Source organism: Paramisgurnus dabryanus, chromosome 18 (genome assembly GCF_030506205.2).
Source record: "Paramisgurnus dabryanus chromosome 18, PD_genome_1.1, whole genome shotgun sequence".
Taxonomy (NCBI): Eukaryota; Metazoa; Chordata; class Actinopteri; order Cypriniformes; family Cobitidae; genus Paramisgurnus; species Paramisgurnus dabryanus.
The window spans coordinates 1,806,590-1,878,678 of NC_133354.1; the positions used below are offsets into that span (position 1 = coordinate 1,806,590).

Below are 72,089 nucleotides of genomic sequence, written 5' to 3' on the forward strand. Positions count from 1 at the left end.
CTAGTGGACCCACGGCATTATTCGTATCCTAAAACAATCCAGTCATACAAATTTATGTATAACTGTTTACAGATGTTTATTTTAGCCTTATTGCAAGTAATATAGACAGAATTTATGGTTAATATTTGTCATTTACCACTAGTAGAGGACTATTTATAGATTAAAGTGCTATTCGTTTTTGTGATAATATGAAATAAGAGAAGAAAATTCTATTCTCTCCCAGATATTGGGGAAAAACATGTTTATCTTAAATAAGTATTTATCACTTTTTCATCTCAAACACGTTTTTTTATCACTTTGATGTTTAAGTCTTTGAACTTAGTTTGAAATTGTACACATTTGTGTCAGTTTACATAGCACAAGCCCCATCTGGAAAGATGCTGTATCATAACACAACATCCACATTTAACACATAACCTGTTCATGCCAGCCTACACAACACATAAGAAGCAGATTTTTACTATGTAGCTGTGTTGCATATGCATTTGTTGCATTTTATAGACATATACTGTGTCGTCCTGTCCATCTTATGTCCACACACACTGCAGTAAAATGTGTTGCTATTGGCTACAACCTAAAATGATAAAAATGCTTGGATATAAAATTGTACTTTCTCTATTTCTACTTCTCTATTTACTTTCTTTCTGTCACGCACTCATACACACACACACACACACACACACGTGCGCGCACACACCATAGGTTTTGTGGTAAACCCATGGTTTTACAAATGGTAATCAATACACCAATTTGCCATGATTACTACACTTTTACTATAATACAAGCATGAATATTTTTTGTAAGGGAGATAATGGGAAATTGTAGAATGGTTCCTGTTAGACAGAAGGTAAAGTGTTTGGGACAGTGGGGCCAGATGAGTGTTCATGCTTGATATATAACATGTTGTATCCTTGCAGCATTATAGCAAGTGCAGAAGGACAAAACTCTGACATGCATCCATCACATAATGTACAGACATATATACAAACACACTCATGCACTCACAGGAGTCCCAGATAGAAGAAAAACAGAGTGAAGTTACATAGCACATTCAATTTTTACACTCTTATTAACCCCGGGTCCAGTGGACCCGAACACCACATATGTAATATAAATGCGTAGGGGGGTGAACAGTGTACAGTCATTATAAATTTGTTTATTTTTATGTTCTTTATAGAAAATGAGCCAAGGCCAATGAATCTGAGGTTGAAACAATAATTAATTGCATAATTTTTCTTTTAGTAAACATTAAAAACGGGTCCCACAGACCCGAACACCACACAAGGGTTAATAAAACAATTTGTCTCTGACACAGGGCCACCTGTATCCATGCCATGTGTTAAAAATCATAGTTTTCAAATTTGCAAAACCTCAGAACAAAAGCACAGAGCGCATACACTCCCATAATAAATGTTTGCTGTATATGAGACAGCGCAGGGAGCTACAATATCACCAACCCTGAAATATGTAAGTAACCATGTTATCTGCTATATAGATTATCTATAAAGAAATTCAGACTTGGTTTCAGCTACAGTATTATTGATTTACTCCAACCTTACAGTTGTGCTGTAGTAAATGTGAGATTGACCCTGATATGAAGAAGTAAACTATTACCAAATATTTTCAAAATATTTCAAGATAATATTTCAGAACGAAGATTAAGTTAGATTTCTTTACCTACTAAAGTCCTGTATAGGTCACCAAGACATATAATCACTTCATAGCTACAATAAGAAAACAAAGGAGGAAGCAATGAATGGATCCACAGCAATTTTCACCACACCTGAAGCGTTCACCAACTCCACAGATTTGTTTCCTTGGCTGCCAAAGACCAAAGTGGATATTACTGTACTTGTCATCAATGTCCTGTTTGGTGTTCCTACACACTCCTATATTATATGGCATATCATCAGAGTAATGGGAAGTGGAATTGCATCCGAGTTCTTCAACCTCAATCTTTCTATCAGTGAACTGATGTATTCTTTAAATTGTTTAATATATGTGCTGGCGATTGTTTTTCCAAGCATTTTAATAATTTCATTGTTTTTTAATGGACTGGGCTTCTTTGCTCGTCCTCTGTTTCAGTGTCTGATCTGTGTCGAGCGTTACCTGGCTGTGGTTCATCCTGTAACCTTTCTGAAGTACAAACCTCTCAGATACAGACTGATGTGTTCCAGTGTTGTCTGGATTATTTGTTTTGGTTCCTGTTTTTTCTCTGAATTTGTTTTAGCTTCCACAAGCTTTTCTAAATTGACATGGTTGTTTTCAACCCAATTCCTCACTATCTTCTCCATTCAGTTGTTTTGTTGTGTGGCTGTTCTCAGAGCTCTAAAGCAGTCAGGACCAGGAGAGAGAGCGAGAGAGAGAGAGGAGGAAAACCACATGAAGAGAAGAGCGTTTCATCTCATTCTCATAACTACCGTTACTACAGTTTTCCTGTTTGTACCTTACATCATCACAGGAATTCTCACTTTTTTGCAGCAGGATGTTTCTTTTTGGTGGTCTGTTAGTTTATTTTGTTTTATTCTGGCTGCTTTTGTTCATCCTGTACTTTATCTGCAGCGAAATGGAAAACTTAAATTCATCTGTTCTTTAAAAATCCTGCTATTTGGATAATTCACAAACTTCAAATCTTACGTCAACTTGAAGAAACACTCGAATTTTATTTCCAAGGCAAAATAATAGATTTGTTTGTATGCTTGATTAAAATGCTGCCATGTGGTTTGATGTAATAAATCTCTTTTTAGGTTAACTAAATCAACAAATTTTAAAGCTTGTAAATTTATAAATAATTTATTTGTTGGTTCATAATAGTCAGCCCGTTTTACAATCCTCTTGTGTGGTTTGTGTCCATGTCTATCGGTAAGATGATGCAGACATCTACCCCTAAAACATCAGCGAGGCTTTGATTGTAGTAATAATGTTTGTCTCATTTTAAGTTTTGATTCATTTGAGTTTTTATTGTTTTTTAGCATAATGTACTTTAAGTCTGCTTCCTTGTTTCTAGACTGTAAAATGTTGGGTACATTTTAACACAACTATTGATTGAAACAACCCAGCATTTTTTTTTTTACTGTGGACTTGTTTGTGATTTTTACTGTAGCTGCTTTTTTAGTTATTTTCTTGGTCTTTTAATCTTTGGTATAAAGTCTTGTAGTGTGTTCATGTTTTATCCAATTCTAGATTATGGTATTCACTGTTACTGTAGTACTGTTATCCCAAATGCTTTATCATTTATTATAACCCTTCAGCTTTATAAAAGTTTACCGATTTGATTTTGAGGTCTTCTGAAAGAAGATTTCATTATTGTTTGAAACAGTTTTGCAGATCTACCCACCTGCAAATATAAAGATCACACGCTGCCATTCATCAAGCATTAAGTGTTGATAGTGTTGTTTTTTAATCCGAGACCCAATTTTACATATTTAACACATTTCTTGCGAGCCTCTTTTAACTCATTCCCTGCCAGCCATTTTTTGAAAAGTCACCCACCAGCATTTTTTGCGCATTTTACAAGTTTCACAAAATGTCTGCCAGAAAAAAAATTGTTCTATAGATATTTAACACACAAATATATCAAATGAAAGAACAGACCCTCTGCTTTCAAACAAACGAACAGTAGGGGGAAACATTTATTTATTTATATTCTCTTTTTTAACCTTTTGTATGGGTAAGTTTCTTTAAAAATAAAAGAATTTAAGCAAAAAGCTGAAATAATTGCAATACAATGTACAATGACAAATAAAGCTTCATCCTCATTATCAAAACATACACAGAGTTTAAAATTAATTAAATTAGTTTTTGTTTCAGTTTTTTATAACTTGGGTAAGAGTAATCTAGTGGCTAATAGTGAAAAAAAAAACATTAGGAAAGCGTGATTGGCAGGGAAATGTTTTCTCTTAATTGACGAGATAAATCGTCAATGGCGGGAAAAATGTAATACTTACAGGGTATATCAAACGCTTTGTAATTTGTAGCGTGCTGTCCATTTGTAAAGTCATGACATAAGCATACTGTTTCCAGGTTCAAGACTCCACTCATTTGAATAGACGATATTATAGCCATTTGTGAGCACTATTTATTCATATTACACATTCACGTAAACATTTTATAAACTCAGTACACTGCAGTCTCCAGGCTCATGGAATCACAGACAGCAATATATTAATAATTCATAAAAAAATCCATGTCTGGTCGTCTCGGATTTTGTAACGGAGATAAAAAATGAACATATGGTGCATTATGATACGAGTGTATTAAGCAAAAATTTTTGTTATTTCCCAATGGCATTTGATGTCGGTTTGGATTCGGAAGCAGTGCATGATTTCAGACTTAACATGGATTCAATATTTTAATATTGAGGCCATAACGTTAAAGGTATTCAGAGGCTACAGTATTTTGAAGATCAGCTGTACTTATTCACAAACTTGCAATCAACTCAGGGATGCCTTTTTCATTTCAAATGTTGTTGTAATAGTGGCAATCCTCTAAAGATGAATTTTGAGTTAAATCACTCCTCAACTTGGCCAATTTTCGTTCTTACTGACACAAGCAGAAATGCCTAAATGCGACGCAGATTTTTTTTACCTGACGGGGAGGGGTTCTGGTGGACCAATTACAGCGCTTGTGATCTGCGTAGAACGTTGTTAAATTTCTAGGCCACGCAGAGCTATGTATGCGACTTTAAATTACCCTTTAGTCTTTAGCTGGTTGGTTATCAGGGGGAAGCACAAATTACAGCAATTAATATAATATGCAAAGTTGCAAAAAAGCACTAGGTGGCTTTGGTTTAAGAGGGCAGATCCATGGCGGTTGCAACTCGTTTTGCACAAGTTGGGGCTTGATCAGCCCCGGTCGGGTCGCATGGAAAAGGGTGTCTGATGTTGTGAGACCGGAAACACCATATACTCACACAATACATAGCTTATGATGCATCTCAGTGCATCAAGATGATGTATCGTACACACCCATTATATAACCAAAACCAATATTACGTATATATACAGAATATATATATATATATATATATATATATATATATATATATAATTTTTCAGAAATCTCATTTTTTGGTTGTGCATTCCAATTAATATCAATTCAACTTCATAACTTAAAAAATACAGCTAAGTAGCACCATAAAACAAAATAATAACATGATAACCTAATAATAAACATGTTTTGACAAAAATGTTAAAAACGGATTTATCTCGTTTTGCAACAAAGCTCTTTATTTTAAATAATAATAACATATAAAACATATAAAAGATTTTATTTTCACATAATGTTCTTTTACGCGATATGGGATGATTTTATGTAAGACAATAAAATGACTTTAGCCGGATTTTCACAGGCGACAGGGTGTTTGATTTGAAACCTTGACGTTTTAGCTAAATATATTATAGTGGTTTACAAGCTTGTTTTATGGATGGGTTTGGCCACAAGCACATTGTGGATTAGTGTTTGTTTAGTTTTTTTTTACAATTTATCTCTGACACAGGGCTACCGTGTTTCCATGTCATGTGTTAAAAATCATTGTTTTTCAAATTGATGCATGAAAATCGTCAAAAAAAACCTTCAGAACAAAAGCACAGAGCGCATTCACTCCCATAATAAATGTTTGGTACGTGAGACAGCGCACTGAGCTACAATATCGCCATACCTAAAATATGTAAGTAACCATGTTATTTGCTATATAGATCATCTGGGAGATGTGGGAGATGTTTAAATGGGCTAGAACTTCAATCTTAATGGATGTTTGATCAAACACAAGTTTTAGATCATCAATAAAGATTATTAAGAAACTCTGATTTGGTTTCAGCTGTAATTGATTTTCGTTTTTTTTTTTACGTGCAGAATTTCTCTAACCCTACAGTTGTGCTGCAGCAAATGTTGATCCTCATTAAGAGTAGTAAACTATTACCAAATATTAAAAATATTTATAAAATAATTTTTCAGAATAAAGAATGAAGATCTAGTTACATTACCTACAGTATAGTACTGTATATATGACAATGGCATCTATTCCCTTCTTAGCTGAAGACAAACAAGGAAGCAATGAACGGATCGACAGCAGCAATCTTTACCACACCTGAAGCATCCACCAACTCCACAGATTTGTTTCCTTGGCTGATAAGGACCAACATGGATATTACTGTGATGGCAGGCAATGTCCTGTTTGGTGTTCCTACACACTCCTATATTATATGGCATATCATCAGAGTAATGGGAAGTGGAATTGCATCCGAGTTCTTCAACCTCAATCTTTCTATTTGTGAACTGGTGTATTCTTTAAATTGTATATTTTATATGCTGGCAATGGTTTTTCCAGGCATTTTAATGCTACCAATGTTTTTTAATGGACTAGGCATTGTTGGCCGTCCTCTGTTTTATTGTCTGATCTGTGTCGAGCGGTACCTGGCTGTGGTTCATCCTGTAACCTTTCTGAAGTACAAACCTCTCAGATACAGACTGATGTGCTCCAGTGTTGTCTGGGTCATTTGTCTTAGTTCATGTGTTTTATGTGCACTTGTTTTATCATCAGAAAGCTTTTTAAAAATTACATGGTTGCTTTCAGTGCAGTACCTCCTCTTCCTCTCCATTCAGTTGTTTTGTTGTGTGGCTGTTCTCAGAGCTCTGAAGCAGTCAGGACCAGGAGAGAGAGGGAGAGAGAGAGAGGAGGAAAACCACATGAAGAGAAAAGCGTTTTATCTCATTCTCATAACTACCGTGACTACAGTTTTCCTGTTTGTACCTTACATCATTACAGGAATTCTCACATTTTTGCAGCATGATGTTTCTTTTTACTGGTCTGTTAGTTTCTTTTGTTTTATTCTGGCTGCTTTTGTTCATCCTCTACTTTATCTGCAACGAAATGGAAAACTCAACTTCCTCTGTTCTTTAAAAAAACGCTGTTCAACTTGAAGTAAAACACATGACCAATTTTATATCCATGATCTATAGATAAGATGTTCAACAGTAGGTACAACAAGACAAATTGTCTCATATGAAATGTGTTTTACTTTGTTACTATGAACAATGATAAAAATACAAATAAAATGTTTTCTTGAAATTTTAATGCTAAATGAAACAATGTTCTAATATTTTACGTCATATATTGTTTAGTTTAGTTTTTTTAACAATTTATCTCTGACACAGGGCTACCTGTTTTCATGTCATGTGTTAAAAATGATAGTTTTTAAAATTGATCCATGGAAAATCGTCAAAAAACAAACAAAAAAAACAAACACTTCAGAACAAAAGCACAGAGCGCATTTCTTGAAACTTTAATGCTAAATGAATCAATTTTCTAATATATTACGTCATATATTGTTTAGTTTAGTTTTTTTTTTTTTTTATCTCTGACACAGGGCTACCTGTTTTCATGTCATGTGTTAAAAATTATATTTTTTCAAATTGATCCATGGAAAATCGTCAAAAAAAAAAAAAACACTTCAGAACAAAAGCACAGAGCGCATTTCTTGAAACTTTAATGCTAAATGAATCAATTTTCTAATATTTTACGTCATATATTGTTTAGTTTAGTTTTTTTTTTAAATTTATCTCTGACACAGGGCTACCTGTTTTCATGTCATGTGTTAAAAATTATAGTTTTTCAAATTGAGCAATGGAAAATCGTCAATAAAAAAAAAATGTAGAACAAAAGCACAGAGCGCATTTCTTGAAACTTTAATGGTACATGAATCAATGTTCTAATATTTTACTTCATATATTGTTTAGTTTAGTTTTTTTAACAATTTATCTCTGACACAGGGCTACCTGTTTTCATGTCATGTGTTAAAAATTATAGTTTTTAAAATTGATCCATGGAAAATCGTCAAAAAAAAAAAAAATTAAGAACAAAAGCACAGAGCGCATTTCTTGAAACTTTAATGCTAAATGAATCAATGTTCTAATATGTTACGTCATATATTGTTTAGTTTAGTTTTTTTTTACAATTTATCTCTGACAAAGGGCTACCTGTTTTCATGTCATGTGTTAAAAATTATAGTTTTTAAAATTGATCCATGGAAATCGTCAAAAAATAAAAAAAATAAAAACAAAAGCACAGAGCGCATTTCTTGAAACTTTAATGCTAAATGAATCAATGTTCTAATATGTTACGTCATATATTGTTTAGTTTAGGTTTTTTTTTACAATTTATCTCTGACAAAGGGCTACCTGTTTTCATGTCATGTGTTAAAAATTATAGTTTTTAAAATTGATTCATGGAAAACCGTCAAAGAAAAAAAAAATCAGAACAAAAGCACAGAGCACATTTCTTGAAACTTTAATGCTAAATGAATCAATCTTCTAATATTTTATGTCATATATTGTATATTAATTTTACATCATAAATATTACAATATTTTCTTCATATATATTACAATATTTATATATTAAATATGTAGTGCATTAATTGCAAAACAGAATAAAGTGTTTGAGATAGGGTGAAACAAGCCTATCTATGCCCCTCCCTTCAACTACAAACCCTTTACATATAGATGGCATGTTACAATGATCACAGATTTTGGTGACAGCCTTTGTAAGTCTACAGAGCACCGTGCAGGGCTTTATCATCCATCGACTGGTTATTGACTATTCAGGTGACACTTCAAAGTTTTATTCATTTTATGTACTCTGATAATAAATAGTATCATTGTGGTTATCAGTCAAAGGGTTTATGGACATGTGAAACAGTTTAGCATGTTAAGTAAAATGGTAGAGATTTGTTTTATGTTTCTTTAAATAGATTCAAGTTGAAACTATATATATATAAATATATAAATATATTAAAAAAAAAAATATATATATATATATATATATATATATATATATATATATATATAACCTTTTGGATTGTCTGTTTTTCATTTTGTTTAAGTGTCTGAATAAAGGTAAAACCATAAAAAATAATGCAAGAATATGTGTATTATTGTGAGATTTGGAGCATGATTTGATTTCACTCATTGTTTTCAATCTTTGACACAACTCAGTCAATATTAAAGATATCCAGATTAGATTTTAACAGAATGTTCTTTATATTATGTAGGATGATTTTATGTAAAAAAACAATAGGATTAAATATATATTTTTTTGCTGGGTTTTACAGGCATAGTACATTTAAGAATCAAGTAGGGGAGAGCGGGGGGGACCATTTTTCAGAAAAATTTAATTTTAAATGATAATGTTATAGACAGAGATATATTTTTTTGCTGTGGTCAATAACTCACAAGTGCGGCCTATCAATACCAGGTGGAATTTTGAACAAATGTAAAATTAATTCAGTATAATTTCACTTTGAACATAAATAGTGCATTGTTACTTTTTTCCCTTCAGCTGGGACAAAAGTAACACACAGGTGGGTCAAAAGTAACACAACACTTGTTTTTAGTAAATATACATGACTATGACCTCGTTAATATGTAACTGCAAACATATTTTTTTAATTTATCTTTGTATATTTAATTTCAGTTTTATCAAATGTTTCAAAGGCAACCAACAGTACAAACTTAAATTGTTGAGAATAAAAAAATTTTTAGACAGTTTGAACACTATTAAAATGAAATTTAATTAAAATAATATTAATTTTCAACATATACAACAGCAGCGGGACAAAAGTAACACCTTTCTGGACCTAAACGCGGAAAGCGGTGAGTAAATAACGTGATATTTGTCAGGTCTGTCAAGGGTTTGTGTGCTAAAGATGCTGTCAAAGTTTGGGATGCAAATGTTATCAGGGCTCGGAGAAAATCACTTTGTTACTTTCGTCCGACATTACTTTCGCCCCCGCTCTCCCCTACTCAGTCATGAATTAAACGTTTGGATGATCTTCAATATTGCATACTTGGTGTTGATGCTCTACTTTGCTTTGTATGCATTTTATTTCTAATTGCATTGTAGCTTCATTTTTTAATGTCTTAGTAGAGTTCTCCATTTACAATTTAATGTAAATATATTGTTTTCATATCTTTTAGAGCGATGAACTGCTCAACTTGGTACTCTACCTCACCGGATGTTTATATTTCCACCAACCTCACAACGAATGATCTTTCAATATGGGGTGTCCTCAACATTTTTGTGGCATGCTTTAATCTACTGTTGGGCCTTCCGATGCACTGTTATATTATGTGGTTTATTGTCAAAAGAAAAGGAGGTGGAATTGCATCAGATTTTTTCATGTTAAATCTTACGTTTTGTGAGACAATTTTCAGTTTGAATGGATTGCTCTTTGTGCTTTCACTGTATGTCCCAAGTGTCCTGCTGCTATTTAGGTTTTTATTAGGAATAAGTATCACCGGTCGTCCTCTGTTTCAGTCTCTGATCTGTGTCGAGCGTTACCTGGCTGTGGTTCATCCTGTAACCTTTCTGAAGTTCAAACCTCTCAGATATAAAATTCTCTGTTCAGCTTCTGCCTGGATTGTTATTCTTGGCTCTTGTTTGTTCTGCATGATCAGCGTAATATTGTCAAATATTATGGCATATACATGGTTCTACATAATTCAGTTCCTCCTCTTCCTCTTCATTCAGTTGTTTTGTGGTTTGGCTGTTCTCAGAGCTCTGAAGCAGTCAGGACCAGGAGAGAAAGGGAGAGAGAGAGAGGAGGAAAATCACGTGAAGAGAAGAGCGTTTTATCTCATTCTTGTAACTACTGTAACCATGGTTATCATGTTTTCGCCTTACATTTTCACAGGACTTCTTGTTGTTTTGCAATTCTGTTGGATTTCTGTTATCTGGTTTGTCAGTTTCTGTTGTTTTGTTTTGGCTGCTTTTGTTCACCCTGTTATTTACCTGCAGCGCAATGGACAACTCAACTGCTTCTGTTCTCCAAAAAAGATATTATTTCCATGTTAAGCATTAAGACAAATTAAGTTGGATGAAATGTGATTTAGTTTTGTTATAATAATAATGACAGTGATATTAACAGCTGAATTAATGTGACATTTAAACTTTAGAGTTTGAAGAGTTTATAAAAAATTAAAGATAAGAACAAATGTGAATCTAGTTGTTGTTTAAGTTGGCTTGGTCATTGATATTATGTTATTTAGAGAGTTGAATGTCCTATAATAAATCTGTTTGTTTTGAGATGCTGTTATTGTAATTGATTATTTTTTGTTTGTGGCTTTGTTTGATAGATAACCAATTGACATCTTTTTCAAAGTATCTTTATCCATAGTTCCAAGTATTCGCACTACATCTATGGAAATCTTATTTCATATTTATATACAGGAAGATTGTTTGGATAAACTGTGCCCTATGTTCATATTGTTCTTTAGAAATGAACATTTTCTTCATGTTATGTGATGGATAGGTGCCATAGAATAAAAAACAGTTTTTACTTACTGTACGCATAGATGAATAAAAAGAGCTCTGTACATGGTAATGACATATCGTAAATCCTATTTTTTATGTAAAACTTGTGCAAGCAAAAGACTGGTGGAAAACAGGCCGATCTCAACATAATACCAACTGTGATGTCACAGTCGAGGCATTCCTGTATCACGTAATTATGTACTGACACGTTTTTCCGCCTTTTTGCGTGAACATGTCACGTATTTCTGTTTGTGTGTCATTGTCACGTATTTGTTACTCAACAGTTTTGTCCTATTTTCAAACCATTGACACTTCGGTTTAGGGTTCGATTTGGTGTTTGGGTTAGGATGTCACTTTAAGTATTGGTTGATACCTTTTTTCATTATTTATTTTTTTAATATTTTATGTTTTTTAAACCATTATCGCCTGGAATTAGGGTTAGAGTTGGGTTTGGGTAAGGATGTCATTTTATCTAAATCTAACCCTAAACCGGTGCGACAATGATAAGAAAATAGGACAAAACAGTTGATTAACAAATACGTGACAATGACACGTAAACAGAAATATGTGACACATTCCCGCAAAAAGGCGGAAAAACGTGTCAGTGTCATGGAAAAGACTCACAAATTTACGTGACTATAGGTGCGTAATATTGAGATACTGTGTTGGTCAAGGTGTACACCCCAACATTAAATTTGACATTAAATTAAATACAAACTTGTAAAAATGTTTACGAATGTGAGCTACTGACATGAGCCTCAGAGCAGAGCTCAACATTATTATTCATGACCCTTACGCAAAAATAGATAATTTAATTCACAGGACAAATCCTAGAGTTGTAAATGGAAATGTAAAACCGTTTCTGGATCATTTTTGCACTTAATAAAGTTTTTTCCACCTCTAAAATCAGTGATACCTAATAAATATCATTAAAAATATATATATTTTTTGAAAGCATCAAATAAGGATAAAGTAAAAGGACTTTTGGATAAACCAAAAATGTATCCAATATAATGATTATTCAGTCGAGTGTTATGTGAATGGAGGATAAATATTATGTTTATAATTATATACAAAGATTTTAAAAGTGGGAAAGGCCTCTATGCACATGTTAAGGAGAGGGACATTACCAAACAAATATGATCTTGGACAACAAAAACAGTCATAAGTTGCATGGATATATTTGTAGCAATGAACAACAAAACAATATATGGATCAAAATTAATGATTTTTTTAAATGCCAAAAATCTACAGGATATTAAAGATTATGTTCCATAAAGATATTTTGTAAAAATTTCCTTTTGTAAATATATCAAATATGTATTCATCATTAGTAATATGTGTTGCTAAGGATTTTATTTGGACAACTTTAAAGGCAATTTTCTCAGTATTTCGTTTTTTTTTGCATCCAGATTTTCAAATCATTGTATCTTGGCCAAATATTGTCCTATCCTAACAAACCATACATCAGTGGACGCTTATTTATTCAGCTCAATTCCAAATTGACGTTTATGGATGGTTTTGTGGTCCTAGGTCAAATATTTCATGTATATTTCTCTGTATTCATTTGTTTGCTCCAGATGCTGTTTTTGCAGTAAACCAATGTATGTTTTAGTGTTTTGTATGAGATTAAAGGTGATTTTTAAAAGCAATTTGTCATTCAGTTATGTAAGAGTGCAGCTTATTGCAAGTCATTACGTTGATATATTTTGTAGATATTATTGATGGGTTTTGTACAGTTCTAGTTTTATACAGCATTATCAATCTTTTGTAACAAATATGGTGTCACTTAATTAATTTGCATATAAGTACTATGAAAGCATAAACTAGTAAAAGTTGTATATTTTTTCGACATATCATTTTGGAAGCCCAACAATCGAACTGTAAGTGACTGTAAGTGTTGGCAGTTTGTATTCATTGTTTTTATGTTCTGTAGTTTTTTTTATTTTACGTTTGGTTTATTTTTTACAGTCCCAAAATGTTGTGCTAGACTAACAATTTCTTCCTCACACAGATGAATATCTCCAGTCAGATCTTCTCCACTAATACAACAAAACCCTCTCCTGTCTTTCCCAATGGCACTAATGTAGAAACTGAATTTCATATGTTCTCAGTCGTGTATATCATCTGCATTTTGTTTAGTTTTCCTATCAACACCTATGTGATTTGGCTTATTGTAAGAGGAACTGGGAATGGACTTGCGGGAGAATTCTTCATTCTGAGTCTCTCTGTCAATGAGATGATCTTGTCCGTGGAGTCTCTCTGGATTTTTCTCACAATTAATTTTCAAGCTTCGTCTACACTTGTGGTGTTTTTTGATGGATTTGCAGTCACCGGTCGTCCTCTGTTTCAGTGTCTGTTCAGTGTCGAGCGTTACCTGGCTGTGGTTCATCCTGTAACCTTTCTGAAGTTCAAACCTCTCAGATACAGACTGATCTGTTCTGCTGTGGCCTGGGTGGCAACATTTGCTTCTGCTGGATTTCTTACTGTGACTTGGTTATATTTATCTAAGCTGTACTTGCCTTATGCGATGACAACGCTCCTCATCTTTCTCTCCATTCAGTTGTTTTGTTGTTTGGCTGTTCTCAGAGCTCTGAAGCAGTCAGGACCAGGAGAGAGACAGAGAGAGAGAGAGGAGGAAAACCACATGAAGAGAAAAGCGTTTTATCTCATTGTAATCAATATTGTGACCACAGTTATTATATATATGTCCTATATTATTTTATAATTTTTTTCTACGGTAGAACATTTTGAAATATATATGTCTTCAGTTCAGTTTTGTTTTATTTCGGCTGGTTTGGTGCAACCTGTTCTCTTTCTCTGTCGGGTGAAGAAATTGAATTTCATCAAATGTCAGTAATTTTGTTTGCATCTACCATCCAGCAGAATATGGATGTCTTTAAATGTCTTTCTTTAAACAATTTCATATTGATTTCATAAATTATGCATGGTCGTAGCCAGCTTTTGAAAATTTACTGAGATCCAGGGATGTTGAGAGTTAACAAATGCTATCTGAGGAGAAAAAGGTGCACTAAAATCAACCTGGTCTCATGGGAAATACGTACCTCTGCACACTTTTTTGCAGCGCCAAAAATATGTACCAATAGGCACGTATTGCTACAGTTTTGAAAAACAAACGTCCACTGGGGTCGCTAAAGAGAAGAACTCCATGTGACATTACATTAGGAGTTGCATTTCATTACATCGCGAGATTTAACAACGCATTGGTAAGTTAAGTGTCTTTAATTTGATATAAAGTTTATTACTCTATATAAATCAGGTTAAAAGTGTTCAATTCAATCGCTGTTTTATATCTGTCAGTTCTGCTTAGGCTTATTGTATCTCAAAATGATTTTAAATCAGCACATCGTAACTAAAGCGATTAAATGCCATCCTCAGCTTTAACGTGACGCAGATTCGATCAGTTAATATTAGGATAAAGGTAACGCGATACGCGTCGATTTTACCATGCTTTACCACAGTAAAAGTTTATTTCGGCTACTGCGTGGTAAAACCCGAATACGCGTCGAATTTACCATGCTTTACCACAGTAACAGTTTATTTCGGCTACTGCGTGGTAAAACTCGAATACGCGTCGAATTTACCATGCTTTACCACAGTAAAAGTTTATTTCGGCTACTGCGTGGTAAAACCCGAATACGCGTCGAATTTACCATGCTTTACCACAGTAACAGTTTATTTCGGCTACTGCGTGGTAAAACCCGAATACGCGTCGAATTTACCATGCTTTACCACAGTAACAGTTTATTTCGGCTACTGCGTGGTAAAACCCTAATACGCGTCGAATTTACCATGCTTTACCACAGTAACAGTTTATTTCGGCTACTGCGTGGTAAAACCCGATACGCGTCTAGTTTACCATGCTTTACCACGGTAACAGTATACTCTCACCTCAGCCCCCCCTCCCAGAATGTTTTAGATGTCTTCATATATAAAACACCTCCCTTACGAAAATTAACCATGGTTTTATTGTGGTAAAAGTGTAGTAACCATGTTTTTTTTGGTGTATTGATTACTATGAGCAAAACCATGGTTTTACTACAATAATCATGGTTAAACTATGGTTTTTGAAAACCATGGTAACTACAAAATAACCATGGTTTTGACAAACACATGATTCCACTCATCAGTCTTGTTCCAGAATGTTTAAAACGTTCCTTAATTAACACACTTACAAGCTAATGAACTGAATCAGCCCTTACAAAATTTAACCATGGTTTTACTACAGTTAAAACCAAAAAAACATGGTTACTGTAGTAACTACAATAACCATGGTTTAATTATGGTTTTTGAAAACCATGGTAACTACAAAATAACCATGGTTTTGACAACCATGGTTTTCAAAAACCATAGTTAAACCATGGTTCTTGTAGTTACTACAGTAACCATGTTTTTTTTTAACTGTAGTAAAACCATGGTTAATTTTTGTAAGGGCTGATTCAGTTCATTAGCTTGTTAGTGTGTTAATTAAGGAACATTTTAAACATTCTGGAACAAGACTGATGAGTGGAATCAGGTGTTTCATATAAGGAGACATTTAAAACATTTTGGGAGGTGGACCTTGAGGACTGAAGTTGGGAACCACTGACCTAAAGGATTATTAGGAACACCTGTTCAATTTCTCATTTATGCAGTTATCTAATCAACCAATCACATGGCAGTTGCTTCAATGCATTTAGGGGTGTGGTCCTGGTCAAGACAATCTCCTGAACTCCAAACTGAATGTCAGAATGGGAAAGAAAGGTGTGGTGTTTAATCAGACCCCGCGCGCACAAAAACCATGCGCGAGTGAGAGATACGAGCACGCGAACACTATTCGAGCGCGAAAAAGCAGAACACAATTGTGTAAAGCATCCTTGCGAGAGCGCACCTCCGCTCAGCGCGCACAAATGCAGTCACGCGAGCAAGGGCTTGGATGAGCTTTTGCTCGATTCTGACTATCTCTATGCTCTCACAGCTGCACCACACACGCTCGCTCGATCAATATGACTTTTGGGTCTTTGGGGGCGGGACATTGACTGATGTCTTTGTGCCTATGATTGGTTGGTTGATTTAATCAGTGATTTGCATAATCTTCTGTTCTCAATTCGTATCCAGTTAATCTAGGTAGAAAAGACACGTTTTAATAGGACCCTTATGTCGGAGCCAACCCTATCTCACAGCGAATTCGTAATAATTCAAACGATTTAACCAAGTGGCTAAATCGTATGAAATCATACGAGCTGGCTCGTACGAAATCGTACGATTAGTTCATCGCATTTAACACAGCCCTGTGTCGCAGGGATTTCGTGCTAATTAATACGAATATATTAAATCGTACTATACCATACGATTTTGTTCATCGCATTCAAGAAGCGTGACCCGTAGCCAGAAAAAAACCTCTGGGTGTGCATCTGAAAATCTGCGTGTGTCACAGGCAGGCAAGATAACCATAAACGCTGGGGAATTCAGGTGCTGTAATCGACTCATCTCGTTATAGATCAAGATAATTTATGAAGATCTTTAAACGAAGGATTGGAATATCAGATAGTTGACATGGTAAGCAAGTTAGTTAATATTTTTAATAAAAAAAAAAGGAAAAAACGAAATAAAACGAATAGCATACATTATTGTTGTTGCGGTGTGTCACGTGACAATCATGACCCGTCGCCATGGACACAAGGGGTCAGATAAAATATTTGTAACTTGCGTGTGAAAGAATATATATATATATTTAAAATAAACCTAAGTAAACAACAAAATTGAAACTATAAATAAATATTCTGCATCCATTTTAGGTGTGCCACTCTGGGTGGCTCCGGCACACTCGTGGCTACGCCCTGCCGTGACCCAAATCTCATTCGCACATCATCGCGATATTTATCATCAATTTACAAATGTCATCACATCTCGGTGAGTATACCATAAAGTGTATGTTTGTTTGATTTTAAATTCATTATATGTGTTAATCCAGATCGGCTTCTAAATGTTCTCTGAATTGTATTGGTCATCTATATTACATAATTTCTTTTTGTTCAAAATAAGTTCAACACAACACATAATCAAGCAGTGGGTGAAAAGCTAGTCACGTTATGTTAGTCACCATTAACATAACGTGACAGATCCTCGATCATTTTATTATATTCATATTTTTGGAATTAACTACCAATGTACTTCTACTGTGGTATTTTGTGTTCATAGTACACAAATCGTACCAGGTTTTTACCGCAGTTAGTCTACTTCTACTGTGGTATTTTGTATTACAGTAACAGCAAACCTTATGCTTTTACCACAGTAGTTCAGCCTTTTTATACATAGTAAAAAACAGTAACAACAACACCGTGCTTTTAATACATTTGTGGTACAATTCAGAAATCTTTAGACATTTAGATCTTTCTTTTTGGTCAGTTTTATTCTATTGGCGTTTTATTTATTTATTTTATTATATAGTCTTATGATAGTGGGCGGATCTTGGGGTTTGTTGTAAATAGTTATATACATACAATGTTTAGTAAATAAAGAATTAAAAAAATATCTCCCACTCACTCACTCACTCTCCTACTCACTCACTCACTCACTCGCCAACTTACACACTGACACACACAAGGCACCTGGATCCAGAACACGCCAGTGTAGTGCTTGCTACAAAGAAATTGGTGCCTCCAAAACCTGCAAATACTATGATAACTATAAGATCACTATAAGCAGTAGGATCATGCTTCGTGTCAGTATACAGTATGTGATATTTTACCACTTTGCTTTAATCATAGATCAAGTACAGTACCAGATGGCTTGATGGGTTTGGGCTCACAGACGGGGAAGGAATGGAAAGGCTGTGGTCTTTCCTCCAAAGATTTTCCAGAGTCACAAAGGAGATGACTCCATCTCATCGCCTTGACCTACTGACTGATGCCCTTTTGCATTATGGACGGAGGAAATCAACTGACCTAGGTGTGTCTACTGCTGTATAACCTTTCAAAATTCTGTGCTGGTGGTTCACTGTTTATACATTTTATATTTTCTGGAGTGAAGTCAATCACACACAAAATGGTAAGCATACTATAAGTAGATTAAACTGTCTTTTCAGAGGTGCAGCTCCTGCAAAGAGTAGACAAAGCAGAGAAAATATTGCTCAAGAAGATATCTCATCTGTCATCAGAGAGGCACCAGGTAAACAATGCACATAAGAAGCAGGTAACAATTAGTTGTAGATGGGAGAATATTACATTCCATTTATAAGTGCAATTTGCACAAGAGTATTTAGGATTGATGTGTGTCTTGTTTTCTGTTATTGTTGTTGTATAGTGTTGATTTCTGAAGGAGACATGGCGAGATGGAAAAAAAGCTAGCCCAACAGAAACCAATAAGTAAGGAACTGAAGTTAAAGTCTTAAATACTGTAAGAATGTCATGAATACTATTAACAAAGAAACAGAAGTAACATGAAATTAATTACTTTATTACAGTGGTACTGTGGTAGTAATGTCGTCTTTTCTTCAGAGACTCTGTCTGTAGATGGAAAAGCGACTACATCATTAGACTGATTCAGTTCTACAAGTTCAAGTAAGAGTTTAATGTTTTTATGTAAGACTTTGGTAATTACAGACGTCTTTAAAGGAAAACACCTCCGTTTTTCAATATTTTACTATGTTCTTAGCTCAACTTAGATGAATTAATACATACCTATCTTTATTCAATGCATGCACTTTTAGTCTTTGTTAAAGGAGTAGTCCACTTTAAAGATGGGGTCCATTGACTTTTCATAGTAGGACAAAAATATACTATGGTAAGTCAATGGGCACCATCTATAAAGTGGACTACTCCTTTAAGCACTTTGTGAATGTGTTGGCATTTAGCCTAGCCCCATTCATTCCTATGGCTCCACACAAAAGTTTTATTTTGTGCCACCATACTTACTCGTCTAAATACCTAAAAGTGTTTGGTGGCTTCTAAATTCATCCCTGTTTGGAGCCATATGAATGAATGGGGCTAGGCTAAACGCTAATACATTCACAAGGCACTGTACAAAGATTAAAAGTGCGCGCATTGAAAAAAGATAGTTATGTATTAATTCGTCTAAGTTAAGGTAAGAACATAGTAAAACAGGGCTATTCAAATCTTACACTGGAGTGCTGGAGCACTACAGAGTTTATGTACCATTAACCACCTGTGATTTTCTAGTGATCATGAAGACCTTGATTAGCTTGCTCAGGTGTGTTTGATCAGGGTTGGAGCTTAACTATGCAGTGCTCTGGCCCTCCAGGGTAAGATCTGAATAGCCCTGTAGTAAAATATTTTTCTTTAAGTGCCTTTAAGTAATCTATTACCACCAAGGCCTTACTTGTAACATATGTTTGGTCAGGTGTACCACGGTAATGCTTTCTGCTTGCTAGCTACTGAACTTTTGTGCTGTACTTTTTGTAATGTGTAGATATTAGAATTGAGGACTCTGCTGAACATTGAGAAAAAATACCGTATTGGGAGAAGATGGCAAGAGTCGGATTCAAACTTCCAGTCTACCCTTAAAGATGTGGACCGTGAGCTCAGAGTCCAACTTCAAGGCTAGAACTGAATCAAGGGAGAGAGAGCAGTCCTCCTCCACCTGAGAAGAATATATCCATGTATAGTGCTATAAGTGGATAAGTAGATACAATATGACATTAGGTTTGAACTTAAAAAGGACTATAATACAAACTAATACATTCATTTTTCTGCATGCTTGTTTCCTAGCTTTGCTTCAGATGGGCAGGGCATTGCCATTAGACTCTCCAAGCAGGTAGCCAGCTCCAGCAATAGACTGAGACAGGCAATAAAAGAATACAACAGCATTCAATGGTCACCGCAGATGAGCTTCTTACCTGCGACAATTGATTTTCAGGAATCATGTGATCCCTCTTGGCATGTCTACTTCTGCTTTGATGACACTGTAAGTATAATTACTTTACCCTAGTAACCACACAGCAGTCACTCTAGTAACCATCTGACAAACTAACTACCTGCAAATCATATTAGAAACCACCTGGTAACATAACATAGCATTTTGTTTTCTAGATTGAAGAAGATGATGTTTCGAGGAGGCGAGGGATTGATGCCTTACATATGAAGACTCATTCAACGCTTCCAACAGCTGGAAAGAAAACTACATCAAGCCATTGTGATGTTTCACCCACATGTATCAGACTTTGTTCCTGCAGACAACCCCCACTTGTGTCAGGCCCTCCCCATGCCAAGCATACAGACACTGGTATACAATGATAAGAGTGATAATGACAATGTGGATAAATATGATAACTACGGAGATCATTGTGTTTGGCTCGCCCGATGTTCTGGAAAATTCTTTTGGAAATTCTGGTATTTTATCTTCTTCGGTCAAATCAAGTGTAAAAAACTTAGGTGTATTTTTCGATAGTGCACTAAAATTTGATAGGCAAATAAATGCAGTTGTAAAAGCGAGTTTTTACCAATTAAGAATGCTGGCTAAAGTGAAGACCTTTCTTTCTTTTAAACACTTAGAAATTGCAACCCACGCTTTTATTTCGTCCAGAATTGATTATTGTAATGCGCTGTATGTGGGAATAAATAGCTCGTTAATAGCGAGATTACAAATGGTTCAAAATTCCGCTGCGCGGCTGTTAACCGGCGTTCGTAAATACGAACATATTTCTCCTGTGCTAATGTCTTTACATCGGCTTCGGGTACAGTGTAGAATTGATTTTAAAGTGCTTTTGCTCGTTTTTAAATCGTTAAATGGACTCGCTCCCCTCTACATCTCGGATTTGTTGGGTGAATATCGTCCAGAAAGAACTCTTCGGTCTGCCAACCAGAATCTGTTAACTGTTCCAAAGTCCAAATTAAAATCTAGGGGTGACCGAGCTTTTGCCATAGCCGCACCTAAACTTTGGAACACTTTACCGCTTCATATAAGAATATCCCCAACATTACATATTTTTAAATCTAAGTTAAAAACATACTTTTTTACTAAGGCCTATGACTCGTGATGATATTTGTTGTCTGATGTTGATGTGGTTTGTATATTTGTGTTTTTTTTAATTAGTCATTATCTCATTGTACAGCACATTGGTCAACTGGAGTTGTTTTTAATCGTGCTTTATAAATAAATTGAGACTTGAGACTTGAACTAGCACTACAGATATTTTTTTAATTTCTAGTCTGATATTGTATTCTGTAAAAAGAATGATGTAAATGTATATGTTGCAGCATATCATAGAAACCTTTATGGTGGTGTAATATAATGCTCGCCTTACTTGTGCAAACATGATGTTTTACTAGGTCTGATTTATTTTAAAGCGTAGGTACTGTTTTTAAGCACACATATTCACACTAGTCTGTGTGAGGACAAAATTGTGTGTTTATCATTGTGATGTTACTTATTTACTGTAATGTACAAATGTGTGTAAGGTGTTTTGTTTTTGTGTGCTAAGTTGAAATGACAAAGTATTGAATCTTGAATCCTTTGAAACAAATACTGTAAAAGTTTGTAAAAAATAAAATGTTTTCCACAATGAGTTATAGTCATGATTTCAGCAATTGTCACAGCACACTTTAGAGGTGAATGAATAGTGATTAACTTAAATTACTTATACAATGATTTCACAGTCATAATCCACAAGACTGCCACATACAGTAGGTTCTTACATAACCATATTGGCTTGAAATTCTCCCGAACTAAGTTGATGTGGATTAATACTTTTTTCTTCCCATTATATTACATTTAGTATTATATAGTTCGTTGCTATGGTGGTTGCTTGGCTGCTATTACTGAAACCACGTTGGTTGCATGACGTGTTTTCTTTTTAAATGACATTCAACATTTTCCTACAGAAAACAAAAACTTGATAACTCAACAATATAATCATTTTGAACAATTTCTAATTCGATTTTGAGAAATGAGTTTTTTGGTAGCAGAAGGTTACAGAAGTGCATTGTGTTGAAGGCGGGGTTTGCGTGTTCTGCTGTTTCGGCGTTGTGGCTAGAAGGGATACAGCAACAGCAAAATCTCGCGGATGAGCGCTGTTATTGTCCTAATCCTATCCCCAAAACCTAACCCTAAACCAAACATTTCACGCGATTTAAGACAAGTTGTATCACATCTAGACAGATCCGCTGTTTACATCCCAATTCTACCCCAAACTTAACCCTAAAGCGCGTAGCTGTATCCCATCTAGCAAAAAACACTGTTTCTGCTAAAATATCTTAAACAAACAACTTTTTTACATTTTCTTAACGTAGATCATCTAGATGCAGCATAATTAATAGTTTGTCTGAACTAGGTGTTTATATATTCAGTAGATATATGTTTTTACAGCCCTACTTTGCAAATCAGAAAAACTACAATTTTAGTGTTGATTTGTATCAAGCTGCATTGCACACATGTAGGGAATTGTAGTTTTTTAAAACATTTGTGTTTTTCTTATAATTGGAGGTTGTAAATAGTGAGTTGAGAGTACAAGGTGTTTAGGGGATTGTTAACACACTTATGCAATCAGATTTTAAATATTTAAATGTTAAATAGGTTTAAATAAATTTTAACCATATTTGATAGATAGAGTCCCAAGTTGTTGACTATATTGACATTATAACTGAGGTCAGCTCTCATTAAGAGTTTGTCCCATGTCTATAGCCCCTTTTGTTGCCTAATTATAAGCATTCAAAAATGCACCAAGGTGATGTTTTAAAGGTCCGTATTTCAAAGCAGGAGCCATGTAGATTCTTTATACTGACATATGTTATTCTGCAGGTCAAGATCTTTCTAACGATGTATTTGGCTTAGCTCTATAACAAACTTTTCATGTTCTCATTTCAAGTACACAAGCCATCTCAGGTGTAGTTTCAGAGAGCACTTTGAAGGCTCAATAAGGTTACGGTTAGATAAAATAAAGCTGTTTGTTTGTTTCTGGCTGTGTAAACAGACCCCACACCTTGATGAATACCTGGTGTTGGCCACACACACAAACTGTGCATTTCTGTTTGGGCTTCTATGCATATACTATCTATTTATGTCAATGCTGCTATGATAATTAAAACATACCATTAATAAATAAGATCATAGTCTGATGGGTAGTCGTCTCTGATTGTAGGCTAGTAGATTATTATTAGGCCTATTGGTTGTCAATACCCAGATTAGCAAACATTATACACAATGTTTGCTACATAATGTACATAATGTTTGCTCTCTTGCATCTTTTGTAGCCTATTTATTTTTGTTTAGATGTTTTCTTTTGAGCTCAACTAAAAATTGTAAACAGGCCTATTTAGTTTATCCATTAGAGTACCATTCCCCTCCTTCCAAACACTTTGAGAAACTGAATGCTTCAGCTATGTGTATAGTATAGGAAGCCTATGTATTGCTTCATGTTCCGTCTTTCTAAGCAGAAAGACAGGCCTGAGCAGTATGCAAACTATACCGTAAATGTATGTGGATCAGGTGTGTCCAGTCATAAAAATTCTGCACACATAAAAAGTACTAAAGTAATTTATAGTAAATACCAATACTATAGTAAAGTGTAGTATACAGTATATATTATTTAAAACTTTGTTAATGAATGGTACAGCATTCTGTAGAGTAATACATACACTTTAAAAACAGATGTGTTAAAACAACACAATCAGTTTTATTATTGGAACACCAAATTTTGTTACTTGTGTTGTCACTTTAATTTTAACACAAAATGTGAAATTACTTAATCATTCCAAAAAATTCCTTACAACTGAGCATAGCCAGTTTTTTAACTCATGATGTGTTTCTGGTCTCATTTTTTTTTGTATTACTTTCAATTCATATATAAATATATATTTCTGTCATGATGGTTCTTTTCATAACATTAAATGTGGTAATAGAGATTTGCTTCAACTTCATCTGTGTGATGGAGGAAAATCACTTTGATAAAGCAGATACACATAACATCATCATCCCCATCATCCTTTATAGCAACCATTGTATTTAAAGTTGTTTAAATTGTACTGTTCAGTTGTATATCAAAGTTTTCACAAGTATCACTACTGCTCTGACATAAACCAACTTTTCAATATCCAATTTGCCAAATACCTCTCAGTGACAGCAAGACTGCAAAAAGAAGTGAAAGTTATGTAAACTATTTAATCATAACATGAAATCGAACTTTGACTCACTGTATTGAAAAGTATGGCGAGGTCTTTGCCAACACCCAACCTACCGAACCATTGATAAAATATGAAACAATAGGCTACTTATCATTTACAACCTGTGGACTAAATTCAGTACAATAGATATGAATTGGTCCCCACATGTCCCAGGTAAAGGGACCACACTTATGGTGCCAACAAATGACAACAATAAAGAGTGAATGAAAAATATGTTTTATTATAAGTGTAATCATTACAATACATTTGCATGAAAAAGATTAAATGGCACCTAATACATAAAAATAAAAAAAAATGTGTGTGTGTGTTTGTAGGGATGGGGTCATGAACAAAGTAAAAACAACTCAAAGTTAAAACATAAAACATCTTGTGTAACTAGCATACGCTACAGGCTGTTTGCATGGTGTCTTTACACTGGCATTTAAGGCACATGTTTTTTTAAAACCACATGCAGTGTGTGACCATGATTGGCACACTGTGCACTGTGACCATGAACGCCACTTCTTTGAAGCATTTTTCTTCCTGTCATCGAAAAGGACGCGGCAGACACAGCACAAATGGCCTCCATCTATCAAAACAAATATATTTAAGTCAAGCCAGTTAGTTGAATTAATACTCAAGAGCATATTTTAAGTAACATTTCAAAGGCAGTTTATTCAATATTCTATTGCCAAATTAAAATGTGGGTATTGCTGACGCTCAATCATAAGATACAAGCAGGTCAACAAAGAAGAATTCCTGGGGGACATTTCAGAAAGCGGAAACAAGGAAAACTCTGGGTTTTCCATTTCAGAAATGTATGTAAATCAAACAGGATTCAGAAGTGTAACTCAATTTTAAAAAATCTCACCAGCACTTTATTCTTCAGCTTTAGCATTACTAACTGTGATGCCATAACTCATACAGTCGTAGGTTGGCCTGTTCTAGCCATTCATAGGCTTGTACACAGGAACATCATCATTTTAAAAGCAATTGTTGGTGTGCTCACCTTCTATCTCTGTTTGTAATTTAAGACAATGTCCTGGACAACACCCTTTAAAATGTTTTTATACTTTAGGTCCCAAATGTATGTACAGAACTTTGTTTATATATTCTGCACGTTCTGCCTGGAAACTGCCCGTTGAAAGACTTACAAAGTGAATCTAGTTTAATGCTGTTAGATCCTAAATGAAAGATTTGGAGCCTGATTTGTCACAATGTGTCACTGTGTAGTGGATTGTTTCCCTTTTAAAATGTTTTGGTCTATGGTTCTGTTCCAATATCTGTTCTTGTTAAAGTATTGTAATCTGTTGAAACTACCTGTTTTTATACATGTTGCTGCCTCCAAACCAGGTCTACTTGGCCTGGTCTACTATAAGGAAGAGCTTATTATTCACAATGGGACATAAAAATCAGCACAATTTGAAAAGATACCTTAATCTGCAGTCATCACGATAGCTACAGTAGTGGCTGTTTCTGAGGACTGTTCTTCCAGCTCTGTAGAACATAAAACATAATAACAACTTTCTTAATACAACATTTGAATCTAAATTACAAATTCATAATGCAATGTGTCAACATTTATACTGTCAATAGTTAATTAGTAAATTGTAGGTCAAATACAGATACAGTACCATTCATTGTTTGCATCTAAATATCAACAGCCAATTCAAAGTGTAAAATTATCATTGCAAGATGTAAGCAAGTTCCTGTTTCAGTTTGTAACGGTTTTCTTTATTTCAAACATAAAGAAAACATCTTAAAAAATTTTCTTTAACTTTTTGATTAAGTTTTATATGTCCTGTTGGTTGTATTTTATCCCAACGTTTATGCTGTGTTAAAAAACTGATACAGGACGTGCTTCTGGACCAGTGTTGTTTACATCTTGCAAAATGGTCTATAAAAGATGTTAAATGTCACCTTAATAAGTATTGTATATCTAAATTGTAATTTTCAAACAAGTGAGCTTTTCTCTTTGTGTCCAATGTCAATGGCAGACTTTTCAGAAGAGTAGTTTTAATTAAGCTTGAACTTAAGCAATACCATTCAAATTGTATTACAATGAAAAGAAATACCATTTTCACACATACCGGTAGCCTCTAAAATTTTTGGGCAACATCTGCTGTGTCTGTTGATTTGAAGATGTTAAACTATCACACACAGATTTCATCTTTTGATTTGATTATTGTTTTAATAATGTGTATAGTGGTGAAATGTACAGTGTAATGACCACAATTACATATCTAGTAAACTATGCTTCTTAAGTTTAATATATTTAAAAGTTTAATATATTTATTTAAAGATAAAATAAAAACAACTCAGCGTACCTTCTTCGTCCATCACCTCTGACATTCCTTCTGCTTTGTCAGTGGAGTTGCATTGTGCTGCATCTAATTAATGTATAGGGAAAAAAAGAAACACTTAGAAGCATAACAAATAACTGGTCTTTCTGCATCACACAGCAGTATTAATGAAGAAATATAATTTTATAGATAAAATTCAACTGTTGCCAAGGGCCATCACAATCACTATTCAAATTCAACTAAGCAGCTATAGGATATTCTGGAGAGGTGCCTTTTTAGAAAATGTGTCCACTGTAATGAGGAAACTGCAACTAAGAAATAGTGTTACATCCCTTACAAACTGTCATAGACACATACAGAATCTATAACCTGAATCTGTTTCAATTGAATTACATTTAATTTTTAAAGTGCCAATTCATAACAAAGTTCCTCACAGCACTTTTCAAACAGAGTAGGTCTAGACCATACTGTACTCTTTATATTATTAGGCTACAAACTCTCAGAAAAAAGGTACATGAAGATACAAAAGTTGACATTGGGGCACTACCTTTTCAAAAAGTACACTTTTGTACCTAAAAGGTATACATTGGTACCACCAAGCTACATGCTGGTACCTCATAGGTACATATCTGTACCTAAATGGTACATTTTAGGACCTTTTTAAAAGGTAGTGTACCAGTGACCAAAAGGTACAACTTTTATACCTTTTTTCTGAGAGTGCAATGGCAACTTCCTTTTAATATGCAGCAAACTCGAGCAGAACCATGGTTCAGAATGGGCAGCCATTTGCCTCGACTGGTTGGGGAGACATGGAGAAATATAGTGGCCCACAGTATATATTATAATATCTGGGTTATTTTTTTACGCATGTTGGGTAAATATTGGACAGAACACACTACTGGGTTAATATTGACCCAATGCTGGGTTGTTTTAACGCAACTGCTGGGTTATTATACCCCATGGTTGCACAACAACAATCCAGCATTTGTTCTATCCAATATTTACTTATTGTGGGTCAAAACTTAACCCACCCAGTGCTGCACTATACAAAGACTCAAATGTAGGCCCGTATTATTGTTTAGTTAACTTATTTTTTCCACTTTGCATAGAGCCAAGTGATCTGCCGAAACACAGGTGGAGAAACAAAACCACTGTTAATCTCACTTACTGATTTCAAATGAAATCTCCTCAGCAGCTTGCAAAATGCCCTCCAACTGCTTCCTTCCATAATAGGATGGCTTTTTGAGGCTGTCCTGCAACTTTAACTGTCATGCCTTGATTTACCAGGGACTGGTAGGGGAGCCTTCCAGTACCTCCGGCATCCTCTGAAAGACACGGGCAAACACATGCATGTACATTTTACACATTGTAACACAGTCGGAAAATTGTGACTCTCCCATCCTGTTAATAGCCAGTGTACCGGCTGTAAACAGTCATTTTGGTAATGTGTCAATCGTATGGTTGATGGACACAAATAAGTTATTGATTTGATAATAATGCCATGGATACATTAAGGTATATTAGGTTATCAAGACTTAAAAAGTGTTTGAACATATGCTTACTATATTTTTGGTTAAACAGATCTTGCACTTTTCTCAGCAGTACATTGACCTCAACTCTGGTTCTCGGTGTTGCGGCTGAGAAGCTGGCTACAGATGTAACAACAGACAACAATCAATTTTATAAAACTATATTATTTATATTGGCACTATTACGGACCTGAGTCCATTTATGTGGATATACGGATATTTTATATAACCAATATTACCTTTGAAATGCAGTTCAAAGTTCACTGTGTCTGTTGAGTCCAGGAAATCGCTCGTTTGGTCTTCTTTTTCAGCTGAAAAAAAATTGGAAATAAACATGTTAAAATAAAATGCTAAAAGTGATTGAAAGTAAGGACTTGGAAATCTATGAACAGATAAAAATATACATTTATTAAAGCAACTTAAGTGTAAATAAAAAATTAACCAAATGAAGAAGGAAACTGAAATGTAATTAGCATTACCAGTGGAGGATTGAACATTTGTAGAATTTCTTCAGCCTCCCTGGTAGCTGCTTCAAGTTCAGCATTGTCAGCTTTCATGTCAAGATGTTTTGAAATAGTTGCAGCTTCCTGGCATAACTGGTCAAAACCTGAAGATGCCATATTAAAGAAAAGAAAGAATGCAAAGAGAAATAGGCAAAGCAAATTGAAAGAGGGACAAACAGAGAGAGGGGGAGAGTGAGTGTGTGTGTGAGTGCGTAGGAGAGTAGGGCTATGCAAAAAAATCGTCTGTGATTCTTATGCGTGTTTCATCAGTAATGCCGGTTCCGTGATTAGAAGTAAAACGCCATCAGCTGCTTTCAGATGGAGCGGCATATATTACACAGACCCGTAGTTCAACGAGAAGCTAGGCAAAATCTGGTTCAAAATCAAGGAAAATCGACTCCGATAATCGATGCAATTTTGCCTATCTTCTCGGTGAACTACGGGTCTGTGTAATTAATGCCGCTCCATCTGAAAGCAGCTGATGGCGATTTACTTCTAATCACGGAACTGGCTTTACTGATGAAACACGCATGAGAATCGCAGACGATTTTTTTGCACATCCCTATAGGAGAGTGAGTGAGTGAGTTGGAGGGTGAGTGAGTGAGTGAGTGAGTTGGAGAGTGAGTGAGTGAGTGAGTGAGTAGGAGAGAGAGTGAGTGAGTGAGTGAGTGAGTGAGTGAGTGAGTAGGAGAGAGAGTGAGTGAGTGAGTGAGTGAGTAGGAAAGCTTTTGCAAGTGATGGCTCTTAAAAGAGCCGTTGGTTTAAATGTTGTGGAGCGTGTAGATGGAGGAGTATGAGATGTATGTGAAGAAACTGCAAGACAAAAAAAATTGTGAATTACAAATTTTGGATATTTTTTAAATTCTTTATTTACTAAACATTGTATGTATATAACTATTTACAACAAACCCCAAGATCCGCCCACTATCATAAGACTATATAATAAGATAAATAAATAAATAAAACGGCAAAAGAATAAAACTGACCAAAAAGAAAGATCCAAATGTCTAAAGATTTCTGAATTGTACATCAAATGTATTAAAAGCACGGTGTTGTTGTTACTGTTTTTTACCATGTATAAAAGGGCTGAACTACTGTGGTAAAAGCATAAGGTTTGCTGTTACTGTACTACAAAACACCACAGTAGAAGTAGACTAACTGCGGTAAAAACATGGTACGATTTGTGTACTATAAACACAAAATACCACAGTAGAAGTACATTGGTAGTTAATTCCAAAAATATGAATATAATAAAATGATCGAGGATCTGTCACGTTATGTTAATGGTGACTAACATAACGTGACTAGCTTTTCACCCACTGCTTGATTATGTGTTGTGTTGAACTTATTTTGAACAAAAAGAAAGAATGTAATATAGATGACCAATACAATTCAGAGAACATTTAGAAGCCGATCTGGATTAACACATATAATGAATTTAAAATCGAACAAACATACACTTTATGGTATACTCACCGAGATGTGATGACATTTGTAAATTGATGATAAATTTCGCGATGATGTGCGAATGAGATTTGGGTCACGGCGGGGCGTAGCCACAAGTGTGCCGGAGCCACCCAGAGTGGCACACCTAAAATGGATGCAGAATATTTATTTATAGTTTCAATTTTGTTGTTTACTTAGAATATATATATATATTTAAAATAAACCTTTCACACGCAAGTTACAAATATTTTATCTGACCCCTTGTGTCCATGGCGACAGGTCATGATTGTCACGTGACACACCGCAACAACAATAATGTATGCTATTCGTTTTATTTCGTTTTTTCCTTTTTTTTAATTAAAAATATTAACTAACTTGCTTACCATGTCAACTATCTGATATTCCAATCCTTCGTTTAAAGATCTTCATAAATTATCTTGATCTATAACGAGATGAGTCGATTACAGCACCTGAATTCCCCAGCGTTTCTGGTTATCTTGCCTGCCTGTGACACACGCAGATTTTCAGATGCACACCCAGAGGTTTTTTTCTGGCTACAGGTCACGCTTCTTGAATGCGATGAACAAAATCGTATGGTATAGTACGATTTAATATATTCGTATTAATTAGCACAAAATCCCTGCGACACAGGGCTGTGTTAAATGCGATGAACTAATCGTACGATTTCGTACGAGCCAGCTCGTATGATTTTATACGATTTAGCCACTTGGTTAAATCGTTTGAATTATTACGAATTCGCTGTGAGATAGGGTTGGCTCCGACATAAGGGTCCTATTAAAACGTGTCTTCTCTACCTAGATTGACTGGATACGAATTGAGAACAGAAGATTATGCAAATCACTGATTAAATCAACCAACCAATCATAGGCACGAAGACATCAGTCAATGTCCCGCCCCCAAAGACCCAAAAGTCATATTGATCGAGCGAGCTTGTGTGGTGCAGCTGTGAGAGCATAGAGATAGTCAGAATCGAGCAAAAGCTCATCCAAGCCCTTGCTCGCGTGACTGCATTTGTGCGCGCTGAGCGGAGGTGCGCTCTCGCAAGGATGCTTTACACAATTGTGTTCTGCTTTTTCGCGCTCGAATAGTGTTCGCGTGCTCGTATCTCTCACTCGCGCATGGTTTTTGTGCGCGCGGGGTCTGATTAAACACCACACCTTTCTTTTCCATTCTGACATTCAGTTTGGAGTTCAGGAGATTGTCTTGACCAGGACCACACCCCTAAATGCATTGAAGCAACTGCCATGTGATTGGTTGATTAGATAACTGCATAAATGAGAAATTGAACAGGTGTTCCTAATAATCCTTTAGGTCAGTGGTTCCCAACTTCAGTCCTCAAGGTCCACCTCCCAAAATGTTTTAAATGTCTCCTTATATGAAACACCTGATTCCACTCATCAGTCTTGTTCCAGAATGTTTAAAATGTTCCTTAATTAACACACTAACAAGCTAATGAACTGAATCAGCCCTTACAAAAATTAACCATGGTTTTAGTACAGTTAAAAAAAAACATGGTTACTGTAGTAACTACAAGAACCATGGTTTAACTATGGTTTTTGAAAACCATGGTTGTCAAAACCATGGTTATTTTGTAGTTACCATGGTTTTCAAAAACCATAATTAAACCATGGTTATTGTAGTTACTACAGTAACCATGTTTTTTTGGTTTTAACTGTAGTAAAACCATGGTTAAATTTTGTAAGGGCTGATTCAGTTCATTAGCTTGTAAGTGTGTTAATTAAGGAACGTTTTAAACATTCTGGAACAAGACTGATGAGTGGAATCATGTGTTTGTCAAAACCATGGTTATTTTGTAGTTACCATGGTTTTCAAAAACCATAGTTTAACCATGGTTATTGTAGTAAAACCATGGTTTTGCTCATAGTAATCAATACACCAAAAAAAACATGGTTACTACACTTTTACCACAATAAAACCATGGTTAATTTTCGTAAGGGAGGTGTTTTATATATGAAGACATCTAAAACATTCTGGGAGGGGGGGCTGAGGTGAGAGTATACTGTTACCGTGGTAAAGCATGGTAAACTAGACGCGTATCGGGTTTTACCACGCAGTAGCCGAAATAAACTGTTACTGTGGTAAAGCATGGTAAATTCGACGCGTATTAGGGTTTTACCACGCAGTAGCCGAAATAAACTGTTACTGTGGTAAAGCATGGTAAATTCGACGCGTATTCGGGTTTTACCACGCAGTAGCCGAAATAAACTGTTACTGTGGTAAAGCATGGTAAATTCGACGCGTATTCGAGTTTTACCACGCAGTAGCCGAAATAAACTGTTACTGTGGTAAAGCATGGTAAATTCGACGCGTATTCGGGTTTTACCACGCAGTAGCCGAAATAAACTTTTACTGTGGTAAAGCATGGTAAAATCGACGCGTATCGCGTTACCTTTATCCTAATATTAACTGATCGAATCTGCGTCACGTTAAAGCTGAGGATGGCATTTAATCGCTTTAGTTACGATGTGCTGATTTAAAATCATTTTGAGATACAATAAGCCTAAGCAGAACTGACAGATATAAAACAGCGATTGAATTGAACACTTTTAACCTGATTTATATAGAGTAATAAACTTTATATCAAATTAAAGACACTTAACTTACCAATGCGTTGTTAAATCTCGCGATGTAATGAAATGCAACTCCTAATGTAATGTCACATGGAGTTCTTCTCTTTAGCGACCCCAGTGGACGTTTGTTTTTCAAAACTGTAGCAATACGTGCCTATTGGTACATATTTTTGGCGCTGCAAAAAAGTGTGCAGAGGTACGTATTTCCCATGAGACCAGGTTGACTAAAATACACTTTAACTAGGCTACACTTAGTATATGTACTATTTTGTGTGCTAATTTTGTAGTTAATATACCAAAAGTTAGTCTTTAGTACTTCTTAAGATAAATTTAAAATCATATGAGTGTACTTAACTGTGCTATTCTGAGACACCATATTTCAATATGCTAGAAATCTATTTTAGTATTACTGTTATTTAGTATACTTATTTAGGCGCACTGAAGTACTATTCAAGAAAAATGATATCTTTTATTAGTATATTTTCAGTGCAAATCTTTTATAAAATGTTAATGTTAATGTAGTTTTAGTACATATTTTTTTTTTTTACCTTATGTATCTTATGGATCTTATGTAGTCTGTCATAACCTTTTTTGCCATTTTACACTTTGGATACACATTGTTTATATGTTTTGGGGGTGGGCATTGTTAAATTATATGTGAGAGGTCCCGAGTTCATATTCCGGACGAGCCCCCAATTGTTGCAAACACAAAGGATCACTACAAATAAGGAAAAGACTAGTACATTCATCTTGCCAAACATCTCAGCTTTATTTTACAATCATGTTCAAAGTAATCAAAGCTTTTATTGGAAAACAAGACAAAGAGATAAAAGCTGCTACCAAATCCAGAGCTGCCCCCACCAACAGGAATAATCAGTTTTATAGGGAGCAACAAACACCTAGAAACCAGTGCACCTTCAATCACGCCACAATCAACAGCCACCTGCAAACAATACAAGCACAACACACACAAGGAACGGCCACTGGAAATCAAAATTAGATCACAATTTGTTAATACTGTTGACTTGGGGTGTATAATTTTTTATGCAATAATGCTTATTATGGAATGATTAGCAATATTAGGCAATAAAACAAGAACTAATTGCATGTGTCTTACTAAATGTAGTATCATGTCAGCAAAAACCTGCCCACGCAAAATGATGTGCCATTTGATTACTGTTTAGGTACTGGTCACACCGTGTTGCCAGATATCAGTACAAAACAAACAAAATAGGCTAAATACATCGCTAACACTAACCTGCACATTCTCACTTAAAACATTTCCCAAAGGGTCACATTGTTTAAACATTAAACACTATGTCTAAAGATGATTTTTCACAATGGGATCTGGCAACACTGTGAATGCTGGACCAGTGGCCGCCTGCCAGCGTCTCACAGCTGCTTGAGTCAGTCTCTGTCATTTTATGCTAAACTTTACAATAAACTGTCCAAACATAATTATATGCCAATATGAGTCGTTTTAAATTACTTATTAGTCATTCAGAGAACTTCAATTTTATTTTAATGTGTAAAATTTACAGAGGTCCGGACCTCGGTGGCCTCTTAGCTGGCTACAGCCATGAAGTTATGTCAACTTTTCACATTTAAAAACTTAAAATAGTATGTTGAATTGATCTGCAAAACCATTTTTATAGTGCAGTGATACCTAATAAATATCATAAATTAATGCTAATACATTTTGTATTTGAACTGATTAAATAAGGATACACTAAAAGAGACTTTTGGATAAACCAGAAATGTATCCAATATAGTGATTATCCAGTTGAGTGTTATTTGAATGCAGGATAAATATTATGTTTTTAATCATATATAATGTTTGATTTAATTTGTTCAATAAAGTGAGAATGGCCTGGTGCCCATATTAAAGGGACCATTTAACATGTCCGCCCAAAAAAAAAATCAATTCATACTCCACACTCCAAACAGACGGGGGCAGTATACCTCCAGAAAAGTGAGTTGGTCTATTTTAATTTAGTAGCTGCAAATTTAGCAGCATATATCAAGTTTGATTTACATTAGCAACTAAGTTATCATTAGTCACAAAAAAAACATTCGGTCTCATTAAAATTGCAATGTTTTCCGCTACGTTTCGTGCGTCCATTTGGTGTTCATTATAATCGAAGACATTTCAAGCTTCTTAGCTAATGTTACATTTTAGCATCAGCTTGGTAGATAACGGGTGAAAACCGGATCAGATCCGTGGGTAGAGCTAACTATTAAACGCTAACAGCTAAGGATGCGCAATAATTTGCATGCGATAGTCATTCCGCTTCTCGTCAGTGAAGCCGGTTTCTTGATTAAAAGTGAATCGCCATCAGCTGCTTTCAGATGGAGCCACATTTACTGCACAAAGCCGTAGTTCATGTACAAGCTGAGCATAGGTTATCGCAATGCCTATTATAAGTGAACTTCTAGCGAAATACTAACAGCATCTTACTTACCAATCGAAAAGAAATGTTGTCATTTCGGAGTCGAACCTCATTTCTTTCATGTCCATTAGTTGTCTCCAGCGATGAAAAGCAGTGCCAGTATTTACTCTGGTTCGGTTACTTTATTTATCATATTTTATTTGTGATTCCGAGCGCGTTGTTCCCTGCAGCAAATGTTTGTGGTAGTGGAAAATGTCTCTTGCTTTAGCCATTCTTCCGCTCTCTTCCCTGAACTGAAATACGTCCGAAACCCCTATTGCAAGGCAGGAAGGCATCAAGCATGTCCAAATCCATGGCTGTCCGAATTGCATTTCTCTGAGCTTCCTTCATGAATCTTAAGCCAACAAGTCAGCTGCCTTAGTTTTCGGACGCAGCGGTAGTAGTAGAGGGCTGTACTCCCACACATGCGACTTATTCGTGTATTGCAGTTTGGCCGGCGGTTATGTGCGTGGCCCGCATACCGCCTCCCATGGTCGAAACTGGTATTACAACACCAGTCGGGCTGTAGCTAGTAATTTAGCATGCTAATTCAGATTGATATTTCTGCAGCACTATACCTTGACATTTTTTTAATGATATCTTTGCCCTTATTTCTTCTCATTCTTTTGATGCGTGTGGCTAATTTTTTAAAATCTTTTACCTCAATTATTACAAATGGCACCTTTAAGGAGATGGACATTACCAAACAAATGTAATCTTGGACCACAAAACCAGTCATAAGTTGTATGGGTATATTTGTAGCAATAACCAACAATACATTATATGGGTCAAAATAAAATATTTTTGTAAATGCCAAAAATCATCAGGATATTCCATGAAGATATTTTGTAAAAACAATTCATTTTTGTAAATATATCAAAAATGTATTTATCACTAGTAATATGTGTTGCCAAGGATTTCATTTGGACAACTTTAAAGGCTATTTTCTCAGGATGCACCCTCATATTCCAGATCTCAGGCAAATATTGTCCTATCCTAACAAACCATACATCAATGGAAGTTTATTTATTCAGCTCAATTGCAAATTTACACTTATGGATGGTTTTGTGCTCCAGAGTCACATATTTCATGTATATTTCTCTGTATTTATTTGCATCTCCAGATGCTGTTTTTACAGAAAACCAATGTATGTTTTAGTGTTTTGTATGAGATTAAAAGGTGATTTTTAAAAGCAATTTGTCATTCAGTTTTGTAAGAGTGCAGCTTATTGCAAGTCATGACGTTGATATATTTTGTAGATATTATTGATGGGTTTTGTACAGATCTAGTTTTAGACAGCATAATCAATCTTTTGTAACAAATATGGTGTCACTTAGTTAATTTGTATATAAGTACTATGAAAGCATAAACTAGTAACAGTTGTATATCGCTCAACACATCAGTTTGGAAGGCAAGCAAGCAATCCAGCAGTAAGTGACTGTAAGTGTTGGCAGTTTGTATTCATTATGTTTTTCATATTTTTGTCTTGGCTGAAGAATTTTGTTCTTGCTTTTGCATGTGTGTTTTGACATGATAAATACTGAAAACTGTTCTGTTGGCTTTTGATTTTACGTTTGGTTTAGTTTTTACAGTCCCAAAATGTTATGGTGGACTAACAACTTCTTCTTCACACAGATGAACATCTCCAGTCAGATCTTCTCCATTAATACATCAAAATCATCTCATTTCTTTCCCAATGGCACTAATGTAGAAACTGAATTTCATATGATATCAGTCGTGTATATCATCTGCAGTTTGTTTAGTTTTCCTATCAACTCCTATGTGATTTGGCTTATTGTAAGAGGATCTGGGAATGGACTTGCGGCAGAATTCTTCATTCTCAATCTCTCTGTCAATGAGATGATCTTGTCCGTGCAGTCTCTCTTGATTTTTCTCGCAATCAATTTTCAAGCTTCCTGGACAGTTGTTGTGTTTTTTGATGGATTTGCAGTGACCGCTCGTCCTCTGTTTCAGTGTCTGATCTGTGTCGAGCGTTACCTGGCTGTGGTTCACCCTGTAACTTTTCTTAAATACAAACCTCTCAGATACAGAGTGATCTGTTCTGCTGTGGCCTGGGTGGCAACATTTGCTTCTGCTGGATTTCTTACTGTAATTTGGTTATTTTCATCTAAAATGTACTTCCCTTATTTGATGACATCACTCTTCTTTTTTATCTCCATTCAGTTTTTTTGTTGTGTGGCTGTTCTCAGAGCTCTGAAGCAGTCAGGACCAGGAATGAGAGCGAGAGAGAGAGAGGAGGAAAACCACATGAAGAGAAGAGCGTTTTTTCTCATTGTAATCAATGCTGTGACCACACTTATTATATATATGCCCTATATTGTTTCACTATTTTTTTCTAGGGCAGAACATTATGAAATATATATGGCTTTTGCTCAGTTTTGTTTTATTTCAGCTGGTTTGGTGCAGCCTGTTCTCTTTCTCTGGCGGGTAAGGAAACTGAATTTCATCAAATGTCTGTAATTTTGTTTGCATCTACCATCCAGCTGAAATGTGTCTTTTTTTCTGCTTACATGTAATACACAAACAATAATTCCCTGTAAAGTCAATCTCTAAACACATTATAAATGTTTGAAATGTATTGCTGAAACACATTACAAAGACTGTAAATGGTGTAGTACTTAATTGCACATTGCAATTAAACAGTTTTTCACCATTTCTGAGTTCATGCGTGCCTAAAACGGTGGCTCGATGACACACTTGAGCCATTGCACGTATAGGCTACACTTAGTAAATGTACTATTTTGTGCACTAGTTTTATAGTTAATATACCAAAGTCGTTAGTACTTCTTAAGATAAATTTAAGAACATAAGCCTACACAACTAAGTGTACTTAACTGTGCTATTTTGAGACACCATATTTCACGCTAGAAATCTATTTAAGTATTACTGGTATTTATTATGCTTATTCTGTTGTAACCTTTTTGTCATTTTACACTTTGGATACACTCTGTTTATATGTTTTGGGGGTGGACATTGTTATATTATATGCGAGAGGTCCCGAGTTCATATCCCGGACTAGCCCCCATTTGTTGTGAACACAAAGGATGACTATAAATAAAGAGAAGACGAGTACATTCATTCTGCCAAACATCTCGGCTTTATTTTACAATCATGCTCAAAGTAATCAAAGCTTTTATCGGAAAAGAAGATGAAGAGCTAATGCCTGTCACGAAATCCAGAGCCGCCCCCACCAACAGGAATAATCAGTTTTTATAGGAAGCAACAAATACCTACAATTGCCTACAATTACACCACATTCAGCAGTCACCTGCAAACAATACAAGCACAACACACACACAAAAAACAAGGAACAGCCACTGGGCATCACAATTAGATTACAATTTGTTAATACTGTTGACTTGGGGTTTATTTGAATAACTTGCCTTTCCAGATGAAATGTCTGTTATTCGGCCTTGAATTGTGTGTAATAAGTTTCTAAAGAAACGCGATGTATAGTCTACTGTGACTTATATATGTTAATTTATCTTAATGACGCATTTTTGAATGATGCAGCTTATACTCAGGAAAGTACGGTAAACTGTCAAAACTTAATTATATATGCACTGTAAATGCAAACATGGTACTTACTTAAAAAAAGTAAATTGACCTTAATCAGTTTTTATCAACCTGCTGTTAACACTTGCTTTTAGTGAGTTACTTGTACTTTGAGGTTGAAAAATCTTACCAGCTCAGTCTACTTGAGCTGGATTCATATAGAAAAAGTAAGTTTATGACATGTGGACATGCGCAGATCAGTCCTCTCTGAAATGCCTAAACCCAACCAATCAAGGTGCTTCGGGGGGCGGGTCTTGGCGTTGCGGGAATCATAATTTTTGCAGACAGTCGTTACAAGTCACCTCACCACATGCCGCAACTGACCAGGTGGAGCTGGACCTATACATCGCTTCTACGGCACTTTTGATTATCTTCAGCCGAGATTCTTGTGCTTGGCACACTTATTTGGTGAGTAAATATTTTACCTGTGTGCACACCGTTTTGTATCTGTAAGTCTGCGCCAGTATTTTGCGCTTGATTTGCGTGTAGTAATGTCTGCTTACGCTGGCTAACCATATAAAAGACATAACGTGGCTATATTTTGCTGAAACTTGGTCAATACTTTATTATTTTTTCAATCCACAACTTCCTCGGTGTTGAAAATTGGAAACTTTAAAGACTTTTGACACGTTAAAATTCAGGAATAACTTCAGTCTTATGCAGCGCCGCAAGTCGTCAAAGTATCGCGAGAGCGAGACGAAATAAGATTACTTGAATCATTCTCGCGGTACTTTGACGTCATCCGGCTGTCGGTTCTTGCGGCGCCGCATGAAGTCGAACAAGCCTAGTAAGGTAACTTTTGTCGAGTAACGTACTGACTAGCATGATGACAGACTGATCCCGGTGGTTTGTGAGTTTCCTGAGCTTTATAACTGATTTTTATAAGTTTAGGCAGAACAAGTATGTATGTATCATTTTATTTTAAGCTAGGCTGTAAAGTTAGCACTAATGCTAATTTAGCTACCAATAATAACAGTCTGTGCTTATCAAAGACAAGATTACCACGTGTGTCGACATATGATTGGGGATATCCCCACAATGTCATTTTATTTAACACTCGCACTTAACACTGGTCGATATTCGTACTTGTGCCGTTTCCATGGTTACCACGTGTAGTACCCAGATCAGACACGTTACAGACAAGAGTGTCTCCCTGTCTGAATTTTTTTTACACAGTTTATCATAGCCTGTTATGATAGGGAACGTATTTGCTGGCATACTCCGTTGCTTACATTATTATTCAAGGTCATCTTGTACATAATATGCACATTTTAATAAGGGGAACTGTCTGTGGGTTATAGGGCTATGTTAGTTTTCACATGTAACGTTACTTGTTTGTGAGTTGTGGTGAACTTTGGTTGTATTAAATTGTTTTATTTTTTTTTAAACTGTCCTCTTTCAGGCTCAAGCAGAATGGTAATCAATCCTCCTCACATTCCATAATCCCAGCAATAAAAGGTATTTTCAACTAATAACTCTTATTATTGCATGTTAAAGTAAAAGTTATTCTTACATCAGAGCAATTGGATTACAACAAAAGCAAACCAATTTAAGAAATTCAAGCTAAATATCTTGTGTGTTTAAATGAATTTATCATTATAGTACATTTCATCATACAGAATATTTGTGCATATGTTGAATTTCAAATATTTTATGTAATTAGTATTTCTGAACTGTCTTTATAGATACTGTGGACAGTCCATCATACCCAGGACTACAGTATCCTAGATGCCAACCACAAAAGTGAGTAATTTACCTTTTGTACTGCTCTGTTCACTTGTCTTGAAGTTCAATGATGAAAAGCTTGATAATTAGATTTTTGCAAGGATTTCGTTTTTCCTATAGCTCTGGTATTTAAAGTCTGAATATGCAGCCAGCCCTATCTTACACCTGATGCACAGCGGACTTTCCCTCCACAGACGCACATTAGTAAACTAGGAATGAACTTGTGCTCCCTGGGCTTTTCAGTGCAAAAAAAGAAGGCGTGTTCCGGCGCAAACAATCCCTGATGCTATTTTGCAGTTCCTAATGTCTAAAGTCAGTGGTGGAATTGTTTTAAGTGTTGCTTGGGGTATTGCGATGCTATTTTAATCGAGCATGCTTGGCCATAATGTAGAGTGTGCACAACGAGCATACACTTTGATTCCCTCATCTACACGGATGCATTTTTTCTAATCATACATTATTACAAGAAAAATAATAAAACATTAATTGTTGTGTCCATGAAGATGTGAGAGAATTTTTTTTAAATCTACCTTACACATTAACCCAAATTATTATTATTATTTTAACCAGAGCTTATTTGTGTGGGTTTCTCCCATCATCCCCATATAATGTCACTTCTTTTTGTTTTAGTGGAAGAAATGAAGAAAAACAACCAAATGTGTCACTCTCATTTCACAAATGATGGACCAATCATTCCCACTATGCAGACAAGAAATTGTAAAAAACAAGGGCCTGCTGTACAGAACATGGTTGAACGATGGCCAGCACGTTTCACAGAAAGACAGGTAACCTATTTTTTGTTTTCAACCAATAAAATTATGCAAATCAAAAATGAATTCAAAGTGTGTGGCTAGAAATCCAAACACTTGTTGGAATGTTAATACCTCTCTCTACTTTTTTAGGTGTTTGCTGAGTTTAATAGAATCGCCAGTAAGAATCTTGAGGGAGACTTGAGGCTTTGGACCAGTATGCCCCACGTTTCATCGAACTTTTCAAAACAAAAAGGGAACTGTTGGCCAGAAACTCAAGGAGCTGATGCAGCACATGAGCTGGCTGGTAAGTAGATTCATTTTGCTTTTGATCTGTATGTTAGTTCATCAAGTTCTAAATGAGACAATCCAGACAAACCTATTTTATTTCCTGTCTGCTTGTGCCTTGCAATTTACTCTGTTAACTTATCTTTTCTCTCTGTGTGTATCATTAGACACCAGGCTCTAGAATGCATCACTGTTGGTGTCCTGACGGTTGTCAGTGAAGATAGTCCTCACGAGGGTCAAAGCTTAGTGGTCCTCCAGCCCATCTCCACTGCCATCATTCTGGAGGGAGGTATTGTTATGGATAATGTTAAGGACTTGCCTCAAGTCTTTTGTTTGGGCTTACCCAAAATGCATGGCAAATACACTCAACTTTATTTAGACTGTGATGCTTGGACTGGGAAAGAAAAACCTCCCATCAAAACGGTTGACTCTGAAGAACAGTCTTCTGGGTTAAAGAGGTGTCCGATAGAACTTTGTAAGCTTTGCAGCCATTAATGTTTTCCTGTTATTAGATACAGTTTGATGCTTTCATGCAAACTGTATTTGCTTCTGATCTTAATAAAAAGAAATTCCATTAAAGTCTGTAATGTTATCCAGGTATGCTAAAGTTGGAAATGGAGCCACCGTGTTTTATTAAGAGTTGTTAGTTGTTATTAGATGATAATGTCAGAAAATAACCTACCACGGTGGTCCTGTTTACATTTGTGTTTTAGGAAAGCTTTTTATAGTTTTTAATGTAGTACAAATACAAACCCCAAGGAGTGATGTTTTTGTTTGTTGCTTTAATCCTTTCACTGCTCACTTTGGGACACAAAAGCATTTGTTGTACTTTCAGTTAAAAATGCAATTTTTAACTGAATGCAATTTTTTTAATGTAAAGAAAGTTACATTTTAACTGTATACAGTTAAATCAACCACAACTTTGTTTAGCTGCTGTTATGTACATGAATGTGCATTGAATAAATGTTGTAATGTACCTGAATCAAGTGAGTGTTCTTTTAAATTATATGTTTGGGATGTGTTTATTAGATCGTAACAACAAAACAAGGACCCAAATTGGTTTCTTTGAGTAAGCAGAACTAAAAGTATTAAGTTGTAGGTATTTAGTAATTCTAAGTGGGGTTAAATTTATATCAAGCAATCCACACAAAAGGAAAAAGTTACAAGAACTTAAAAAAAGCGTGTTAGTGGTACTACTAGATTAGTACTGCACACTTAAAATAAACAAGCTTTTCTAAATCACTAATCGTAAGCTAACTTTGCTTAATTTTTTTGAGGCAACGAGTTTGCATACTTTTTTTAAGTAAGGTCAACTAATTACATTTTACAGTGTGCGGATGCCAATATGAGTAGTTTTAAATTACTAATTAGTCATTCAGAGAACTTCAAATGTAACTTTTTATATGAAAAATTGGCCGAGGTCCTCATAGCTGGCTACGGCCATGAAGTAAAGTCAACTTTTTACATTTAAAAACTTAAAATAGTATGTTGAATTGACTTGCAAAACCATTTTTACAGTGCAGTGATACCTAATAAATATCATAAATAGTGCTAATAAATTTTGTTTTTGAAAGAATAAAATAAGGATACACTAAAGGAGACTTTTGGATAAACCAAAAAATGTATCCAATATAATGATTATCCAGTTGAGTGTTAAATTAGTGCCGGATAAAAATTATGTTTATAATCATATAAAATGTGACAACTTTCAATGCGATTTTCTCAGTTTTTCGATTTTTTGCATCCTCAGATTCCAGATTTTTAAATCATTGTATCTCTGCCAAGTATTGTCCTATCCTAACAAACCAGACAGTACATCAATGGGAGTTTATTTATTCAGCTCAATTCCAAATTCACGTTTATGGATGGTTTTGTGGTCCAGGGTCACATATTTTATGTATATTTCTCTGTATTCATTTGTTTGTTCCAGATGCTGTTTTTGCAGTAAACCAATGTATGTTTTAGTGTTTTGTATGAGTTTAAAAGGTGATTTTTGAAAGCAATTTGTCATTCAGTTATGTAAGAGTGCAGCTTATTGCAAGTCATGACGTTGATATATTTTGTAGATATTATTGATGGTTTTTTGTACAGTTCTAGTTTTAGACAGCATAATCAATCTTTTGTAACAAATATGGTGTCACTAAGTTAATTTGTATATAAGTACTTTGAAAGCATAAACTAGTAACAGTTGTATATCGCTCAACACATCAGTTTGGAAGGCAAGCAAGCAATCCAGCTGTAAGTGACTGTAAGTGTTGGCAGTTTGTATTCATTATGTTTTTAATATTTTTGTCTTGGCTGAAGAATTTTGTTCTTGTATTCGCATGTGTGTTTTGACATGATAAATACTGAAAACTGTTCTGTTGCCTTTTGATTTTATGTTTGGTTTAGTTTTTACAGACCCAAAATGTTGTTGTGGACTAACAATTTCTTCTTCACAGATGAACATCTCCAGTCAGATCTTCTCCATTAATACATCAAAATCCTCTAATTTCTTTCCCAATGGCACTAATGTAGAAACTGAATTTCATATGATATCAGTCGTGTATATCATCTGCAGTTTGTTTAGTTTTCCTATCATCTCCTATGTGATTTGGATTATTGTAAGAGGATCTGGGAATGGACTTGCGGCAGAATTCTTCATTCTCAATCTCTCTGTCAATGAGATGTTCTTGTCCGTGCAGTCTCTCTGGATTTTTCTCGCATATATTTTTCAAGCTTCATTGACACTTGTGGTGTGTTTTGATGGATTTGCAGTCACCGGTCGTCCTCTGTTTCAGTGTCTGATCTGTTTTGAGCGTTACCTGGCTGTGGTTCATCCTGTAACCTTTCTAAAGTTCAAACCTCTCAGATACAGACTGATCTGTTCTGCCGTGGCCTGGGTGGCAACATTTGCTTCTGCTGGATTTCTTACTGTAATTTGGTTATTTTCATCTAAAATGTACTTCCCTTATCTGGTGGCTTCACTACTCGTCTTTCTCTCCATTCAGTTGTTTTGTTGTTTGGCTGTTCTCAGAGCTCTGAAGCAGTCAGGACCAGGAGAGCGAGCGAGAGAGAGAGAGGAGGAAAACAACATGAAGAGAAGAGCGTTTTATCTCATTTTAATCAATACTGTGACTACACTTATTATACATATGCCCTATATTATTGTAATATTTTTTTCTACGGCAGAACATTCTGAAATATATGTGTCTATTGCTCAGTTTTGTTTTATTTCGGCTGGTTTGGTGCAACCTGTTCTCTTTCTCGGTCGGGTGAGGAAACTGAATTTCATCAAATGTCAGTAATTTTGTTTGCATCTACCATCCAGCTGAAATTAAATTATTTAAAGTCTTTTTTCCCTGCTTACATGTAATACACGCACACACAATAAGTCCCTGTAAAGTCAATCTCTAAACACATTATAAATGTTTGAAATGTATTGCTGAAACACATTGCAAAGACTGTAAATATGTAGTAGTACTGAATTGCACATTGCAATTAAATAGTTTTTCACCATTTCTGAGTTAATGCGTGCCTAAAACGGTGGCTCGATGACACACTTGAGCCATTGCACGTATAGGCTACACTTAGTAAATGTACACTCCTGTAAAGTCACAATAGTATCCATTAAGGTTGTAGATGTATTAGAATGTTGAGAGAGACATCAGCTTTCCTGTGAATGGCCGTGGTTTCAGCGCCAACAGTAAACACGCCCCTACCGCTTGAGAGCAGAGAATGCTGCCTATTTTCATCCGTGACCTTTCAACGTGATGATGTAACTACGTAAGTTCACGCTAGCACGTCACGGCTAGTGCAAGATCAGATGTGGTTTAAAGTGCATAATTTTTATTTTTCTTGGCAAAAATGACAATCGTTTGGCTAGATAGGACCCGTATGCCTCAGTTGGGATCATTTAGAGGCCTTTGAAGCTGCATTGAAATTGCAATTTTAAACTGTGTTGAAACTGTAAACTGTTGAGGTCCAATAAAGTCTATTTACTTGAGAAAAATCCTGGCATATTTTCAGTAGCGCCTCACTGCAGAACACGACATCCAGGGGGCGGGGTTGGATTTAGATCCAGGGGCGGAGCTGGATCCCGATCCAGAGATCCCATTGGTTGGCAGTTTTACCACAAGACACGTCATACACGTGTTGCTGCGTTACCATTTCCGCATTAAATCGTAACTAAATTAAGTTATTATTTTGACATAAAAAATAACTTTACTTATGACTACAATAAAAGTAGTGCCTTTAGGGTGAAATGTAAGTTTTTTGCTATAATGCAGTTTAAGACCTATTAATGGATACAGTATAAATATGCATAATTATTAAAATATATAGGCTATGGCATGTTATTTAGAAATTAATAAATTGAATGTTTATCTTGTATGGACTTTGAACTTGTTTTAACGCGTCTTTGCTTACAGCCATTAAGAAACAGTTTTCCCTCGTAGATGGTTTACTTTTTTAAATTTGCTAATAAATATATTTACTCATATAGGAATAGCTGTTTAATAAGTGGGATAATGTACAAATAAATACCTTCAGTGATATCAAACTATTGGGAGCGTGTCCTTACCTCCCCTTACACCTAACTGTGATACTTTCTAAATTATGAATCTTTCTCAACTATATTATTAATCAAACGTACAATTAAATTGACAATAGCAAACGTTGGCGACCACAGGTTGCAACTAATTGCGGGCTGCAACAACGCAAATATACTGGTTCATTTGGCGGAACAAAGTATATAAAGTGGGAGGAAATGGATCTAGATCCAACCCCGCCCTCTGGAAGTTGTGTTTCACAGTGAGGACTCCATATTTTCCTTAAAAAAAAAAAAAAAAAAACCGATTTTCTTCTCGACTGAACAAAAAAAATGACATAAACATATTGGATGACATGGGGGTGAGTAAATTATCTGGATTTTTGTTTTATAAAAGTGGATTATTCCTTTAAACAATTTCAACTTGATTTCATAAATTTATGTCAACCTTTCACATTTAAAAAATTAAAATAGTACGTTGAATTGATCTGCAAATCCTGTTTTGCATGATAAATATTATGTTTATAATCATGTAAAATGTTTCATTTAATTTGTTCAATAGAGTGAAAATGGCATTACCAAACAAAATGGATCTTCCATTTCTTGCAGCCTCAGATTCCAGATTTCCACATCATTGTATCTCGCCCAAATATTGTCCTATAACAAACCATACATCAATGGAAGCTTATTTATTCAGCTCAAATCCAAAATGACACTTACGAATGGCTTTGTGGTCCTGGGTCACATATTTCATGTATATTTCTCTGTATTCATTTGTTTGGTCCAGATGCTGTTTTTGCAGTAAACCAATGTATGTTTTAGTGTTTTGTATGAGTTTAAAAGGTGATTTTTGAAAGCAACTTGTCATTCAGTTATGTAAGAGTGCTGCTTAGTCATGACACTGATATATTTTGTAGACATTATTGATGTTTTTTTTGTACAGTTCTAGTTTTAGACAATAAAATCAATTTTTTTATACCAAATATGGAGTCACTTAGTTAATTTGCATATAAGTACTATGAAAGCATAAACTAGTAAAAGTTGTATGGCCCTCAACACATCAGTTTGAAAGGCAAGCAAGCAATCCAGCTGTAAGTGACTGTAAGTGTTGGCAGTTTGTATTCATTATGTTTTTAATTGGTGAATAATTTTGTTCTTGCTTTCAGATGTGTGTTTTGACATAATAAGTACGGAAAACTGTTCTGTTGCCTTTTGATTTTATGTTTGGTTTAGTTTTTACAGTCCCAAAATGTTGTGGTGGACTAACAACTTCTCCTTCACAGATGAACATCTCCAGTCAGATCTTCTCCACAACAACATCTTCTCATTTCTTTCCCAATGGCACTAACGTAGAAACTCAATTTCATATGATTTCAGTCATGCATATCATCTGCATTTTGTTTAGTTTTCCTATCAACTCTTATGTGATTTGGCTTATTGTAAGAGGATCTGGGAATGGACTTGCGGCAGAATTCTTCGTTCTCAATCTCTCTGTCAATGAGATGATCTTGGCTGTGCAGTCTCTCTTGATTTCTCTTGCAATTAATTTTCAAGCTTCCTGGACACTTGTGGTGTGTTTTGATGGATTTGCAGTCACCGGTTGTCCTCTGTTTGAGAGTCTGATCTGTGTCGAGCGTTACCTGGCTGTGGTTCATCCTGTAACCTTTCTGAAGTTCAAACCTCTCAGATACAGACTGATCTGTTCTGCTGTGGCCTGGGTGGCAACATTTGCTTCTGCTGGATTTCTTACTGTGATTTGGTTATTTTCATCTAAACTGTACTTGCCTTGCGTGATGACAACTTTCCTCGTCTTTCTCCCTATCCAGTTGTTTTGTTGTTTGGCTGTTCTCAGAGCTCTGAAGCAGTCAGGACCAGGAGAGAGAGGGAGAGAGAGAGAGAGAGAGGAAAACCACATAAAGAAAAGAGCATTTTATCTCATTGTAATCAATATTGTGACCACAGTCATTATATATATGCCCTATATTATTTTAGGATTTTATTCTACTGCAGAACATTATGAAATTTCTATGTCTATAGTTCAGTTTTGTTTTATTTCGGTTGGCATGGTGCAACCTATTTTCTTTCTCTGTCGGGTGAGGAAACTAAATTTCATTAAATGTTTGTAATTTAGCTTGCTACCATCTACCATCCAGCTTCTTTAAGTAGTGAGTTATAGAAATAGTTTTTATTTCCTAGGCTTACATGTAATACACAAACAATCCTTATTTAAAACAATAAATGACATAAAAGGGTCACATATGCTTGCTTATGTTTACTTCAATTTACAGTAATCCAGACTGAGAAATAAAAATGCTAAGAATTTGAGAAAAGTGAACATAATAAGTATACATAATTTATACATTATAATAATTGTCAATCCTTACATTACTGTACATACATAGATTACATGCGCAGTTTGCACATTGTAATAATCTGAAAATTTTATCTTAAAATTTCTTCAATTCTTACAGAAAATGTTTGACTTAAAATAAACAGTTTGATCTTAAGTGGTTGGGAATCATGCATTCTATTTATAATTTAAAGTAGTTTAAATGCTACAAATCTTATTATGAGCTGGTGTGATTGAGTAGAGGCGGGACTAATTTGCATATTCATAGATCTACCAAATAAGGCAAGGGTGTAGAGTTACATTCAAGCTAATTTAAAGCTACACTGTGTACTTTTTTGAGTTAATTCTTAGCAAAAACCCATGTTTTCTTTTAAAAGTATGTGCTCATTCATGTGTAATTACTTCCACCCCACTAATCAAAGTATTCTCGTAAGTGTAGAATCTGCTATTTAAAGAGTAACTAAACCCTAAACCAACTTTTTTTAGTTAATGATCTGTAAGAATGGGGCTTTATTAGTGCTGTTCATTGATTTTAGTAAGTTTTTTGACATTTCGATGTAAAGTGTTTCAATACTACAATATATGGTGTAAAAACGTCTGAGTGCTGCTCTCTTCAGGTTGAACGGTGGCTACTACAGTTGAATTTTCCTATTGGATGATGGGTCCAAAAAATGACTCGTGACGTAAGCAGGTTCAAGATCACCACGCCCTTGTTACGATCTCACCACACACTTAGTTCATCCCCTCTATCTCCTTGGGATCTGCCCACTTTTCTTGCATTTTTCAAATATTGCCAGTGGGTGGAGTCACGCTCTGACCAGGGGTTTAGTTACGCTTTAAAATACACTCGACTGGCGCATCCATGTTGTGCCTCCATCTTTGAAATACATTCGCCGACGAGGGACATTGCTGAAATTCAAGCTCCGCCTTTCGCGCTTTCAGACTACACTCACGCTGGCCGCTAGCTGAAGCCTCTCGAGGTTGCATGTGTAGGCGGTATACGTCATCAAGACAGTCTTATTTTAGAATATTAACAATTATAAAGCTGACAATTATTCTTAGTTAATTGTAAATTGATGTAATATGCTTATGACTTGCGAATGTAATGCTCAGTTAATTTCAATAAACCAGGCTTGATGACGTATGCAGCCCGCATATGCGACACGTGTGGACTGAATCCTTCGGATTCAACAACAGCTGCAAACCGTGATGATCCCGCGATCTAATGCTTTGATTTGAGGCAGATTTGAAAGCCTGTTGAAGACATATTTTCGAGGACATTAAAACACGTCGCCAAGGAAGCGAAAAGGAGATTTAAAACGACAACGCGACAGGAAAAACAACAAGACCAAAGTCAATATTGGAGTAATGTTAGTTTTCCAAGATGGGGCTCAAGGGACACCGAAGACTAACTTCTCCACAGGTAATTCAGCATATTCGTTTACATCTATACAGTCTATGTTGTAAACTTAAAGTTTTATAGTTCCTTGGCTAACTATAGCATGGTTATGAATAACACTTGTTAGTGTAAACATGCATGTGGTTTAATGTGTTCGAACAGCCACACGCCGTCTCTCCGCCCATTTATGTAATCTGAGGTACTGAGATAAATGTTTTTCATCTTTTCTGACCTCTAGCACAAACACACGGTGACAGCCCTATTTTTAGGCCTTCATTGATAAAACGCAGCTGATCTGCGCCTCTTTCATTTCATTTTACAAGCGTGTGAAAGTTGTGCAATCTTTTTTCACCAATATCAGAGAAAGCTCTTACATATACACGGACATGTAACGTTTACTTAAAACATAAGCATTATTCGCGTCCATTTAAACCCGTCATTACTCCCGCTCATGATTAAATGACAGGAGAGAGACTCGTCCACAGACCATCCCCTCAGTATTCTGGAGAGAAAATGGACAAAAAGAGACCGATTTAAACACGAAGTGTAAACGTAATATGTCTCTCTCGTCCACTTGTGATCTGATCGACGAAAAAAACACATCTTAATACCAAGTTTAACAGCCCCTGGGATATTTTTCCTCGCGTCAATGAAAAAGGAGTGTCTAAGCTACGTTTATGGTTGGTTTTTGTATGTGATTTTAAGCGGACATATCATGAAAATGACTTTTTCCATGTTTAACATAAATCTGTGTGCTTTGACGGATCACAGGCAAAGGACATTGCAAATTGTTCATTTTTTTATAGCTTTTGCTTTGTAGCTACTGGAAGCCATGTTAACCTTGGCATGACACGGCCGGGCCACCGTACGAGTTGAAACGCATTCCGAATTAGGGGGGGCTAGAAAGTAATATTCAGTTGGTTGTCATATAGAATTTCACCGCTAGATGGGAGTAGATCCTACACAGTGGAGCTTTAATGCATGAACACAATTATTATTATATTAATTTCTCCCAAGGGTTTTTGTCCTTCTGTAGTTTTTCCCACCGGGTTTTCTCCTAGGGTTTTTTTTGTCCCCGGGAAAGTCAGCCAACTTTGGCTTTACTTAGCACTATACTGTATACGTTACATTATTAATATGCTCGCTTGTACTGTTTAACCTTAGCCCCTATATTCTACTTATATTATCTATTGATTTTCTCTCTTCTCCCCTACATCTACATCCCCTACAATTAACAATTGTGAAAAGCGCTATATAAATAAAATTGAATTGAATTGAATATATAGTATGAAGTAGGCGGTTTCGGATGCAGCAAGTGTGACAGGATCATGGCAGCCCATGTGACAGGATCATGTTTTATGTGAGAGCACTGGCTTTGTTTTTCCTAGCCATGTGCTTTCTGTCTCATCTCCTGACCCTGCCCCCTTGTTTCCTTGTTAAAGGTATAGCGGAAGATTTTCGTTTTCCGGGTGGATCACCACTGTTATTGATCTTCCCAGATGTCAATCATTCTGATTATATGTTGACGTATAACCGTCGCACGTGCTCGCCTCTACGTTCGCTTTCTGCACATGCGCACTTTCACGTGTATGTGTGTTGTGCTACGGTTTCAACCATTTATTGAAGGTCGTGTTCTCACTGTTTTTTTTTCAAAATGTCTGAGGGTCGCAAGAGAAAAAGTGTCTACGAATTGTATGACAAGAAGAGAAAGGACTTAAATTAAGAAACAAGACCAGATGTTTATGGGAGACTATTTCACACGCTGGCGTGAGCTAAAAGGACAGGTTGGGCTTCCCACGCGAAGTTTCTACTGGAAAGGTACATTTTGTCATGCTATTTGGAGAAATCCATTTAAAATCACTGGTAAAAGTTGATGTAAGCTATGATTTGCGATGCTAGCCCTGGCACAAGTCACGAACCGCACAGACACGGTAAACATGCCGACAGAAACTTGTACACAGAGCGAAGAGAAGAACTGAGCTCCTGCACGCTCTCTCTCTCTGTCTCGTGCACGCGTTTAACAGGCGTTCTCTCTCGGGAGCATTTTTTAAAAAATATCGAGGGGCGGTTCTTTTAAATAATTCGGGAAAATCTTCCGCTATACCTTTAAATATCCCATTATTGTTTGATTCATGTCAGCTGTTCCCCTCTTGATTTGCTCCCCTATTTAATGCCCTTGCGTTTGCTGTCCTGTGCTCGATTGTCTGTTTATATGCTGTGTTTGTGTCACGTGAGTTTTTGTCACGTCATGTCAGTTTATTCAAGTCTGTTTCTGTCTAGTTTAGTGTTACCCTGTTAGTCTGTCTGATTATTTTCTTGTTTACCCCCTCGTGGGTTTTTTTTTTTTTTTTTTTTTAAAGAGTAACTAAACCCTAAACCAACTTTTTTTAGTTAATGATCTGTAAGAATGATGCTTTCTTACTGCTGTTCATTGATTTTAGTAATTTTTTGACATTTGGATATAAAGTGTTTCAATACTACTATATATGGTGTAAAAACGTCTGATTGCTGCCCTCTACAGGTTGAACGGTGGCTTCTGCAGTTGAATTTTCCCATTGGATGTTGGGTCCAACACTTGGTACGAGCTTAGTTCGTCCCCTCTATCTTCGTTGGGATCTGCCCACTTTTCTTGCATTTTTCAAATATTGCCAGTGGGTGGAGTCAGGCTCTGACCAGGGGTTTAGTTACTCTTTAATAAACATGTTTTCGTGTCCACCTGTGTCTGCAATTGGGTTTTGTCTCACAATAATCATGACAGAATTGACTTGCAAAACCATTTTTTACAGTGCAGTGATAGCCAATAAATATCATTACTAATGCTAATAAATTTTGTACCCTAAGAGACTTTTGGATAAACCAAAAATGTATCCAATATAATGATTATTCAGTTGAGTGTTATTTGAATGCAGAATAAAAATGGTTTATAATCATATAAAATGTTTAATTTGTTCAATAGAGTGAAGTGAGAATGGCATTACCAAACAAGTGTGATCTTGGACAACAAAACCAGTCATAAGTTGCATGGGTATATTTGTAGCAATAACCAACAATACATCATATTGGTCAAAATTATAGATTTTTTTATAAAAAAATATTCAGAATATTAAAGATTATATTTCATAAAGATATTTTGTAAAAAAATATTTTTGTAAATATATCAAAAATGTATTCATCATTAGTAATATGTTGTTAATGATTTCATTTGGACAACTTTAAAGGCGATTTTCTCAGTATTTCGATTTTTTGCACCCTCAGATTCCAGATTTTCAAATCATTGTCTCGGCCAAATATTGTCCTATCCTATCAAACCAGACAGTACATTAATGGGAGTTTATTTATTCAGCTCAATTCCAAATTGACGCCTATGGTTTTGTGGTCCAGGGTCACATATTTTATGTATATTTCTCTGTATTTATTTGTTTGCTCCAAATGCTGTTTTTGCAGAAAACCAATGTATGTTTTATTGTTTTGTATGAGATTAAAAGGTGATTTTTGAAAGCAACTTGTCATTCAGTTATGTAATGCAGCTTATTGCAAGTCATGATGTTGATATATTTTGTAGATATTATTGATGGTTCTAGTTTTAGACAGTATAATCATTTTTTTATACAAATATGGAGTCACTTAGTTAATTTGCATATAAGTACTAAACTACTTACAGTTGCATGTCCCTCAACACAACATTTTGGAAGGCAAACAATTCAGCTGTAAGTGACTGTAAGTGTTGGCATTTTGTACTCATTATGTTTTTAATCGTTTTGTCTTGGGTGAATAATTTTGTTATGTTCTGTTGGCTTTTGATTTGAAGTTTGGTTTATTTTTTACAATCCCAAAATGTTGTGGTGGACTAACAATTTCTTCTTCACACAGATGAATATCTCCAGTCAGATCTTCTCCATTAATACATTAAAATCCTCTCATATCTTTCCCAATGGCACTAATGTAGAAACTGAATTTCATATGTCATCAGTGGTGTACATCATCTGCATTTTGTTCAGTTTTCCTATCAACTCCTATGTGATTTGGCTTATTGTAAGAGGATCTGGGAATGGACTTGCGGCAGAATTCTTCATTCTCGGTCTCTCTGTTAATGAGATGATCTTGTCTGTGGAGTCTCTCTGGATTTTTCTTGCAGTTAATGTTCAAGCTTCTTGGACAGTTGTGGCGTTTTTTGGTGGATTTGCAGTCACCGGATGTCCTCTGTTTCAATGTCTGATCTGTGTCGAGCGTTACCTGGCTGTGGTTCATCCTGTAACCTTTCTGAAGTTCAAACCTCTCAGATACAGACTGATCTGTTCTGCTGTGGCCTGGGTGGCAACATTTGCTTCTGCTGGATTTCTTACTGTGATTTGGTTGTTTTCATCTAAACTGTACTTGCCTTATGCGATGACAACTTTACTCGTCTTTCTCTCCATTCAGTTGTTTTGTTGTGTGGCTGTTCTCAGAGCTCTGAAGCAGTCAGGACCAGGAGAGAGAGCGAGAGAGAGAGAGGAGGAAAACCACATGAAGAGAAGAGCGTTTTATCTCATTTTAATCAATGCTGTGACCACACTTATTATATATATGCCCTATATTATGTTAGCATTGTTTTCTACGGCAGAAAATTGTGAAATATATATGTCTATAGGTCAGTTTTGTTTAATTTCGGCTTGTTTGGTGCAGCCTGCTCTCTTTCTCTGTCGGGTGAGGAAACTGAATTTCATCAAATGTCAGTAATCTTGCTTGCTACCATCTACAGTACCATTCAGCTAAAATGAAATAGGGATAAACAACCAATCCTTATTTTAAAACAATAAATTACATAGAAGGGTTACATATATGCTTATGTTTATTGCAATTTACAGTAATCCAATCTGAGAAATAAAAATGCTTTGAATTTGAGAAAAGTATAAACTGTATTTGATTTTTTTTTTACATAATACATACATTTATACAAAGTAATTAATTATACATAATTTATACATTATAATAATTGTCAGTCATTACATTACCGTACATACATACATTACATGCACAGTTTGCACAGTGTAATAATCTGAAATTTTTATTTAAAATTTTCTTCAATTCTTACAGAAAATTTTGACTTAAAATAAACCGTTTGTTCTGAAGTGGTTGCGAATTATGCATTTTATTTACAAGCTACAAATCTTTTGAAGTCACCCTGTGGTGAAAGTCAAGTTTTATGAGTAGATCAGTAGCCCGAGTCATAGATATGTCGCATAGACTTAGCGCTGAAACGATTGCAACACTGCTGTTTTAACCTTACATCTGTGAATGCTTTAACCTGTTAACATCAGCGCAAAAAAATTGGTCTGGAATGGCCGAACAATGTTATTGAGTAGAGGCTGGACTAATTTGCATATTAATAAATCTACGTATAGGTCAACCAAATGAAGCAATGGTGTAGAGTTACATTCAAACTACTTTATTGCATGAACACAATTATTATTACAGGAAAAACTCTAACATATGATATTATTATGCTCAAAGATGAGTTTTAACTCTTTCTCCGCCACTGAGGAGTTATGTCGTCAATAAAGAGAAAACATTTGCATAAAAAACATGTTCCTGATCAGGGCCGTGCACAGGGGGGTGGCCCGGTGGCTAGAGCAACTGCCCCTCTGCCCTAATCAGCTGAGGTGCCCCTCTCACCAACCGCCAACCCGGGTCAAAGTGTTCTGTTACCGCTCGTCTAAAGATCCACCTTTTCTGGTAATCCACTTCGTGATTTCCCGCCCGCTACGCAACATCTCTCACAATCTGTGTCCACTCTTTGAAGGGCGGAGACGACAGTTTGTTGTAGCTATTAACAGGTAGATTCATTACATTACCTCAGTTGTTAAGCTGCTTAATTAGTAATTTGGTAGTTTGAAGCCGAGAGAGGTTGTGTACTATATTTATTTCTGCTTGGTTGTTTTCTCGTGATCACGACTTCATTTTCTCCTTATCTCGAGATAACAGTTGTATTCTTGTGATGTGATTAAAGCTTACAAAAGAACATAATTTTTAGACAGCAAAAGCATATTTAGCTAAATTAGCATGAATGAACAAATTAGATTTTACTTGGATCGGGGATTCGCTCAAGATGAAACAGATTTGCCAATAACTGACCATTTGATAGCGCGGTGAATTTAGGGACCGTCTATAAAGTATCTCCATATACGTTTCTACATAAACAGCATTAAAATGGAGTTACTTAAAGTCAACAAACAGTCACAAAACCAACTGTAAAGTGTTCATGTGGTTGTCAACTATGCACACTTTTTTAGATTTTTTATTCCAATAAACTGTTAAATACTATTGAAGATAGAAACGTGTACATTGTTACTTTAGAGATGGTCCCTAAATTCACGAACATCAAACTTTATTTATTTATTAAGTCTATCGACAATGAGCTACGCGTGTTAACCCAACTCATATATGCATCAGCAGTCCACTTCAAAATAAACGAATATTATGGACGGGAAATTACATTATGGCATTTGGATTATCATGTCAGAATAACATGAAAACAACTTTTGTTATCTCGAGATCATGAGAAAACAAGCAGCAAAAATAAAAATGTTGATGACCTCTCTTAGCTTTCTTATGTTTTTGTATTTCTGTGGGTAATGATTTGCTCTCGGTCTTTCTGTCACGACAGGGATGCAGGAGTGAGGAAGTTAGGACGCAAGTGCAGGGTTCACCATGAAATAAATAACATTTATTAACAGAACTAGAAACAAAACACGAGAATAAAACAACGGGCAGGTAACACAGGAACATCCAACAGAAGAAACAGGAACAGACATGAACGTAGTGACAATGACAATGATCCGGCGACAGGTGAGAAACAGACAGCAGTATTAATACACAACACTTAACAGGGAACAGGTGTGATGAATCAGTCCATGAATTGTCGAGGTGACGTAATCGGAGACACAAACAAAACATGACACGGATCACCGTGACATGACCCCTCCCTCTACGAGTGGCTACCAGACACTCACATAAACAAAACAAACACAAAAGTCTGGTAGCGAGAGTCCAAGGGAGGGGTGGAGGGCTTGGGGACCCTGGCGAAGCCGGCAGCCGCCGGGATGAGACCAACAGGACGGTTGGCCGGACTGCGCCAGGAGAACCGGAGCGATCGCTCCGAGAACCGAGGCAGACGAATTACCCCCCTCCTGGGAATCGTCGACGATCAGATGCCCCCGGAAATCATCTCCCATCCCCTCGCGGAATCGGAGACCCTCGGTAGCCACCCCGGGGAAATGATCGGGCGTGGTCTGTTCCGGATCCCCCTGCGAGCAGGATGGTGGTCCTCCGAGGGACCGTCGACGACGACTCAACCGTTGGGGGACCGCCTGGGCCGATCCTCCTCCCGCAGGCCCGCAGGAGCGAGCGATCGCTCACGGTGGTCCCCAAGAGACATCGGGGCTGATGGGGAATGAACCCCGATGTCACTACTCCCCCTCGACGAAACTCCTGGGGGAGCCGCCCTCCGTGAACCTGCTGCGTCCAGTTTGGCCGGATCATTCTGTCACGACTGGGATGCAGGAGTGAGGAAGTTAGGACGCAAGTGCAGGGTTCACCATGAAATAAATAACATTTATTAACAGAACTAGAAACAAAACACGAGAATAAAACAACGGGCAGGTAACACAGGAACATCCAACAGAAGAAACAGGAACAGACATGAACGTAGTGACAATGACAATGATCCGGCGACAGGTGAGAAACAGACAGCAGTATAAATACACAACACTTAACAGGGAACAGGTGTGATGAATCAGTCCGTGAATTGTCCAGGTGACGTAATCGGAGACACAAACAAAACATGACACGGATCACCGTGACACTTCTAAAAGTGCTAACAACTCAGCAAAGTAAACATTCTTAGAATTACAGTGATTGTCTAATATAAATAACACCAAATTTTCTGTTGTTGGCACACTTTGTAGACAAAAAATAAAAAACAATGTTTTCACAAAAAAAAGAAGACTGCAAAGGAAGGCTGCAAAAGCTCTTCAAAATTGTAAACATGGATTCAAAGCTTCAGCACGTAAATCATATAGAATATTAAGCAGTTTTGTCACACTTTAATTCTTGTTATTAAGTATATTTTCCATTATAATCACTTCTCTTTTTCTGATACTAATCTATAACACATCATATTGTTAAAACCATATAAATTGTGCCCTCCCCCAGTGCCCCCTTTTTGGTTTGGGCCACTGCCCCTCAAAATGTCTGTGCACGGCCCTGTTCCTGATGAGGTTTTATGTTAATCTGTAATACCGCGGATCTCTTGCCCAATTTATATAAAAGTGAAAAAAAAAGATTAACTTATTTTAAACTCTGTGTACAGTATGTTTTGATAATCGTTTTGAATCTGATCTCTAAAAAAAAATCCTTCACACATTTTATTATTTTAGATTTTTACCATTTTTTTTTTTTTTTTTAGGAAAATACCCATATTTAAGAGTTTATAAGCAGATAAAAAATATAGATAAGATAAAAAAAATGTGTTAACTTGTTTGAAAACAGAGGGTCTGTTCTTTCATGTGATATATTTGTTTGTCCGGTAAGGCTTCTTTATTTTGTGAAAATCACAAATTTTGTTGGTGGGGAATAAGTTAAGGAATAAAATTATTGACTACAGTGGGCTTTAACTACTGTACAAGTTAGCCCACCACAATTACGAAAGTTTTTATTTAACTATTGTTTACAAGACTAACATATAGTGAGCAATAAAGTATGTAAGAGTAACAGCATTACACCATTACACCCATGTGTAAAGCAAAAACCCATTTGTCAAAAGAGTATCAGTTTTCAGTATTTTGAATAAGTTTTCACAGTTTCTTTTCATCTCAGCTGACCCCAGATGATGAACGTTGCCCAACCCCTTTTGGTTTATTTCTTTGTTTTAAATGCAAAACAAAAAGTGCCAAACTCTTCTACCTGCTTCATTCTCTGTCTGCACACAGTGAAGAGATGAACGTCTCCAGTCCGATCTCCTGCATTAATGAATCAAATTCCTCCACTTACTTCTTTCACAATGGCACTAAAGTGGAAACTGATTTTCAAATGTCCTCCGTCATTTATATCATCAGCATTCTTTTGAATTTTCCTATCAACTCCTATGTGATCTGGCTTATCGTAAGAGGAACTGGAAATGGACTTGCAGCAGAATTTTTCATTCTCAACACGGCGGCCTCTGACATAATCCTTTGTATAGAAACTCTCTTGATTCTCCTCAGCAACAAATTTCAGAATTTGTGGACTGGTGTGTGCTTTTTGGATGGAATGTTCACCACTGGTCATTCTTTCTTTGAGTGTGTGATCTGTGTCGAGCGTTACCTGGCTGTGGTTCATCCCGTAACCTTTCTGAAGTACAAACCTCTCAGATACAGACTCATGTGCTCTTTTATTGCCTGGGTGGCAGCATTTGCCTCAGGAGGAATCACTGCTTTTATTGATTTGTTCTACCGTCACTTACTATTTATTGCATGGTTACCACAATCTGTATTCTTCCTCTCCATTCAGTTGTTTTGTTGTGTGGCTGTTCTCAGAGCTCTGAAGCAGTCAGGACCAGGAGAGAGAGAAGAAAACAACATAAAGAGACGAGCGTTTCATCTCATTCTCATCACTACTGTGGCCACTGTTATCATACATGCTACAATTTTCATTATATATTTTTTTCCTGCATCAAAAAATGTGGAGGAATCTAAAATGTGTGTAGGCCTGTTGTTTTTTACTTTGGCTGGTTTGGTGCAGCCTGTTCTCTTTCTCTACCGGGTCAAATAAAGACTTTTTATGATTACACAAATTAATTAAGGCTACTTTGAAGGAGTATTGAATGATGGGAGTTGTTGTCTTCCATTGTCTTCCAGGGACATTGGACAAATTATCCAAAATGTTTACAATTTAATCTAAGTGAACAAAATATGTACCCGTCTAATTTGTTTGTGGACGTTTTCATAAAAATAAATCTTACATAATGTGTCTTTAAATTTACAATGCTGGATTGATTGATTTGTTGATGTCTTTTTTTCATAGTAAGTACCCAGTGGCGGTCCTGGCTAGATTTACGCCCCCCGGGCGAACCATCCCTTGGCCGCCCCAGAAAAAAAAAAGAATTACCCCTAAACCAACATGCCAACATGTATTATTTTATTATATATAATCTTAAATACAGAAAGGTAACAAAAACAGAGAAAAACATGTAATACAGTATAAACACCCACTCATGCACACACGCACGCACACACACACACACACACACACCTGAGAAATCCTGCAAGGATCATGTGGCTGAGGAGGTAGATGGCTCCAGGACCATCTGACTCCTCATTTTGGCCAGTAGGTGCTCTAGCTCAAAAATATTTCAGATGTGCCCCTGAATTTACAATTAAGATACAATATGTAAGTTAGATGCACTTATTTCACACATGCATCACCCAATTAAAATGACCATGACACACATTTTATTGGCATTTGTTAACATCCTATAAACTAGGCATAACACACTACAAATTATTTAAAAAGCTATATCACTGTAGCTTACAAAATGCCATGTCAAAGTATATTAGAAGTTATTTAAGTTAACAAATAGCGTAAAGCAATAAAAAAATGACAAAGTCAGGAGGTCTGTGTGAATTTGCACTTTTTGTGTTGCACACACAAACTGTTGCACCTATGGGTGAATTTAGTTGCATGACATGATGCCTCAATTCTAATAGCAAAACTAAAACCAAATACAGTCGTATTCTGTGGCTAATAGCAACATATTAGCAAGAGACCGAGGCTAATATAAATAGCCTATTTCCTACTCACTCACGTTGTCACTCATAGAAATCGGCATACTTTTATCTTTTGCCCGTTTCTCCTTCTTGTCTTCTTTTCCTGAACGGGGCAACTGATGGCTTATTTGGTCTTTTAATTTGATCCATGATGATGAAGACTCGACATCATTAACTTTGCATTACATTTTGCCAACAACAACGTCTGTTCACACGTCAATCAACCGGAGTCACGTAGATGACTCTACAGATTTTTTTCACATAACCCAATTAATTACATGTTCGTAGGTATATGGGTCTATGTTAATTTTAGGAATGAAAAATAACATTTATTTGGAAGAAGACACAGCAGTTTGTGTTATGTGGCCTCTGGCCTGGGATCAGTCAAGGGGGCGAGCGAGAGACTTGCAGTCGCAAGTTGATTCCCCGCCCTCCTCCCCCGTGCCTCTTCTTACACGCACGCAACCTGTGCATCTCAGCACTAACTTGACATGGAAATGAGCGGTAGTCTAGAAAACTGTTTTGATATAATTTTTTTTAGGGCGCACGACAGAGATGGCGCCCTGGGCGTTCGCCCACATTGCCCATAGCAAAAACTGGCCCTGTAAGTACCTCTCGCTACATCTGTAGTGTACATTGTAAAAAATCCATTGTTGCACTTAAAATTTTAAGTTTAATCATCTTGAATTTAAAATTTGTTAAACTTTCTTGATGAGCAGATGGGTGCTATAAATTATCAAATTAAATTAATTTAAACGATTAAATAAACATAACTTTGTTATTTTTTATAATTCATAGCAACTCCTCAAAGGTAATTGATTGTAAATTCAAGTTGACAAATTAAAACATTTAACTGCAACAAGGAATTTTTACAATGTAAACTCTTTTTTTTTTTTGTATGCAAAATAAAATTAATGGCTCATTGTGTAGCATTGTTGCCTCACAGCAAGAAGGTCTCCGGTTCAAGGCCCAGCTACACTGTAAAAAATAATATGCCCCATCTACTCAATAAAATTGTGGCAACAGATTACAAGCAATATCATTAATTACATTAAACAAATCAAAATTGATTTACATTTACTCTATAAACTCCTCAATATTAACATATTCAAAAAGCCAAACTGCAATTTGCAATTAAAAATTTTATTAAAATTTAAACAAAAATATTGGGTATACTAGACAAAGATCTAGCACTATACAATAAAAAATATTATGCCATATCTACTCAATAAAAGTGTGGCAACAGATTACAAGCAATATCATTAATTAAATTCAACAAATAAAAATTGAGTTAGAATCACACCATAAACACTTTAATAGTAACCCATTCAAAAAGGTTAACTGCAATTTGCAATTAGAAATTAATTTAAATTTAAACAAAATATTGGGTATACAGGACAAAGACCTAGCACTATACAATAAATACTATTCAATTATACTATTTTAATTTAACATCATGATTTAAAATGTATCCATTAATACTATTATTAGCAATGAGTATTATATCTGATTTCAGAATGACAGACAAAGATGAATCAATTCTTATTTTATTGCAGTCAAAAGAGCAGGAAAACATATATTTTTAATGGTGTATTTGTAACAGTGTACACTTCAAAAAGTATTTTACAGTCTTTAAAGAAAACCGTCCACATTTCCAGACGAAAGGTTCCATGTTTGTGTTCTGTTACATTGATTCACAACCAGAACATCAGACAGCAGTTTAGACTTACAGTACTGTAATCAGTTTATAAACTTTGAAGAATCCAGCTCCAAGAAAAGTTTCTGTAACACCTGAAAAGATGCCTGGGATACTGGAGATTCAATGCATAGATCCAATACAATCCAATGAGGATAAAGCCTGCCCTGGGAACACCTTTAAGGCCTCGATAACAATTCCAGCATCCCTCGGGCTGCCACTCCTAGAAGATCCATTCCTCCATCACAAGCTGCTCAAGTCCCGCCTCTTCATCTTTATCCTGCAACATTAAACAGCAAATATGTCTTAAAACCTTTATAAATGTATACAGCTTGAATACTGAAATAATCAACACATTAAACTTGTATATTAAAATGTTTTAAAGAAAACTGGAAGATATGTCCAATGGAGTTCATCTGAGTTTGTGGCTTATTAGGTGTGTTTGAAATGTGCAGTAATATCGAAAACTGATAATAAATTCTCATTGGAATTACAAATAATATCAAAAATTTTTTGAAAAGATATATAATCTATATTTATAATTAGGGCAAATCTTTTCCCTACATTTTTTCTGTCACACGATAGGATACAGTCACATATTTATTTTTTAACCAAGTTACTCACATGTGTATACACAAACACATACACTATACACAATATAATATATACAATATATTTATTTAATAATATTCCTCACCTTTTGTTGTGAATAAAGTTCTCCCTAGGCTTGTTGCGATAGTCGGTGAAACGGTGATTACCGGTGCTTCAGCCTCTCACCGGTTAGATCACTTGCCCACCGCGACACAGTCTTTCACCGTCGTTTTGATATTTTATTGTAATTAAATAATTTAGTTTCGTTAGAGAGAGCAAACACTTACAACTGACACCCCATTCAGACAGCCAACGACAAGCATTAGCAGAGCGACGCGATCCCATTCATTTCAATGGAAACTGGGCGACTTCCGGCGACATGAGCGAACGTGACCGTTGGCGACAGAATGTAGACGCGATTAGCGACGGAGTCGCGCGACAAAAGTTGAGAAAAGTTTAACTTTATGCAAATTAGCAGCGAGTTTCACGAGCGACTACCAATGGGAGTGAAGTAAGTGGAGCACTGATTTGTTGTTTACAACATGGGGTAACGTCACACTACTACGCAACCAGAAGTGGGAACGCCCACAAGCGACATCAACCACCAGCGGCAGGCGATGAGCAGCGATAACATCGCTGGCCACGCCGCCGACAGGGGGGGACAAACGGGTCTGTTGTCCCGGGCCCAGGATGAGGGGGGGCCCAGAACTGGAACCTATGGAATAATTCAGTGTTTTCCATACATTGATTTATCTGCCATAGAATCAATACTGGCCGCCACAAATAGATTTTTCATGATTACCATTTACATTTCAATTTTACTATATTCATTGTAGTGAGCGCTCAGCGCGCCTCCCTCCTCCCTCTATCGTTGCATGCAGCGACTCAAAAGCGCGTGCCCCTCCCCTCTCTCTCCTGTTGCAAGCAGCGCGGCTCTCTCTACAGTCAAAAGTATTTTAACTCCGCGTTCCTTTTACTTTCTTTTTCGCGTAAACGTCAACAGTCACGGATGTCACTGATAGAGAAGATGGCTGATCGAGTTCATCATGAGTGACTTAACAAAAGGTCAGCATTACCACACATACCCGTTCTGGTGTGAGTCTGTGTCCGAGCTCTCTCCCTACCTATGATGCGGTATGCTCGTGCACTTGTTCTGAAGTAACACTAACCGTGTATTCTCTCATATTCTGAATTTGCAACAAATTGTCTGCGCTATACGCGTTGATATACAATAAAACTACCACTCGTGTTTAAAATAAAAAGCGATCATAACGCAACAACACTGATGAGAAGAGCAACATCAGTACAGCCTCAATGTAAATGTATGATGATTTTGTCAGATGAGGGCGCGTTTTTAGCAGCAGTAAAAGAAAGAGCTGATTGGATTTACATTGACATTAACACACATTAACAATGAGTCACTGGGTAGTTACTGGGTCCTGTTTAGTCACTATTTTATAGACAACAGAACAAATAATATGTAAAAATAGCATTCAGTTGTGTTAAAATGCAATATAATGTGACAGATTAAAGAGTAAAACACGACGCACTGACGCCACATATATGCTAATCGGCGTGTGACGTCATCGCCACCACAGTCTCTCAAAATCCTGTGGGAAACACTGAAATTGTTAAAAAATAAAGAAAATAGGCATATTTGTGGAAAAAAAATCTAATACAGTCACCTCCATAAATATTGGAACAGAAGCACATTTTGTGTTATTTTAGCTGTTAAAAAGCGAAAATGATTTAAAAATAGGAAAGAACGATGAGAAAACAAAATATAAAATGACACGATAAAGAAAGTCGTGTCACAGACACGAACAGCCATTGATAGAAATTCGTGCTGGGAAGGACGAAAAAGACATTCGTCTCCAGAGACACGAAAAACAGCGGAAATTCGTGTCATCAAACACGAATAAATTAATCAAAAACGACTTGCCGTGAGACTGTGTTGTGATAGGATAGCATCTTGGAGTTGATGGAGATTTGTGGGATGCACATCCAGGGCACGAAGCTCCTGTTCCACCACATCCCAAAGATGCTCAATTGCACTGTAAAAACTATTACTATTATCTACTCAATATTTTTGGTGAAGCATTTTTACACTTTAAAAAATTGAGTAAATGTGAAAGCTGTGAAATCGAGTAGATTTCAATAATTACATAATTTGTTATCACAAATTAAATTGAGTAGATGGAATCAAAAATATTAAAGCAAATCAATTAAAAATCCTAGTGAAGTCTACTAAAAAATTGAGTTGATATCATTAAAAATGTTACTTAGATGTAGATGAACATTTTGTGAATATTATTTCACTAAAATAAATTAATTTTATTTACTTGATGTTATAAATTTATTTCATACTCAACCATCAATTATCAATGATAAACAAAGCAATTTGTACACGTTATTTTATTGAAAATGGCAAACGTTGTACATGTTACAAAAACAATCAGCTGAATAAACTCTGAGAGGTCTCTCAAATTCACAGCATGCAGAATCAACACCTCTTGAACCCAGACAGGTGGACCACCAGCACCTGCTGTCCGGTGTGACTCTGGACGCTGCCACAGAGCGCCACTTAGTTTAACATTAATAACACATTTGTCTCAAATCTTTAACGAATAACATAGGCTGCGAATGCATATTTTACATCTGGAAGTAAACTTTGTCTGACTAAACTCGCGCTATTTATCGCGAATGTCCGGTGCGGTGTCAGAAACTGTGAGTTGTACACGAGACGAGGCGCTTCTCAACCGGTGTGCCACACCCTTAACACAAAAAAGGAAAATAAAGCATAGACATACGGAGTCCAGAGATAATTAATGTAACTGTATATAAGTGTGTGAGCTCTGTAAAGCTCTGTTGTGTTCCGCTTAATGTGAAAGGTCAAATAAGTCCGGGTGGAGCAAAACTGAGGACCGGAGTTCGGATCGCCTGACTATCACCCATACAGATTTACACGTGTTTGTCTACACAACCACATTATGCAGTAATAAAACGATGAGAAATGATTATTTTACACACATTTCAAGTAGCACAGCTGTATTAACACTTTTGGTGACATGAATAAATACGTAAAATAAAAATATTAATGATTAAAAGTGCATTTTTTCTTCTTGGCAAAAATTATGAAAGTTTTGCTATATTAGACCCTATATAAGAGCCTATTCAAATTAATTTTATTTATATAGCGCTTTTCACAATTATTCAATTGTTTCAAAGCAGCTTTACATTAATAGATGCAGGAACAACACAGAAAAATCATAAAACATGAAAGCAGCAAAATACAGCGGTTAAAATTAACCATACTAGCGAGTGTAGTAATAATGTAACGTATGTAAGAGGGTGCTAAGTTAAGCCAATGTCAGCAGACTCCCCAGGGGTTGACAAAACCCCCTATGAGAAAAACCCTGTGTGCGAAAATTCCTAGTAGGAGAAAAAAAAAGTCTTGGGAGAGAGCCAGACATAGCTGATTCTATAGAGGATATATTATATAATAGGTATGATTTTTTACAATATTATGGGGATTAAAACATAATATATATGTATCAATTCAATTCAATTCAATTTTATTTATACAGCGCTTTCACAATTGGTAATTGTTTCTAAGCAGCTTAACATTAATAGAAGCAGAGAAAAGCACAGAAAATCGACAGATAGCACAACATAATACAGATAGCATAAGCAGCAAAATTTGCGGTGGCTATGAATCAACATTATAAGCGAGCGTATTTATAATATAACGTATAGAAGAGGGTGCTAAGTTAAGCCAATGACGGCTGACTCCCCGGGTTGAAAAACCCCCTAGGAGAAAAACCTCCTGACTTTTAGCCAGGGGAAAAGTCTTAGGAGGGAAAAACCCTTGGGATATATATATATATATATATATATGTATATATATAATATGTATATGTCAGTGGATAAGGAGATTTAGCGGGTTGTATACATGTATACATACACGGATAATAGATTTGATGGGGGCAGCTGGTGGTCATTGGTCTGACATCGGCTGGGCATTACGTTGAAGGAAGGCCAGTGGATCAGTGGCGTGATGACCTCCATGGCAGCCGAAACTGTGTCTTTTAGTCCCATTGTCCTCGGAAATTAGGACGAGACAGGGAAAGAGAAACAAAAATCCTATTAGCGTAGGGGCCTTTCACATGTAATGCAAGTGTCACACATTATTGTGGTTTATTATCCGCTCGGTACCAGACAGGCTAGCTATTGCGGCATGAGTATATTACCCAGACAAGTTATGTGAATGTTTTTTTACGGACACGCTAACTATTGCAGTATAAGTAAATTTACTAGACAAATTATGTAAATGCTTTGTTAAAGAGAAATGTCTTTAGTTTAGACTTAAACTGATCGACTGTGTCTGATTCCTGGAAGTTTTTTGGCAAATCATTCCAGAGCTTAGTTAGGATCCCTTAGTGGCCTTTGAAGCTGCCTTGGAACTGCAATTATAAACTGTAAACTGTTGAGGTCCAGTAAAGTCCATTAAAGTGAGAAAAAATTATATTTTACAGGATTAATGTGATGTTTAGTATTATGTTTATAAACATATAAAATGTTTGATTTAATTAGTTCAATAGAATAAAGTGAGAATGGCTTGGTGCCTATAAGGAAAGGGACATTACCAAACAAATGTAATCTTGGACCACAAAACCTTAACTTAACAAAATAAGTTGCATAGGTATATTTGTAGCAATAACCAACAATACATTATATGGGTAAAAGTAAAATATTTTTTTAAATGCCCAAAATCTTCAGGATACCATAAAGATATAAAAATATATATATATATATATATATATATATATATATATATATATATATATATATATATATATATATATATATATATATATATATATGTATGACCGGGTAAAATAATTTAATTGCACTTTAATAAAACAAAGCATGTGATAAACCATTAATTTAATGCACTTAAAACAGCGTTCTTGCTTGTGTGAATAAATAATGAGCAGTAATGTGCTTTAATAAAAAAAGTGTTGTGGCCCCTTTAAGAGTGCACGAGTATACGATGAGCACGTGAGCTTGAGCGCAGAACGCAAGAGACTGGGAAGTAAACAGAGCTCCATGCGGTGAGAAAGCGTTGATAAAGTTTATAAACTAAGGACAAAACCTAAAATATCAACTTGTGACCGTGTAATGATTGCATCTTTTAAAGATTGGTCAGTGGATGGCTTCGTGTTGTTGGTTTGTGCTGTGTTTTGATCTCCTCGAGCGAGCGGTTTTCGTCACGTTGTTTGTGCTGGTTGGAGATTTCTCATATTGAGCGTAAGTGCTGTATTATGATACTGAGTGATAAATTATGACTGTAATGCAGCTAATGTTCAATAAAGTGTTGTAATAAGGGTTTGGAAACTCTCTCTCTTTGTTGTATTAGAGGGGAGAGGTTAAATGTGAGTTCACACGCAAAGCTGTATGTCACGTGAGCTAAAGGAGACTGTTGCAAAGTAAGTTTTGTTTATTAATTTCTTTACTGATGTGTCTTTGATTTCATAAAATGTAATGGATGCGTGTTGAATGTGTTTATAATTGCTATTGATGTGATAATTGTGTTTTTGTTATGATTGGGGTTAAAATACTAAATGTTGCTTATGTTATTATGTAATGTAAGTGATGAGTGAATTCTAATTGGCCCTATTTGTATCTTTTTGTATTTTTATTATCTTTCAGAGCACAGTTGGGCCACTACCGTTGTTTGCTTAGGTAAAAAATAGTGTTTTCTTGTGTAACTACCCAGATAGCAATTTTGTTCCGGCCCAGCTCTGGCCCACACAACCAGTTTTTCCTCGGCCCACATACAACGAAGAATGACGGCCCTACAGTGGCCCAGTTCTGAATTACAGACAAGGGCCACACATGGGCCATAACTGGCCCATGTCTCTCCCAGATAATAGCCCATAATCGGCCCAAACCTGGGCCAGAACAGGTTCTAACATCGGTACCAGTTCTCAGCCATAGGTCAACCATATTAAAACCAGCATTTAACCAGAACTTCCAAAACTGAGCCATCACTCAGCCTAATCTTGCCCAAATTATATTAATAAATAAATCACACAAAAATTACTTTCAAATTGTTTGCCTTTTATTAATAACACACAAGTCAATAACACTACAACATTGTACGTGTTAAAATTCTTCTAGAATAAACTGCCAGCAATAAACAAAAATACTAGTTTGTTCAAATACACTATTGGCATGAATCTAACACCAACAACTTAAATTACAAAGCAATTTCATCCTTAGTAAACAAACAAAAGTTTAGAACAAACTGATAGTAAAAAAACTTTGTGACAGTTACATTGGTGTGAAATGTAGTTTGCCCAAATAACCAGCTATACACAAATACAGAAGTTTTCATTGAAATTAATATATTAGGATGAATTGAAATTTAAATGAATAACCATGGGTAAATACAAGTTTAAACCAAACTGAACTTAAAAGTTAGTTAAGTTATTTAGAAACTTCATGTGTATGTGAAAGTGAAACCAACTCTACATCCAGCTTCACCAGAGATACAAGTTCCAGTTAAAGTATTAGCATGAATCTAACTTAGGTAATTTCAAATAAAACGAAAAATTAAAACAATACAATTAATAAAAATGAAAAAAAATCAAACACTAAATTATAATATATGTGTATATGAGAAAGTGTTCCTATTCAGGATTGTCCTCAACAAGAAGTTCTGCTTTCCAGCGTCTCTTTTCTTCTCAGCTCCTCTTTCCATACAGCAGCCCACTGTTATATAAAAGAAAACAGATGCAAATCAATAATTGTTATGAAGCAATAGTAATTAAAAACATAATGATATACTTTAAAACAAACATTTAGATAGAGAATTAGAAGATGAACCTTTTAGGATGAACTGCTTCTTGTTTTCTTCCTCAAGTTGCTTTGGATGAAAATGTCTGCGCTGAATGTCTAAATAAAATGAAACATAGCTTAGATACAAAGCAAATTAGCAAATGAGATATGTTCTAAGCATGTACTAATTAAAATATATTATATTGGGAATATCCCCATTATTATTTACCAAGAAAATTAAGTCAAATCAATATAAATGAAAGAGAGAAGAACCATATACTGCACGACGTCTAAGGTCTTCACAATTGCTGTCATACTTTATCCACCTATGAGAAATTCAGCTTTGCAAATATAATTGTAAAGATTTGTCAATATTGATTTTGGAAGCAATTAAATTAACATTAAATTAAATGGTGGCCCTGATGTACTGTCACTAACCTGAATGTCACCTCCTCCTGTCCTGTCAGCATCATTGTCCCACCTCTTTACCTGAAGCAAACACAGCAGATGATTAACAGAAAATAATTTCACAGTATTCCATATTCAAAATATTTGTATTTTTACCATTTTCCTTTGTATTCAACAATGCAATTCGGGTAACTAAATTAATGTTAGGCTATGGTCAGTTCTTACTCACTTAATCAATGAAACCACTGTCCAGCCCTCTGTATTTATCAGCTTTCACTGAAATCACAGAGCAATCTTTTGATATATAAACACAAAGATGCAAACATGAGCCTCAACATTTAATTTACCTTAATGTGTCTATTGGAATATACACCCCATCATCCTTCTCTTGTCCCACTCCAGAGTCTTCATGTCTTAATGAACTCAGACCTGATAGACTTTCTCAAAAAAAAAAAAAATTAAACATTACAGAAATACATTTTAAATATATATATATATATATATATATATATATATATATATATATTTTAAATAAATGTTCTTCTGACATCAGGAAGACCAGATAACCAAGTTCGATTACTTCATTATAATATGATCACAGTAATTCTTAACCTTATAGAAAACAGCTAATTTAATATCAATTTATGTCACACGGACAATACAACGCATTACATTAAACAGGAATCACGTTAACGTTTGCATCCCTTTATACGTTTGTTAGACATTTAAACAAAAACATTTTTATGATTGAAAAAGTTTAAATATTTAAGTTCAGGTACTTACTGGTTATCTTTCATCCTGCTGCCTTTGAAATCCGTGTCCGTTATGATTGATTGACAAGGTGTAACTGCTTCTCCTGGCGGTAAACCCGCCTATTGGTTAATTTGATTGGCTGCCGCTCGGCTTGCGTTAACAGGAAAGCTCGTTTTCTGTTATGTGATTGGCCAGTGGCACTCGCCTTTTTTAATTTGATTGGCCATCTCAATCATTTTTGACAAGGTGTTCGACGTAATGCTGCGTTGGAGGAACTGACAAACAGATGACGTTAAAATACCGCGAGAGCGATTTGAAATCAGAATCCTGCCCATGATCATTCGAGTCGCTCTCGCAGTACTTTGATGTCATCCGCGTGTAGGTTCTTGTTGCACTGCATAAATAAACTGCGCATCCTTAACGTAACGCGAAGGTTAACTGGCACAATGATTTGATCTTTTTTAACACTTCGGCAGGCAAAAGCACAGTGAAACATATCGTGTATTTCTAACATCTGATTGTACACAATGATAGTTTTACTCAGTCATTGAAATCAGAAATCTTCAGCAGGAATAAACTCCTGCTACAATGAAAATCGCGCAAAATCAAGTTTAAATCCAATCGATCCATGGCGTGATTCTCAAAGCAACGTTATCAAAAATTTTTAATTCAGAAAAAAATATTCTGGAAGTTCAGGGTCATTTGAACAAAATAATGTTGACCCATGATCTGAAGGCATGTTTATGTGATTAAAATGTAGACAAACATGTCCAAATATATTAGCTTCTTTTAATACAAAACTAACATTTTATTTAATAAAGGTTAAATTAACATTAAGATAGCCTGAAAATCCCTCAATTATTTATTGTTAATCACAGTATTTCAAATGTGGCTTACAATCACTAAACTGATCTGGGCCAGAATCACTCTGGGCCACATACCTCCCACCCACAACTGGCCCAAATGTTATCTGCCATCATGGATCCAGTGCCATCATTGCCACACCTGGCCCATACTTGGCTGACATGTTGCATGCCGTTGCCGGCAGCACGCCAGCAGTGCCATCATGAGGCCACATTCGGGCCGACTCCGTCTGCTATCTGGGTAAGGGGCTTATTTGCATTACAGAGTATTACAGCCAAAGAAACAATT

General features: G+C 35.8%; 4 long non-coding RNA genes and 1 pseudogene across 16 annotated transcripts; 2 read left to right on the forward strand and 3 right to left on the reverse strand.

The window, feature by feature from the left end:
- The first annotated feature begins 14,349 nt into the window (after window positions 1–14,349).
- Window positions 14,350–21,704, forward strand: LOC135721593 (uncharacterized). 8 transcript variants are annotated; one of them, XR_010521517.2, is made up of 10 exons: window positions 14,350–14,537; window positions 16,811–16,869; window positions 17,109–17,223; window positions 18,081–18,261; window positions 18,398–18,480; window positions 18,616–18,677; window positions 18,776–18,872; window positions 19,741–19,930; window positions 20,040–20,235; window positions 20,361–21,704. It is a non-coding gene; the product is annotated as an uncharacterized lncRNA (long non-coding RNA). The 8 variants fall into 8 exon arrangements; XR_010521520.2 differs by lacking the exon at window positions 16,811–16,869 and having other exon boundaries at window positions 18,398–18,504; XR_010521521.2 differs by lacking the exon at window positions 16,811–16,869 and having other exon boundaries at window positions 18,398–18,504; window positions 18,810–18,872.
- A 2,945-nt stretch (window positions 21,705–24,649) lies between these two features.
- Window positions 24,650–28,880, reverse strand: LOC135787981 (general transcription factor II-I repeat domain-containing protein 1-like; annotated as a pseudogene).
- A 500-nt stretch (window positions 28,881–29,380) lies between these two features.
- LOC135721826 (uncharacterized) lies at window positions 29,381–33,028 on the reverse strand. The gene is made up of 3 exons (XR_010521593.2): window positions 32,856–33,028; window positions 30,240–30,354; window positions 29,381–29,576 (listed from the first exon to the last, which is right to left on the reverse strand). It is a non-coding gene; the product is annotated as an uncharacterized lncRNA (long non-coding RNA).
- Window positions 33,029–38,860: 5,832 nt separating this feature from the next.
- On the forward strand, window positions 38,861–42,513 carry LOC135721824 (uncharacterized). The gene is made up of 4 exons (XR_010521591.2): window positions 38,861–40,284; window positions 40,512–40,569; window positions 41,454–41,607; window positions 41,756–42,513. It is a non-coding gene; the product is annotated as an uncharacterized lncRNA (long non-coding RNA).
- A 27,111-nt stretch (window positions 42,514–69,624) lies between these two features.
- LOC135721823 (uncharacterized) lies at window positions 69,625–71,495 on the reverse strand. Of its 6 annotated transcripts, none has more exons than XR_010521590.2 (6): window positions 70,968–71,495; window positions 70,414–70,621; window positions 70,215–70,265; window positions 70,050–70,117; window positions 69,825–69,893; window positions 69,625–69,710 (listed from the first exon to the last, which is right to left on the reverse strand). It is a non-coding gene; the product is annotated as an uncharacterized lncRNA (long non-coding RNA). The 6 variants fall into 6 exon arrangements; XR_010521587.2 differs by having other exon boundaries at window positions 70,006–70,117; XR_010521589.2 differs by lacking the exon at window positions 70,050–70,117.
- Window positions 71,496–72,089: the final 594 nt, after the last annotated feature.